The 60948-nt window shown below is 44.5% G+C and overlaps 1 protein-coding gene across 2 annotated transcripts; it reads left to right on the plus strand.

Moving 5' to 3' along the window:
- Positions 1 to 4934: 4934 nt before the first annotated feature.
- Positions 4935 to 57161, plus strand: ACVR1C (activin A receptor type 1C). 2 transcript variants are annotated; one of them, XR_006413548.1, is made up of 10 exons: positions 4935 to 5060; positions 20611 to 20841; positions 36425 to 36670; positions 39581 to 39811; positions 41625 to 41792; positions 42910 to 43066; positions 44676 to 44800; positions 45442 to 45572; positions 47028 to 47604; positions 57121 to 57161. XR_006413548.1 is itself a non-coding variant. In XM_044418346.1 (9 exons), exons 1-9 carry the CDS (start codon positions 4988 to 4990, stop codon positions 47151 to 47153), a joined length of 1488 nt encoding a protein of 495 aa, XP_044274281.1. In that variant the 5' UTR covers positions 4935 to 4987; the 3' UTR covers positions 47154 to 51895. The 2 variants fall into 2 exon arrangements, 1 of the variants encoding a protein (XP_044274281.1); XM_044418346.1 differs by lacking the exon at positions 57121 to 57161 and having other exon boundaries at positions 47028 to 51895.
- Positions 57162 to 60948: the final 3787 nt, after the last annotated feature.

A 60948-nucleotide genomic window follows, 5' to 3' on the forward strand; every position in this document is an offset into this window, starting at 1 on the left:
TCCAGGATGTTCAGGTGGACCATGTGCCTTTTTGGGAGCACCTATCTGTGTGAAAAGCTCTTCTCCACCAGAAACTTTAATAAGTCAAAGTTCAGGTCCAAACTTACTGATGAGCATCTTCAAGCCATACTGAGGGTCTCAGTTGCTTCCTCCCTCAAGCCAAATGTGGCTCAGCTGTGTAAGAGGAAGCGCTGTCAGGTCTCCGGCAGCAAGGAGCAGGAGGAAGTAAGAGAAGCCTATGTTCTGAAGAACCGCTCATGTTCTGAATTATTATTAGTGAAGATTGGCTCAGTTGTACTTTTTTTTTTTGGAATACTTGCAATCCTTTTTTTGTGGAATACTTGATGCGGCCCAGCCTCACCCAGACTCTACTTCCAGTGGCCCCCAGGTAAGTTGAGTTTGAGACCCCTGGTTTAAGAGGAGTTGGCAATAAAATTGTTTATGGCAACACTGTATTTGGAAAGTGAGATGGGAAGGACTTTTCAGAGACCATTTGGGACTCATGTTACAGTGACCAGATGCAACATTGTAAAACAGCATAAAATAACTGTAGTATTGATATGTCAATAAAATCTGATGAAATTTTTGATGGGCTTGTGCTTTAAAGATTGACTCTTGAGCAGGTCTGTGCAACCTCAGTCTCCTTTGGGGTATAAGTGTGTGCATTCTGTTCTGAGTAAAAGATTAAAAGAACATTAAAATGGTCACTGAGGAGTCCTGGAGAAATAATTTGAAAGGTAAGTGCCAATCCAACCAATCAAAATCAACCAATGATTAATAGGCATTTAAAATTGTCAAATGCTCCATTTCTATGTTTGCATTTAAGGGATCATAAAAATTAAGACTTGGGTGTCAGTGATCTTGGCAATGGTCTTTGCTCCGAAAGTGTATACTATCTAGGCAAACAGGTTCTCTTCTGTGCAAGGTAGCTCCAGAGTTGTACATCAGTGTGTAACATTCATTATAGGATTGGTCTTGAAAATACCCACACAGCTGATCACCTGTGTGGGCAACTAAGTGACCAAGCAGAAATACTCAACGAAAGTTTTTTTTTCAAGCCATAACAGACAGATGGACAGATGGATGTGCTGCAAAAGTTGCATTGGCTGCTAGTTTGCTACCTAGCCAGATTCCATGTGTTATTATTGATATATAAATTGCTGAACAACGTAGGACAGGGTTACCTGAACCCTTGTATAGACCTGCTAGTCCATGGGTCCTCAAACTATGGCTCACGGGCCGGATCCGACCCACCATACCCATTTATCCGGCCTGCCATAGAGGTTTTGGACCCACCGTGCATGCGCACGGTGAGGCGCCAGCTTGTGAAGAAAGAGATTGTTTTCTTCTTGCGAGTCCAAAACGATCTCCTTGCGAGCAAGCCAGTGCCTCGCCATGCGGCAGCTTGTGAGCAAGGAGATCCTTTTCTCTGAGCGAGTCCACAATGATCTCCTTCCAAGGATCTCTGTGCATGCCCACCCCTGCCTCGCTGTGCCCGCACGCACACACATGCCCCCTCGCCCGCATCCCCCACCCGCACCACCTTGGCAGCCCATGCCCATCGCTGGCACCTTTCAACTGGCCCCCGGTTCAAAAAGTTTGAGGGCCCCTGTGCTAGTCCGTTATGGCCTTCAGGGGAGGTCTTGTCGTCTTTGTCACCTGCTGCTGAGTCCCATCTGGGAGCGATGAAGCAAGATGCTTTCTCTGGCTGGCACCCGGCTTCTGGAACATCTGATAATGTCTACTTGTTTATTCCCTTACTTGATTTATATGCCTGCCTTTTAACCAACAGCAACCATGGCAGGTTGGTGACAAATTGTTTCCAGAAGAGTTGTTTGCTGCACCAGGCTCCTGGGGCAATCTGGAAGGACCTGGGAAAATTCATGGGAAATGGAATGAACCGATTCTTTTCTGAAGCTGTGTACGTGGAGTTTTCCCAGAGGCCTTAAGCTATCAAGTGTCCCAATACACAGTTACAGCTATGATCGGCGTTCAAGGACAATTCAGTGTCTCTGTTGTAGAGGAGCCATTAATGTCTTCCACACCATCTTCATTCTTCTACAGTATAAGAAGAGGGGTTGAGACTGTGATGCTCAAGCTCAGGAAACATCTGCCTGAATTTATTGGCCTGTAGGAGGTTTGTTTCCTTTGAAGGCAGAGACCAGCCTTTCAAGGTGGTGGTGGTGCAGAGGAGAGATGGAAGCTGTGGTGTTGCAGCTCAGTCCACAGCCTTGAAGTAGCCATCTCCCTCATGAGATTGGGGTGGGGGGGGGGTGAGACCTCTTTCTCCAGGTGGCTTGAAGGGATTGTGTGGGCACATTTTGTCAGAGAGCAGCAAAAGTTGACTCTGCGCAGGCCTGCATGGATATTTGGCCTGCCTCTGTTCAAGCTGATGTGCAGCATCTAGAAAATTGTTTTTTTCATCAATATAATGTTTCATATGCATATGTAGAGCCTCTTATAGTAAAATATATGTAGTAACATTTTTCGTGATGATTGGTTTTGTTTTGTTGAATTTTCATAATAAAAATAATTAAAAGTATAAGGCACAATTGTATACATGCTGGTTGGAGAATGCTGGGAGTTGTAGGACTTTTTTGTCTAAACATGCATAGAATTGTCCCGTTCTTTAGTTTATGATTATTGCATTACAGAAATCTTATCTAATACCTCATTCCCTCCTAACTCCATTAACAATAAGCGGTGACTTGGTTCATGTAGCTCCTATAAAGCTCAGAATATCCCTGTTTTGGGGAGATCTCAGTGGAAGAAAGAGGAATATAATACTTTTCTCAATTAGAAGTTTCTTGTCATGCCCCTTGATGTATGTGTTTGTGAATATATGATAATGCCACATGAAGATCATCTCAAAGGCATTCTCTGGTTGAACTTTAGGGAAGGGAAGTTGGCAACCACACAATGTGGCTTCTGGGAAAAAAGGTCCTGCCAGACGAACCATGAGATTATTTGGAAAGGTTTTGAGGTGGTTAGATGGAGGGAATGCGGCCAATGCGGTTTACCTGGATTTCAGCAAGGCCTCTGATAAAGTGCCGCATGATATCTTGCTTGAGAAATTGAGGAGTTTTGGGATAAACCGATGCATTTTCTGCAATGAATAGCGGACAATGATAAAGGTAGAGGTTTCCCCTTGACGTTACGTCCAGCCATGCCTGACTCTAGGGGGCAGTGCTCATCTCCGTTTCCTGGCCAAGGGAGCCAGCATTTGTCCCCAGACGGTCTTTGCTGCCGGCATGACTAAACACCGAAGTGCACCGAATACAATTACCTGCCCACCGAAGTGGTACGTTTTCATCTACTTGCATTTGCATGCTTTTGAACTGAAAGGCTGGCAGGAGCTGGGACTCACTCCGTTGTGCAGATTCGAACCGGTGAACTTTCAATCAACCAGCCCAGGAGCACAGTTGTTTAAACCACTGCGCCACCTGCAGTCCCTGTCTGATAGATTAGGGCATGGTTGACAGACCAAAAGCAAAAGCATAACTATTAGTGGGGAATCATCAGGATGGCGGTGAGTGATGAGTGGGTTCCCCTTTGGTGAGGGTGTTTAAGGATAGGTTGGACATGCGAATGGTAGGCATGTCATGAGCGGAGCAGGCTGGGGCTGGGGGTCAGACTAGATGACCTGGGAGATCCCTTCTGACTCTGTTTCTATTTTTGTAACTGGCCATGGTATGGGAGGTTCCTCTCGGAACTTCTGGCACTATTAAAAAAACAACTGCATGTGTGAAAGAGAGCGAGCGAGTGAGCAAGCAAGCAGGCAGGCTGCCACCTTCTTCCTTATGCTGCTGCCCTATTCACTCTTCTCTTCTCTTCTCTTCTCTTCTCTTCTCTTCTCTTCTCTTCTCTTGGTTACACAGTAGTTGTGATAACTAGTGTGACTCCAACAAGAATTCATTTGCCAGCATTCAAGTACAGATAAATGATGACTTATACTGAATGTATGCATCAAGTGCCTAATATGATGCAAATACACATTCATATATGTGTGCATATTTTGTTATATTTGAAACAGCAGCAACAACCCTAAGGCAGAAAGAGAGCAAAGGAGCCAAGAAACATCTCCCACCAGTTTTTTTGGCATGTTCTCTGCTTCACTTGAGAAGCTGCAACCTGTTTGTCAGTTTATCTCGCTATTTATTACATGCCGATCCCGCCTTTCCTCCTCTTCAAGGAACCCAACTTGACTTCCATCCTTCTCTTCATTTTACCCTCACAACAACCCTGTGAAGTAGGTTGGGCTGTGAATATGTGACTGGTCCAAGATCATCTTGTGTGATCCAGGACTAGCACCCTGATCTCCAGAGTCCGCAGTCCAACAATTCCACCAGGGACATCCACGGGTGTGCAGCCCACACCCCTAAACCCTCTTGCCGGGGCTCTGGAAACTTCCAAGTAAACATCCAGTTTCTTTATCTTTGCGCGTGGTTCACCTAGAACAGCCGCAGTCTCGCATCTCCCAGCGCCGGGCTGGCGGCAGACCCTCCGGTTCCTGGCTCCCCCGGCGAGCCTCCGCCAGCGCGGAGCCCCCCTCCGCCGACCTGGTGCCGTCCAGCGCTCGGGATGCAGCGGCTGGTGGAAGCGGGGGTCCAGGGCGCCGGGGGCACCCGGCCGGGGAAGGCCGCGCGCGGGCTTTGCGCAACGCCGCCGGAGCCCTGTGGGCGGCGGCTCCCTCGCCGGGCGAGCCCGCTGCCCCGTGGGCAGGCGTCAGGGCAAGGGGGTGTGTGCGGCGGGGCGGAGCCGGAGGGAAGCCGCCTCTCTTCAGCCCGCCGAGTGGCTGCTGCCGGTCGCCCAGAGCGCGGCGCGGAGCGGCGCGGCTGAAGGGACGCCGGGGAGGGGCCGAGCCCTGCCAGCCCGCGTCGCCCTTCCTGCCCTGCCGGCGGGCTGCGCGAGTGCTGCCGCCCCTCGGCTTGCTCCAGCGAGGCTGCCGGGCGCTCCCCACCGGCCAGAGCTTCTCCCATGTGCGGTCATGCGGCGGGCGCTCCGCTCCGGGCCGTGCGCGGCGGCGCTTGTCCTGGCAGCCTGCGCCTCTCTTTGCACAGGTAAAAAAGGGGGCGCCAGGAGGCCACTTGGCGACGCGGGGCGGCTTCTCTGGGGCTTTGAAACCGTTTCTTCCCCCGCTCCTCCGGAAGCCCTGCGTGCAGACCTCTCGTCCCGTAGGGTGACTAGACAGAAGGGTATTCTATACATGCGCAGGGGCTGTTTCCCTTTCAGCCTACCCACAAGCTGCTTGGCTTGCTTTTTTCCTTTTTAAAGCGTGGAGTGAAGCATAATTTCCAGGGCAGAAGAATTCGGCGGCATGTGCATGATTCTGCTGCTGGCATTTCGTAGGAAAATGTAAGAAAGAGGAGGACGTTCAAGTAGTCCGCATAAGCCCAGTGAAAGAGCTGGCGTGAGAGGCACATAAACTTTGGTACTGAAGAGGCTTGATCTTGATGCACTCGGCTCCATAAAGCTGCCGGGTGGTGACTGCAGCCCTGAGGGCAAAGGACGCACAGAGCTGAGGGAAGAAACGGCTTTTTCCTTCTTTTTTTCCCCCGTAGGACATGCGCTTTATTGCAAAGTTCTGCAACTCAGTTGAAACTCACCGCCCGAAACGCTCCGGGGCTCAAGTATGCCTGGAGTGGCATCCCCGGAGTTCGACGCTGCTCGGCATCATCTAGGCACGTGGGAAACTACTTTTGGTTGCTTAGACTGTCAAAGTGTGAGGTGTGTGTGTTTAGCCAGGAAAAGGGGGCCCGCGACTCACAATATGCCCCAGGCTGCTTGCTGGGGAGTGTAGCGGGTCTTTTTTCCTGTCCGGACAGGCGCAGGACTGCACTTCATGTCTTAGAGCAGGGGTCTCAAACTCGCAGCCCGCGGGCCACTTGCCGGGACGGGGGGGGGGGCACGGGGGAGGGGCCCTGCGGCCTTCAAAGCGCCGTCGGCCTCCGGGAGCGATGTGGGATGAGCCGCCCACCACCACCGCGGTGGAGGGATACGTGATGTGGCCCAGCCTCACCCAGCCTCTACTTCCAGCGGCCCCCAGGTCAGTTGAGTTTGAGACCCCTGTCTTAGAGGAAATGCATCCCACTCCTTCTTAGAGTGTTATTCTTCACCTGTTCCAGGAATTAACTCTAGAGGAGGGGATGCATTTGGAGGCAGAGCTGTGGTTCGGGATCAGACCCTGAAAAATCCTCATGATGCCTTTATTTTACAAGCTGTTGATGGGTGAGAGGATGAGGCAGGCATTTGCGGCCGTTCTACTGCATTAGCTCACATCATGCTTGCTGAGCAAAACAGATTTATCTGTGCACCTTGAAGAAAGAGTTTACATATGGAAAACCATAGGTAAAGATGCAATCTGGGAGGAAGCTCCATCAAGTGAGTGGGGTTTAATTCTAAGAAGGCATGTGCAGCCCTTGCATTTTGCATGGGTGTTGGTGTTAATACTCACTGATCTTTTTCTGGTACATCATTTAGCAGCAGTGAATCTATTTTTGCTCTGAGCATCTAAGCTTGAAGAAATGAAGTTAGCTTGGGTACAGTTCTATACATGCCCATTCAGAAATTAATCCTATTGATTTCAGTAACATTTGTTCCTAGGTCAGTGGGTATAGGATTGCAGCCTAACTTTGAAACTTGTTTCTGGTAACATTGAAATTGGCTTGGCCCAATTAAAGATACTTTGTTTTTCTCTTTCTTATTTGGGGTATTCCAGTGTTTTGGTTGAAGATTCTGATTTTAGATTTATACATTTAACTTCCAATGCATTAAAAAACTATTATGTTTGGGTATCCATTGAAACAATTTTTATTGTAGCATAGCTTGTTCTTGAAACACTGCGGAGGAAAGAAAGAGTCATTTGAGCAAAACTGAGAGTGCTATCTTCACTTCACCATCAGGAAGGGAGAGTGTTGGTTGGCAGCCCTCTAGCATTTGATACCAATTCAATATACAACCCGATCTTCTATGCACTGAAAAAATAGCACTGCTGGTAGACCATTGTATGCGTGTGGCTGAGTGAGAAAGCACGGTTGGAAACTGTGGATGCAGAAAAATACGGACTCTTAGGATTCAAGAAGGGAACTGGTTTGGAGATGTGTGTGCCGGTGCGGCGGGGGGGGGGGGTCGTTTTGTGTCTGCTCAAGCATGGAAGCTTAGGAGCAAGTGTGGCAGCAGAGACAGGTTTTCATGAGTATGGGGAGCCCTTTTAAAAAAAATCTTGAATTAAATGCTACAAGAGGCATATAATGGCTCAGGGAAAATATGAATGAAGGTTTATTGGCATGATGGAGGATTTCAGCTTGAGGTAAGTATGCATAGACCATGTGAATACAATGATTGTGCAAACTTTTTAAAAGGATGTAAATAGGAGAGCTGCCAAAGTCCCAGGAACAAACTGCCGTTTGGCATTAATGGAGCCTTTTGTTGAGATGCAAAGGGTAGTTTCAGGAGAGGCATTGCCCCCCTCCCCACACCTGTACTGATGTTCAGAAATTGGTAAAGGTCAAGCCCCCCTGCAGTTCTGAAATTGCTTGGGCTCCCTCTTGGTGCAGAAAATGCATATATCATCTGCACCTGAGCAAGTACCATCACACCTAGTTTGGCCTCACTATGTACAGGGGCACATATGAAGGTTGGGCAAAGAAGAAAGCTGGCCAGAAGAAATTTGATGTGCTTGAAATCTGGTGCTGGAGGAGAGCTGGAGAATACCCTGGGCTGAGCAAAAGTTCAACAAATAGGTCCTTGAACTTTCCCTGGAAGTCAAAATGATAATGTTGTCCTTTGGGCACAGCATGAAAAGGGAGTCAGTGGGAAAGACAATCATGCTGGGGAAAATCAAAGGCAGATGAAGAGAAGGACCAAAGAAAAGAAGGATTTTGGCTCCATAAGAAACACCACTGTCTTGTGTTTACAAGGGCTGAGCAGGGCTGTCCAGGACAGAACTTTTTCGGAGGGCTTTCATTCATAGGGTCCTCAGATGTTGGAGACAACTTGTTGGCACTAACAGCAACAGCAACTAGTTCAGCCCTCAAGCTGGTTGGTGGCTTGGCTTTCTTCCATTTCATTCCCTTATCAGGCTTTTGCTGTAGCTTCTTCACTTTTCTGGAGCAGGCATATAGATTAGAGCAAAATGAAAGGACACTTGGAATGTAGGGAAGTGATTTCTATTCCTTCATTTGAAGGCCACTGCCTTGCTGAGCAGTTCTGCTGCTGTATTTTGTACCATGCTATCCAAGGGGAAGGTATATTTTGCATGCTCCCTAGGAGACTTTTCCAGATTGCCTTCATCATTTTAACAATATTTACTTATTTATCTGGCCAGGGCGACTTCTTTTTTTTTTCTTTTCCTTTATAACTTCTTTTATATCGTTTATATTTTTTATTTATTTTATATTATTAACTTTAATTTTATATTGTTATTTTTGTACTGTATTGTATTTTATTGTGTTGTAAGCCGCCCCGAGGCTTCGGCAAGGGGCGGCATAGAAATGTTCTAATAATCATCATCATCATCATCATCATCATCATCATCATCATCTCCCAGCAGTTCTGCAGCTCCAGACAGCAGCCTGTCCAGCCTCACTGCATTGCCTGGCCCAGCCTTAAGGCAGCCTATGCATGGCCAAGTTTCATGTTAGCAGCCCAAGCGACTAGCACAAGGTCTGTACGTGGTTCTCAAAAACTAGTAAAAAATTGAAGGTTACTGCTAAATTCACCCGTATCCATTCTGTATCGGGGGTAAAAACTCTGCAATCTGGAAAGGCCGCGTAACATCAGAAATTTGCAGATGCTTGCTTATTTTGTAGAACTGCTAGCAGAGGAAGCAAGTAATTATGCAGGACACTGGCTGTTGAAGTTTTCACAAGCTACAGCACACTTTGAAGGCAAGCTTAAAACTGGAAGGAGCTAAGGCAGAGGTAGGGAACATGCTGCCCATGGGCACCAGTGTGTTGTTATACACATTTCTTGTTGCCCATTAGAGTGCCCTGGCCCAGCCACTTTTTTCAGTTAACATATACTAACAGCTGGGATTGCAATGATATATGTTTCTGTTGGTGTTGAAGACTGTCAGAGGTGTCCGCAGTTCAAAAGTTTATATTCTAGCCTATCCCTCTTTTCTGTCGAAAATTATAAACACTGATATTTGCAGACTGCTGAATGTTTCCCTGAATACAACCTTCTGTAATCTGGCTTTGCTGGCTGGGGATGATCGGAGTTGTAGTCCACATAAATGGAGAGAAATGGGCTGGGAAAAGCTACCCTAGAGCAAGATTTTACTCTGGTATAGTGATGATAATTGTTTTTCTGACTTCTGTGGTGTTCGATGTTTTTGTGATTGAAGGTACTTGCGCAAGTTAAATGTTCAGTGATACACTAGCAGCGATGTAAGCAAAGACATCAGACATGGTGGATTGCTGCTCATACGGTAATGTCTGCTGCTTCTAGTGTAAAGATCATAAAATCATAAAAGAGTAGACTTGGAAGGGGCCATGAAGGCCATCGGGTCCTGCCCCCTGCTGTTGCAGGTCACCAGTTACACCATCCCACTCAGACAGATGTTCAGGTTCGCCTTGAATGTCTCTAGTGTGGGACAGCCCACCACCTCTCCAGGCAGCTGGTTCCACTCTCGTATTGCTCTGACAGTGAGGAAACGTTTCCCGATATCTAGCCTGAATCTGGGTTGTCGCAACTCAACTTGATTATTCCGTGTCCTACACTCTGGTATCAGTGAGAATTGATCTTGACCTGCTTTTTTGCGACAGCCTTTGAGGTATTTATAGAGGAATATCATAGGTCTGATTAATTTGGGGAGAATTTGTGGTTGTGGCTTGTGGACACACAACCCCAAGTTAGACTGTGACTCAGGATAGACTGAGGTGCATTTATTCAAACTCTTAAACCAGAATTGCTATATACCGGCCAGACATCATGCCTACTTATAAATGTATGTGACATCTCTGTGTCCTATGGATAGTTACTGCATAATTCATCTAGGATACTGAACATTTTCAACCTTTGCATTTTGTTCTCAGAGTGGAAGGAGTCACCTCCACTTGTTGATCGTATTCTTCAACATAATGCATCTATATTTAATTATTTGTGCCTATGTTTTATAAATCAAACATCAAATAATTTCACACTTTGCCTCTATTTTTTCCTCAGTCTATTGTCTAACTAGCATTGACAGCTGTTTGTCGCTGGTGTGTCTTCATTATTATTTCTCAGAGATGTTAAGAAGCTTAATGCATTTAATTATAATCAATGTATGCATTCAAGAACTAGGTCAATTAGGTTTTACAGGGAGTAATCGGTCAAATGCTATTAAGTGGATGGGTTCAGTCCAAGTCCATGTATTGCATGGGAAATATGTGTCCATGTAACTTTGTTGTACATCTTGTCGAGTAAATATGCAGTGGCTTGGAAGTTGTTGCTTGACTTAGGGAACACCCCCGTGGCCATAAGATGACGCAGAATTCCAGGTTTGTGGCAGTGGCCGAGTCTCTCTCAGCCAGTGTGGAAAGAACTGCACTGGCTGTTTCCTCTGAGGTTGCAAATTTACCGTGAGGAGGAAGAAAAGGGGCACACTTGGGGATGGGGGGTGGGGAGGAGGCTGTGGTTGATGGCTTATGTATCCAGACAGTGGCTCAGCTGACTTCCCTACTCCACTGTGCTGTTTTCTCCAGACAGTTGAAAATGGCAGTGCACAGTAGCACAAAGGTTGCTGCTGCCGCACCTCACTCTGTGCACCGGATGCATGTCAGCTTCTGCATCAGGAATAAGTGGGAGTGAGCCCCATTGAATTCACTGGGACTTACTTCTGAGTAGAGCTGCATAGGATTGAACCATAATTCTGGCTCTTGAATCTCTGAGTCATACATAAAGTTGACCCCTGGTTTATATGAGCCCTGAGTAGTAGAATTCTACCTTGTTGGGATGTATGACCATGATTGTGTTAACCATGGTTTGTGAAACATGAAAAGTCGGGGTTGTTTAAACCAGGGGCTGGATCCTGGCTATGCTGCCTTGAATGCCATGGTGGAAGAAAGGTGTGCTATAAGTGTACTGAAATCTCACTCTGCAAGCTGCATATACACCTTGTGTGAATTTTTAACCTTGCCTTCAGTAATCCTGTTGCATGTATTGGACTGTACATGTGAGTAAATAGGCATGCAATTGCATGGGATGTGAATAATCTCAAGAAATAGTATCATGGGGGTGCAGTAAAGCAGAATTTTAAAAGTATTTTTTAAAAAAGCTTTATATGGCTAGTGTAGAATCCAGAAAGAGTGCACAGTTTGACATTTATACTGTGCAGTTAAGCGCTTGTGTACACACCCAAGTTGCATTGATTGGAATTCAAGGGCACCTCTGTTTTACTGGATTTCATTTGTGATGCCCCCGTTTTAATGCTGCTTTATGACAATGATGACCATGGGCTTTTAAAAATAGATTGTTCCCCCATTGCCCCAAAAGTTGCATATATCTTTCCCAGTTATCAAAGTTTTTTCCTGTTTGTAGAATGTATTCCAAATTGGTCTAAACGGAGAGCTGAGGATTGTTAAAATGTATTTATTTTTATTTAAATAAGTGCATTTCTTATTTGGTTGTTCATGTATCAACATTATTTTGATATGGTAATGTGGTATGTGGTCATGTGTCTCTCAAGCAATAAATCTTCTCCTGTGCCATATGTACAGTCCACATTTTTAAGAGCACATTCATTGGCCTTATTAATAAAAATGAAGTCATTTTGTCTAGCCAGCTGGTGAGATTATGTTTCCTCGTGTGTCAAAACAGGGCATCAGGTTTCAATGGACTAAATCAGAGAGTCAGAAGTGTTTTTGGGGTAGGTACCTTGTTGCCCTCCAGATGTTTTGAACAACAGCTCCCATCAGTCTCCTCTCCTATCAGTATTGTTCTCCAAAGCATCTGGAGAGCAACCGTTACCCTATCCAAATGCAAACCTTTCGTTTGGCTAAGAGGTCTGAGCCTTGAATTCATGCCTCCGATTAGCATCAGGGTTCAAACAGCTCGCACTTTAAATGTGCAGCTACCTCATCTTTTCATTTTTACCCTCAAGTTAAGTGCAGGCTCAGCAGTCCATATCTTAAAAGCTATTCTATCCCTAATATAGGGCCGCAGTCTAGTTGGGTGACCCTGCGCCTACTCAAGAAGTGCTGGAATGAATTCTTTCTCCAATTCTACCTCCTCCACCCCCTGCATGTCTTTGCAGCACTATTAATGCAGTTTAGATTCTGAGCAGGGTGCACAGTGGGCGATGGGGGAGGGGGGGAGGCGGGGAGCTGGATGGTTAGGCCAGCCTCATTTATGTCTGTCTGTCTATGTATCTATCAATACTCATATCTAGGCTTTAGAACAAATGGGATTGCAAATTACACACTTTAAGCACTGAACAAAACCCCTGAGAAACTGAGTAACTAAAACTTGATGTCCAGGATTGCTCAAGTAGGTTTCTGCTCATGCAATAGAACTTTCTGTTCAGCTCATCATCGCTCCAGCTCCCTGATTGCTCAAAATGGGTTCCCAGAATTTTGGAGTAAAATCCTCTCTTTCCTCTTCTGCTGATGGAAGCTATTTGGTTGGCAGGCTGCGCCAGCTGGATTTCTCCCATTATCACAAAATCAAATGAGACCAAATTTTTAAAAGTTCCCTTTTCTGACTTTTCCATTTGCTGGCTGACTTAGGATAATTTGGATTATCCTAAGGATCCTGACCTAGGATATCCAAATTATCCTTAGGATCCTGACCTAGGATAATTTGCAGGTGCAAGCTGGCCTGACTGAGGAGCAAGAGGTCAGAGAAGTAGCCAAAATTTCACCCAGGCAGTTTTTCTTAGTTTCTTGGTGGCGTTGCCCCTTTCCTTGCTGGCACATTGTTTTTCATCTTTGTGTGCACATGTGTGTGCGGGTGTGCCTGTGTGCTTTGCAGTGGGCTCTGTTGCCATCCCAGGGGATTGCACCATCTCCATCACCTATGAAGGGACAGGGCGTGGATGCACACAGAACTTCCCATGGCTTCTTCTGAGCAATCCGATCCTCCATTGCAATCTGAACTTCTTCCAACACGTGTATCATCTAGAATTTCATACTGTGCTGCTTCTGAGTAGACCTGCTTTACAGGATGCTTGTGATGGACGTACACATGCGTGGACTTTTGGATGCTTTTAACACTTGGTCCTCTGTTCCAAAGGCTGCTTTTCCATGTGGCTCTTAAGAAGATCACATCTTAGTGTAATGATTACCATTATCCTCATGTTTATGGCTGCAAATCATTGCAGAGTCACTTGATTCTTTGTGGAATGGCAGTTCTTGCTGCAATGGGACTATGGAGCCAAAACCGGACTTCGGTGTGTGGCTGGTGCTTTCCCCGCCCCTCTTCTTATGGTTCATGCTGCAGCTTCCTGTGTGTGGCTGGCTGTTGAGGTTTCAGAGATTGCTCTGTTTCACACAATCCTTGGCTCTGCCCCTGTTGACCCGCCTTCTGCCCCACCAGCAGGGCAGAGCGGCCACCAGCCTTCACTGATCCATTCAGTTCTTCTTCCAAAGATCACCAGTACTGAATCTGCCTCTTTCACACAGCTGCTGCACCCTGCACTGACAATGTCCTATCCATTTTCAGCCTAGACTCTCTTCCTCGATAGTCACTGCCAGTTCATACCCTCTGCGCACCTATGTGAAGTTTTGTCTCCATATGCACCGCTTTAGGCTTATGCCCAACTTCATTTTGCCATTTTGTTGCTGTCCACTTGGTACAGAGAGATCGGTTAGTGGTGAGGTTTTCACAGTCCTGAATTGTTCAGTCTTATTTGCAAATACTGGGCTCACTCCGAATTCCAGACTGAGTGACTGATTGATTTATTATATTTATTGCATTTCCTTGCCGTGGTTAGCTGAAGCTCTCTGGGTGGTTTATAGGATAAAGCTTAAACCCATAGAAAACAGTAACACATTAAAGAATAATATAAAACTGAAAGTTCAAACAGAATAAAACCAAAGTAGTGAAAAAAAGCAGCAGCAGATTAAAGAGCTAAAGATGTACTGACACAATTTTTAAAACTGAAGGGCTAAAAGGCCTGGGGAAATAAAAAGGATATTTGCCTGGGGCCAAAAGAAACACAGTGTAGGTACCCATTCCATCTTGCCTCTTAAGTATGCTTGTGTTTGAGAATATTCTATATACACATAGTGAACTAATTCTACGATCTGTTCGTATGCAAAGCAGCACTGTGAAGTGTGCAGCAACAATTTCTATTTCCCCTACCCTCAGATCTTAGCATCTAGCTGAGCTAAAATGGATGATTTGCTGTCAAATTCAGATGGGGCCAATATCTTTCAATAGAGAAGCAACTGGGTAGCAAGGAGGACCTCTGTGCAATTTGGGGGTGGCAGGGGACATTTTAAAGTACAGGGGCGCATTCTGAGAGCCCACAGAGCCATTTCCCCAAGGAGAGTCCAACAATGCAGGCGAGTACCTTGATCCAGGCCAACGAAACAGTTCTGTCAGTGTTCCTCTTCACCGGGAGGAGGGCTCTGATGAGTGAATGGTCCCACTTGTCCCTTCAAAATCAGGCCGCCCCAAAAATACTTCACAGCACAGCAAGACTAGCTTAAACCCATATATTGTTGCTGAGAAAATTCATTTGTCTCCCAGCTACCATGTGAGTTGTAGTGAAGCTCAGGGGAAAAGGCGATGTCTGAGGGAGTGGCGGATGGCATCAGTGGCCCTGCTGATCACAAAGTTCTGCAGGTTCTGGTGGCACCAATCCCATTTGGTTTTAAATGCTTAATAATGGAAAGCTCTGCAGGGAGATATCTAGCCATGGTCTCAGCATGACGGTCGTATCGAGCAGGGTCCATCTGGCTGCTTACATGCTCATCAACTCCCCCTGACACACACAAGTGGTGGGTCCTGCTGGTGCTGGGAGATGTGGCGATTCTTAGGGGAGTTTCCTGAAGCAGGGGAAATGTTTGTTTCTGGGAAGAGGCAGGTTCAGTGGAGCTCTCTCATGCATTCTGCACTGTACCAGAAGCGCTGTCACGCAAGCGATAGCAGCCCCTTGCACAAGGCAATTGTCCGGGCAGAAGAGGATCGTCAGGGACAGAGCCTTCTACTTGGATTCTGCTCATTGTGTGAACACAACTTAAAAGGAAGCTTTGGAACTATAGCGAGGGTGGCTGTTTGGAAAACAGGTATACGGTGTCTGTGATACAGTTAGATGGGTTTTCTCCAGCCTGTAGCCCTCCAGATGTTTTGCATTTCAACTTCCATCAGCCCCATCCAGCATAGCCAATGGTAAGGAATGATGGGAGTTGTGGTCCAAACCATCTGGATTGTAACAGGCTGGGGTAGACTGCAAATAGAGAGATACATGGGAAGTAACATCTCTTATTTTAAGGCAGCTATACTGTATGTATTGACAGAGGAAGCCCTGATGTGGGAATGTTTCCAAGGAATGGCTGCAAGAGGAAAGAATAAAGCAGAGCTGTGCCCTATATTACTGTTTAACATGACCTCTGAGTTGACTTTAGTGAAGGAAGAAGGAAAAGTCCAAGAGTTTTCATAGGCATGTGCCAGGATAAACACGATCAGATGAGCCTGCCCTCGTATCTGTTGGTTCAGAGGAGGACACTCAGTGGGCCACCCATCAGCCCTGCTTTAATGTTTGATGTTTGCTGCATGCACGTATGTTTGATGAGGTCCAAAGTCTTGCCCGTGCTTGAATGACTGCTCGCTTGTCACTTCTCTTGCCCTGTCTGCCAGTTGTAGGACCCTCATGGCTGCGAACCCCTCTCTACAGTTTTGGTGAAATAGATTGTTGAGATCAGATAAGAGTGCGGCAATTAGTTTTGGACTATGTCATTGAAGATCTGAGTTCTTGGTCCCTAGTCAGCTAGGAAACTCACTGTGTAACATTGGGCCAGATGATGACTTTAAGCCTAACCTGCCTTTGTTCTGAGGATAAAATGGAGAGGAGGAGGAAGAAAAAGTTGGAATACAAATGTAATCAATAAATAGTAGAACAAAATTACTTTTTTATTTCACATTTGGATGCAAATATGCAGTACACTGGGATGTCCTGTTGCATCCAAAAGATCCAGCTCAATCTGTGAGAAGGCAATTTTTGAACGAATCATAGCATTTGAGAACCTGACAGCCTACTGAATCATATTTACTTTTTCTGGAAGTGTTTGGATCTACTGAAATTAGATTTTCAAGCACTTGTACACAGTGGTCTGTTCAAGTAATGATGAATCAGAAGCATTCCAAATTAGCTTGAAGGGTCAGAGTAATTTATGTAGTAATCTGCTGTAACATGACTGGCCTTTCAGGTCCTAGTTTTTCAAAATTAGGATTTCTATTCCAGACTAATATGTTGGAGCAGAATTGAATGGCAAAGGCTAGGGGAATAGGTATGAGTCATATCTGCATAGGAAAAATATTCCATTATGACTAAAATAGAAAATCAATGTTTTTCCCAACCAGTAAAACATGGTTTAGAAAAATGCAGTAAACAAGTGCATGATCACAGTTGACTTACTTTTGAGATGTTATTTCAAAGCCCATTCAGTTTATCTGCAGTCCTCCTGGGGAAAAGCAGTAAATACCGTCTTATTTTAGTCTACTTTAAGACCACTTTCCCCCCCATTTAGTTTAAGGATTAAATGGCTCATGGTTGACTTTTACAAGAAATCTTCGTTCTGCCCTTTCAGAAGAGAGGCACCGCTTACCTGCCGAATGGCGACTTGGAGTGCAAAGTGGACAGATATTCGGGTTTAGCTCACGTAGGAGCAGCCCCAGACAAGCAGCTCCACTCCACTAAAAGGCATAAGGGAGAGGCTGGGAAGGAAAGGCAATTTTGCACACCCAGATTGCTCTGAGGATATCATTATCCTCAAAAAGTGGCAGGCAAACTATGGCTCTTTGGCTTCTCAGCTGTAGCTGTTCTGCCAGCAAAGGTGCCCATGCCTTTGGCGGTTCCTGGTGTCCTTGCTGATGGACTGGGCAGACACCGCTGAGAGCACAGGGGGAGCACCGAAGGGCAGGAAAGACGAGGGAGGAGACAGGAGGCACTGGCCTCATGGAAAGCAAGAGCGAATAGGTGGAGGACAAGGCATGGCTGATAGGAAGAGAAGAGGGAGCGGGCCCCGTCAAAGAAGCTACTGAGGCCCTGAGGAAGGTGCGAGTGCTCTGGGTGTTCCTGGGCACCTTGGAGGATTAGCCTCACGAGGCCCTGGACAGATGACTGCATTGTTCTGAATGAGTAACCAAACTAGAGCAGTTATGCATTGCCAAAACAGAGGAGATGCATCCCCAAAAGAGGGCATGGGTCAGCGCTAATGTGCAATGTGCTGTGATTTTCCTTTGGGAAATCTAGAAATGCCTCCTGTGTCTCTTCCCACTGCCTTTTCTTCTAGCGCTGCCCTGACTCTGCTGAGAACATCCACTTCAGGCAGCGAGGCTGGGTATGGCCTCGCTGAGTGAGTCTGCACGTCATGGCAACCCACCCTGCGAATCAGCCACACAGTGTGGTTTGTTTGTGGAAAAACCCAGAGTGCCCAGAAGCCCATTGCTCTCACCATGCATTTCCCCTGGCTCCTTTGCTCTTTCTGCCAGTACTCCAGGGGATTTGGCAGCTAGAGCGGTATGGGTTCATCTCCTTGCTGTGATTGTATCCCCTTTTGCGGTTGCCATGGCGCCTCCCTTTTTTCCCTTTCCCTTTCCTTGGAGGTTGCTTTTCATGGTCATCATCATTCATGGCAGTCAGTGACAGCCTCTCCAGAGTGCCCAAGTGGCATCAGTTGGACTGATTTGCTACTTTCCTTTCCCCCACAAATATGCACACATATTTTATTTTTTATTATTATTTTTGTCAGAATGCAGAGTTGTACGAGTGTGAGCTCTGACTATCTGAAATTTGATGATTTGCTTGGTGAATGTCCTGGTCAGTGCTTGCTGTCAAAGAAAGTGCCATTTACGGACATTGAGAGCCAGGCTTCAAATACGTCACTGAGTTGTCACTTGACAACTGTCAAATGGCAAGTTGCCACGTGAAAACAACGCTGTGAGGAGATAGAGAATGAGGTGGCAAGTAGATCCCCCCCTTTGCAACAACATCCTCTAAGTGGTTGGACCTGACCGTTTATGGCCTTCCATGCCTCTGAGTGCTTGTGAAAATGGAAAGTGCAACCCAGCCTTACAGTGAAGCACTTACTTTTTCTGTCAAATGTAAGGCTTTTCTATTAAAAGAGCTTTTTTGACAGGGCTAAACAGATTTTTTTGGACAGTGTCTAATGCATGAATGGAGAACACTGCATATGTTGGCAGGTACCCTTTAGAGAAGGAATGGAAAATGGGGACAGGGAATGGAATAGACTATTTTGGGAAAGCGCTTGGATGGCTTATTGGTTGTCTGGAAACCTGAACAGTATTATTTGACACTGCTGAATTTCGTTGCAGGTGCTGTTTATTCCACAAAAATGCAGTCGATGCATGTTTGATTTTCCAACAGGAAAATCTGATAAATTTTATCTATCCGTAATGACTAAGAACACAAATGTTGCACTTGTTTACAATCATAAGCAGTCATTTAGGGAAAATAGTGGCACAAATAATCACTAAAATACATGGAATAAAGTTGGGAAATTATATGCTTTTAGGAAGATTGGACTCAGTGTCTGAAGTTTGCTTTTCACATACAACAAAACAGAACATTGAAAGTATACATCAATTTAGAGGGAAATAAGCCAATTAAACACATTTGATAAAAAAATATCTTTATTCCCTTTCCCTCAGATGGATACAGGATGCATGTACCAATGGAAAGTCATTGCATTTTTAACTTGATGTAACTATACATTTGTGTGTTTCTGTTTGGTGTGATGTGAGAGATGCATTCTGGATTAACATGTAATACAGCTCGTGTTTGGTACAGTTAATGAGAAACCTTCATGTAATGCTTTTGGTCAAAACTGATGCAACTCTGAGTTTATTGGTGCTAAGATTATGAAGTCTCTGGGCAGAGACTGTGAAATACATTACAGTGGTTGGACCTCCCGTTATTTGTGAATGTTCACAGCATAAAAATCAAGAGTCATTGCCCACAATGTGCTGTTAGCAGATGTTCACCAGCTGAGCACATCTTTCCTGTGTCATAAAGCTGGCAGAGTCTCTGCAGAAGCTGTATTAGTGAGGCCTGAAATTATTCTAAGTCATATTTAACTCAGCTCTCTGGAAAATTATGAATGGACCTCCTGGAGAGACTCTTCTGAATGAGCCATCCTTCAAGGAGGTGCGAGGGGTGGAAATAGAAGAAGGGCCGTTGGTGGATGCCCCCACCTGTGGGGCAGGCACCCCAGAGAAGTTTGCCTGGCACCAACTCAGCTTTCAAAAACTTTGACAATTTTAATAACTGATTTTAATAATAGATTTTTAGGCACTTACTGATTTTATTGCAATTTTAGTTAATTTGGTTGTCTATCTCACCTGGAAATGTTTTTAAACGATTTTGGTTAAATTATCATCATCATCATCAATTTGTTATTTATATTTTAATGATTGTTTTAATGTTGTTCTCTAGTTGTAATTTTGCTGTTGTAGGGATGCCGCCTAGAGAGTCTATCAGAACTACTTGGTGGCTTATAAATATAAACAGGAATAAATAAAAAGTAATATAAAGTGGTACCTCGGCTCACAAACGTAATCCATTCCAGGACTCTGGTTGTGACCCAAATTGGTCGTGAGCCAAGTTAAATTTCCCCATAAGGTTCAATGTAAATAAGGTTAATCCATTCTGTAACTATTTTTTTTTAATCAGAAAAATGTGAAGCAAAGTGACAAAGTTTGTGGCCATCTCCCTGCCCCCGCAGCAGAACTGCGATTGCGCCCATCATCCCAGCGCACTGGGGCGGGGGGTGAGAGACAGGCACAATTGTGCTGGGCGGGAGATGGCAGAGATTGTGGTTACTCTCGTGCAGGAAAGACGGGCACAATAACGGGCGCAATCATGCAGGAAAGACGGGCGTGATCTTGGCCATCTCCCCCCTGCCCTCAGCACGATTGCAGCCATCGCCCCACTCAGGGGTGGGGAGATAGCCGCAATCGCGGTCGCCACCCAATGTGGAGTTTGCGACCTGAGTCGAAATTTTTGTTTGCAACCCGATTTGGTTGTGAACTGAGGCGTTCGTGAGCCAAGGTACCACTGTAGTATGTGGCTGCTGTAGGTTGGTGTTACGGAGCCCCTTTTGCCTAAGGGCCAAATTCCATTTTAGAGAAGTTTTTGGGGCCTGTATTCGAATGGTGGGTGCAGCCAAAGTCCACAGTACCAAAAATGCCCGCCTATTTTAGCCAGTAGCTATGGCTTGGAAGAGGCATTTCAACCTTCTAGAAAGGAACGAGCTGCACAAAAGCTGGTAAGCCATAAGTGATTGGTAGTGAAATTTAAAAAATCAGGTAAAATGTAATTTAAGTGTTTTGGATTATGAGTGAAACTAACTATTTTCATCAGGATCTGTAACTTTTTCTGTTTTTAAAGCGTATTCAGCTTTCTCTTCATGGACTGGTAAAAGTGCTGAATTCAATTTTCAGGTCTAACATGTGTGTGCCAACTGTGTGAAAAAACAAACTACACTTGTGAAACGGAAGGAGCATGTTGGACTTCGGTCATGCTAACAAATGGTAAAGAAGAGATAATAAAGGCATGCGTTTCCCTACCACAACTGAAGGCACAAATTTTCTGCCATAGTTCCAAGAACATAACCAAGACAGAGTGCTGCTATACAGACTTTTGTAACAACATCACCATTCACTTGCCTGCAGGTAAGCTAGTTCATTTATTTTGTCTCACTTCCACAGAGGTTGGGAGCTTGTGTCTTTTAAAATACTTGCTCATTTATTTATTTATTACACATTAGTCGGTAAGCTGCACGTCATTCAGGTCAAATCTGGCAAACTTTAGCTACATCCCTGAAAGAATTAATGTGGTTGAAAATTGGAAACTCTCTTAGACCAAGTCAGACCATTGATGTGTCTCGGCCCGTATCATCTGCACATGGACTAATGGCAGCTCTCCAGGGCTTCAGAGAGGAGATTTTCCTAGTCCTGCCTGGAGATCTTGTACAAGTGAATCATGTGCTTCTGTGCCGTAGTTCAAGGATGGGCAACTGGCCTTTACCATTGGGCTGGCTAGAGCTGTAGGTCAAAATATTTGGAGGTCTTCAAGTTGCCCACCTGCGTAGAAACAGCTTGGGATGCTTAGCTGTGTGAACCAATCCCCTGTTTATGTCACTTTGAACACAAACTCGTTAAATGCACAAGGCATAAGCCATTAAACTTTGCCTAAATCACAAAGTCAAAGGATAGTAGAGTTGGAAGGGGCCAAGAAGGCCATCAGGTCCAACCCCCTGTGGGTGCAGGATGCCAGTTACACCACCCCACTCAGATAACTGTCCATTTTCTTCTTGAATGTCTCCAGTATGGAAGAGCACGCAACCTCTCTTGGCAACTGGTTCCACTGTTGTATTCCTCTGACCGCTAGGAAATTCTTTGTTAGCCTGCACCTGGTGTACTGTAGTTGAAGTTCATTGTTCCATGTCCTACTCATGTGTAATATAGAAATGGTAACAAAGGTCTAGTTAACAGGGTCTCTGAGGATTAATGAGACAAAGGATATGAGGCACTTTGGATCAAGGGCTGTTCTAGGCCTGAGGAGTCACTTAGCAGGGTAGCCATTTGTGGGGGCCATTGTGGGCTTACTTGGCTGTTCTAGGAACTACCCTTTTACTTTCCCAGAATACCCCACGATACTTTGCTCTGGTTCATTGTGGGAGATTACAGTGACAGTCCCCAAGCCCAGCACAGGGGGCTTAGGGAAGGCACTGATGCCTGAGGTTGCCAACCACAGGTCTGCTCTGAAAACTAAATACACAGTAGAAATACCAAGTATTTGTTACTGCAGCAGGTGTCCAAAGCATTGGAGTGTTCATGGAGCCGTCTTGAGTGGGGTTTCCCCCATTTTGCTCCATGTTCGGAGTGTCAGGCAAAAATACCCCAACGTTCTTTCCTGAGAGTACTCAAGCCAATAGAGGCATCTCAAGGAGGCTGAGCAGGATTGTAGGGCGCAAAGCTCAGAGCTTTATCCAGATACAACAGGTGAGGGGTGGGAGCCTCCTGCTTGTGTCACAGTGAGGTTCCACACCCTCCCTTTGTGTTAGTAGATGACGATACTGTGCCAAGGCTCCACCTCACACAGTCAACAAGTAGCCCAGCTCAGTCCGTCCAGCCATCCCATGTGCCGTGCTGCATATGGCCTGTGTTCACACCACCCTGATGATTGCTAGGCTGCATTTTATCCAGCAAGAGTAATGAGAGAAGGCCCTGCATTAAATTTCCCAAGATGTATGAGGACTTTAACTTCTTCATGTTAGATTTTTACACACGTGTTAATTAGTTTCAAGTCAGCTTTCTTCAGCTCCTGTTTATCCTCTGTCACTTTCAGCAGCTTGTCAAACATTAAAAAATAAACTCTTATTATATGTATGCCTAGGGAATTACTCACTTATTATAGGCATGCTTAGGAAAGAACAAATAAAGTGTGTCTCAGAAGGATGAGAAGCAGGTAATGTAAAACAACCCACATGTATATATTTTCGATCCTATAAACCTCAATTTGGAAGAGGAGCCATAATAAAGTGAAGTTGACTAAAATACATTGTGACAAAGCAACTGAAATGAGCCAAAATACATTTTCATTTTGAAATCCATCATAGATTAAACAAAAATGTGGGTGTGTGGTTTATTCCAGTCAAATTTTCACTTGCAATTCATCATTGAGCATCCAAAATTATTTTTCTTTGAGCAGAGAATTCTATTTTTTGTCCCTTATTACAAGGAGCAGCAAAGGTCAAATGTGGTCTGAGAAAGGAGTTTATTTCTTACTTCCTCCTGGCACGTGAATCTGACTATGCAGTCCATTCACTGCACAGAACTTGACAATAGTCTAGCATTTTCAGGGCAATCCAGTTTCCGATTAGTCCTGTCTCACAAGCCACCTTCTTGCTTGCCGCATGCCGACTGGAGCTAACAGCCTTTCGCTGTTTCAGAGGAAATGCAGGAATATTTTAGTCATGAGCTAAAGCAGTATCTAAAGTAGTAACTCATAAGCCAGTGCTAGTCCTACCTAGAGTTGGAGATAACCAATGAAAGATTCGTGCACAATTTTTGGCACTTGTACCAGGTTGCCAACAAAGAAGGGAAGCATTTACTCTTATTGAGTGAGAATGTAAAACAGCTGGAAAGCAAATGTGTAGAGAAATTTACATTTGTATTGCTGAAGCCGGCAAGAAGTGTTTCTTATTGAAACATTATGAAAAGATTGTTGCTTCAGATAGCCATAATGGTAATTTTAGCGTGTGTGCGTGTACAGGCACAGACTCAAACTTTTTGCCTTGCATGTTTGGGAGACCTGGAAGGTGTTTTTGCTGTTTGACTTGCTCAGTCAGCCACTTATGCTGGAAGAGCTATTCCGGTTCTGGTATGACTTCAGTGCATTTCTTTGATTCCTGACCCTGAGGACAGAATTTTGGGGAGCATGCATATGTAGTCTGCAACCACAAACCCACACAAAACCCAGAACATTACCATATTCCAGCATTCCTTGTTTGGTGTCAGCCCTATCTTCGTAATGGTATTTGGACTTCAGTCTTGTGAGAGTGGGAGAAAAACAGCAACAACATAGAAAGAGACTCCCTCGGTCAGAAGGAACATGGAATTCAAGGTGCTAAGCATCAGTAGAGGGATCTTGCAGGCAGGCATAATCTGTGAGAAATAATTTCACTTGAAATTCATAGTGAAGCACCCAAAATTAATTGTGCTTGAGAGCCCAGAATTTTAATTCTGTGTCTTATTCTAAGGAACATGGAGTAACTATTTTATGCAATCCTCTCTTAAAATGATATTGCTGAAATTCTGACCAAGTTGCTAGACTCTTTGGCAGCCTTAAATGCTGCAGGAGTTATCTGACTTGGGTTCTTTTTCCACATTGTCATAAGAGAAACCAGGCAACAACATGATGCTTTTACAAGTGCTATTTCTGAAGTACACATACTAGCAATATTTACTGTACATCTGGAGAAATTAAGTGATGGTGTTTGAGTATCATCAGGGTGAAAGGTGATGGCATAAACTACCTGCCTACTGCAGAAGGGCTACAGACCCCCTCATGCCACTGCATAAATACCGTTTAGGGGAGCCTGAAGGGCAAGGAAACAAGCAAAGGAAGCCTCTGCATATTTCCTTGAGAAAAGAACCCATTAAGTGGGGTTTATGTGGGGGAAAGCAGGCATTGGATAGCAGCCAGAGCCCAGGAAAAGAAGTAAGTTGCCATGAGCAGAAGGATTTTATTTGGAAAAGGACGCTTTCATGTGAAAAGTGATTAGTTTTCAGAGAGCTATGGGCAGCTTTGAATCCTGGTTGTACAGAATGAAGTCTGATAAGGCATCAGTTTCATGTTGTGTGAAAACCTGTGGATGTTTTGTTTCATAGTATGTTTATCTTGCTGTTAATGTTTAATTATAGTAGATTTCTTGTTTCAGTTTTAACTGTGGCTTGAGAGTAGGACAAGGAAACTGTTTTATTTTGCCTTGGAAGTATGAGGAGACCTGCCTAGAGTTCAGTTTTGTATCTCAGATTATTTAGTGTATGAGATTTCTAATCATCAAACCTTTTAGGACAACATGTATAATAAAAATAATATACATTAAGAGATAATAAAATGTTTTAAGGAAAGTTTCTAAAGCAGCAATAATAGTTTAAAATGATTTAAAAAGAAGTAATAAATATCCAAGCAGATAAAACATGGTGTTTTAAATGAAGAATTAAAAATACCATAGACATGTAATATTCATTATGGTATTAATAAACATCACATTAAAAATAAATCATATGTTAGATTAGAGTGATTTTAGATATAGCGAGTCATAGAAGTCAGAGGCCTATTCCAATTTGGATTTGTTCTTAAAGCTGGCAGACTAAACACTGGCTGTGTTTCTCCTTTTAGCCCATCACAGCCAAATGCTGATAGTCACTGTAAGTGAGGAAGGGCCAGATTGTATGCCTGAGTCCCTGTGCAGATTTGCACAGCCCATTCATATGCAATGTATGCAGATGAGACAGTGATATATGCAAATGCCTACATATACAGGCCACTGTTCACCAAGTGTCCATTTGTTTTTTTATTGTTAAATCTTATTATATTTATTGGCTCTATATCCCATCTTTCCTTGCCAAAATGCCATTGCTGCCATGTCGCCCATCCAAGTATAGGTACTCAAAACCAGCACTACAGTGTGACGTGAATACATTCGGCAGGCTGGCTGTGTTTGCACATCTTGACAATGCATCCTGGGCAATAAACTGGGTTATTGGTGGGTTGGTAGTTGTGTGAATAACCTAGAGTGAGCCCAACAGAGTGCCAGGCTGGTTGTGGGTTGCTGGCCCCTCCATCCTCTTGCAGGCATCCCAGGGGACACTGCAGGAGGAACAAACTGTTCCCCTATTCCCGGCTGCTCCTGTGAGCTGTTTTGGGCATGGTTGGCTTTTTTCTCCGTTAAACTTTATTCCTGGAGATTGCGAGAGCTGACTGTCAAGGCTGTTTCCTAAGGAAAATGGCGTTTTGAGAGAGTTTTGAATCTGTGTCCCTTTAAAAGGGGATTTTAAGCAGGAAATAGGTGGTTTGACACAAGAACATGCATGTGAATATGTCCCAGTCCAAAACCAACATTTCTTATTCCAAAACCCCTTCATAAAGCTTCCTGTCAAACTCCTTTTCCCATAGAGAAAAGGCATGAGGTGCGCTTCTGCACTTTCCTGAGTTCTTAGAGGATTGGGACAAAATGCAACACATGCAGTCTGGGGGAAACTAAAGTACAGGGGAGATCTTACTCTTGCTGCACTGGAAGTGTAAATTCTCCCAAAACATTTTTGCAGCCTAAAATCCCTTGCAGCGTTGCTTTTCTGCACAGTTCATCTTCTGGCAACTGTCTAGAGAAAACAAAGGGATAAAATATATTTGAAGCCCTCTTTGGGCAATGTTCAGACATCCTCTTAGCCATGGCCTGAGCTGAGGCTTCAAAGGCTGCTCTTGTGGAACTGTGAAAAGTATTATTCTGTGAAAAGTTATTTTATTTTATTTATTTATTTTTGAAGGCTGGACAACTCCAACATGTTGCTGAGGTACTTTGAAGGGACTGCTTCCAAATGGGGATTGTGAAAGCTGGCTGTTCCAAAAACATGTTTAAAGGGGGGAAAAGCTGCAGCAACTCAGAATGGCTTCTGGTGGTGGTAGGGAGGGGTAGAAACCAAATGCCAGTTTTGCTTATGTGCCACTTGGGTACTTTGGGGACAGCTGGCAGTAGTGTTTACTCAGTAGCCCCAAGACAAGCATGGGAAGAGGGTTTTTTAGAATTCTTGCAATGCAGCCTGCAGTTCTCAAACTTCTCTGTATCCACAGTGGAGTTGGCCATTTGGCTTCAAACGACATGACCACAGATCATGATTACAACAACCTCTACAACAACCCATGGTTTGTTGGCTTGGCTTGTTGTCCATGCCCAAGCATGGGAAAGTTTGCAGGACATGACAACCCAGCATGGGTAGCAAGCTGTGGTGGGCCACTGTGTCATGAGAATCAGTCAGTATGTGGAATTTGGGATGTGGAAGGAACCTGGTGAGCAAGGCAATTCCTGTACCTGCTCCTTTCATATAGCCCCTTCGCAGATGTTCCCATATAGAGGGGAACATCTGTGCAACACTATTTTGCTCCATCTTTTAATGTTGATAGAAGTGCTTGGACTGCAGTGTCGCACTGTGGCTGCTTGAAGTGTTATCTTGGTTGCCTTCAAAAGTAGGAGGATAGAATTGTTAGCCTGCCTGATGCTTCACATTCCCACCAGTACGGGGAGGCAGTTGATACGAGTCTGGCAAACCACTAAAATGTGCGGCACTATTGTCTAGTACCTCTGCCACGATATTACAGAGTATGAAACAGAGGACATATGCCCTTAAAAATTAAATTAAAATAAGGATCTTCTAAATGTCCTAGAAACCTTGACATTAAGTCCAGTCATGCCTGACTCTAGGGGGTGGTGCTCATCTCCATTTTCTAGCCGAGGGAGCCAGCGTTTGTCCCCAGACAGTCTCCGTGGTCATGTGGCCGGCATGACTAAACACCGAAGTGCACGGAACGCTGTTACCTTCCCACCAAAGTTGTACCTTTTTATCTACTTGCATTTGCATGCTTTCGAACTGCAAGGTTGGCAGGAGCTGGGACGGAGCAACAGGAACTCACCCCGTTGTGCAGATTCAAACCTTTCGATCAACCAGCCCAGCAGCACAGCGATTTAAACCACTGCGCCACCTGCAGTCCCCCTAGAAACATAGGAAAGGTTAAATGAAGTGCCCAGAATGGATATAGTTTTGTGTCTGGCAGAATGTGTTTGCAAATGAACTATTCTATCAAGACCATTTTCTCTAGACTGTTCCTTAAGGAGATAGCTTCAGGCTTTTACATTGCAGAGGTTTTGCTTCCTTGAATGTGGGACAGTGGAAGTGTTAATATTGACATACAGCATTCCTTATGAAGCCCTTAAACATGGAAAGGCCATGGTTTATACCATGCAATACACATATTGCATGGTATAAACTCTCTCTTTAACCCCTTGTATGCTTGGATTTAAAAAGGCAGGAGTCTAAAATGAAAGACTTGAAAAAGCTGCTGCCAGTCAATGACCCAAATGCCGCAGGAATTCTATGAATGATGGCTGCATCTGTGCTATATGTTTATTTTACATTTCCACCTGGTACTCTGATTTTGAAGACACAAATCCAGAAGAAAGATGTCATATAGTAACATGAGCTTAAGATGCACATATCACAGCACTGAATGCAAAGGTTGTCTTTATTTGCTTTTTGCAATTCTGGGCCAGTTTTGTGGTCGAAATTGCACTGATTTTCCTCCTGTTAGCACACATACGGAGTAAACAGGATTTTTCAAATCAGATTAGAATAAAGAGATGATTATACATGTAACAAACTGTTTGCCTTCTATCTGGTTTGGTGCTAATCTGTTTTAAATAAGTCTGTGCTTAGAAAAGAATCGTCAGCCTGTACTTCTGGAGCTGGAAGTTAAATCTTCTCTGCCTAGAGCAATTAGGTTGGTTCAAGAGACTCAAGAAGGCAGGAAGTGAGTGATCCTGGCAGCCCCAGTACGCGATACCTTGGAACAGTCTCAATGATTTGTTTAGCACCCACTTCTATCAAACTTGGGACTCTTCTATAAACTTGGGACTCTTTTTATCATTGGCTAGAGAAACGGGACTACGCACAGACTTAAATATGTTTATAGTTTAACATAAAAAGAAAAAATGTGGGGGGCTGACCCAGTAGGTCTGATGTCATCAATGCTAGATGCTTTTTAGGTTTTTTTTGTTAGGTATATATTAAGAATAAAACTTATTCAAAAAAAATTGTTTAGCACTGAGAAATTCTGAGGCAAGAGCGGGTGACACAGAACCCACATGTGGCTCTCACAGGTCATCTTGGGGCTCTCACCGTTGCTGAATTTCCCCCTGAAATTTGGTGGCTTGGCAACAGCATCCAGAGAAAATAGCCTTCATTTAAAATATTAATTTGATTTCCTGCCAAAATTCAGCTTTACGATGGCTGCTGCTGCTGCATTGCTGAATACTGGTGGCAAGCTGTCACTGTTGCCTTTTAAACGGGGAGTGTTCTTCCCTGTTCCACAGAAGTTTGGCAGAGCAGTAGCAGCAGAGGCATATTCTGCTGGTGTGTGTGTGTCAGTGTGTAATTTAGCCCTCTGCCCTCAGGAGGTTGCCACCCCTGTTCTAAGGCTTCTGAAGAAAGTATACCTATGTCAAGGCATCCTATAGGCATACAGCAAACCATCATTTTATGTTGGTGCACAGCTTAATTCTAATTATTTTACAAAAGGGCCACATAAGTAACTATAAACCAGGACTATTTGGGCACAAATTGAATTGGTATATTTTTTGTGAATGAGAGGGAGCTCACTGGCACCAACGTATAATTATGGCGAAGCAAAAATTTTAAAATGAAATCCAGTTTGTTTCTATTTTAAACATCAGCTTATCATTTGAAGAATGGATTATCTCTGATACTGAAGAGCTGAGAAGGGAGTAGGTAAGCTTTTAGCCTGCAAGGTTCTAGGAAAGGAACTGAACCCCTGGTTTTTTCACCCCTTTCTGCAGAGGGGATGGAAGGAGGAAGGAAAAAAAAAGAATGTTGAAATATATGTAACTGTCTGTTGGTTCACAGACAGGTTCAGGAAGTGCAAATTAGGTAAGTTTGTATTGAAATGTAAATGAGATTAATTTTTCCTTCATTGCTAAGTTCCTGGTTTAGTGTGTACTCTGAAAGAAAAAAGAAAAACTAAAGGATTGGAACTGCTTATATTCATGAACAGGCCTTGAACACTTGATTGTGAATCTTGCCTGCCATCAAATATTTTTACCTTCCCTGATGAAATTCTAAATGGCATTCCTGGCAAACAGTAGCATCATGTCCCACATAGTAATAGTTGCATTCACATGGTAACCACATGCCCAGTATAGCTCCAAATGTCTCTGCCTGGCAGACAGACCTGGCCCTTAAATGTAGATGGGAAGCCACAGCTGGGGTGCTCCAGACACCCCTTTTCATTTAGGTCAGGGGTCTCAAATTCAGCTTACCTGGGGGCTGCTGGCAGTAGAGTCTGGGTGAGGCTGGGCTGCATCAAGTATTCCACCACCGCGGTGGTGGTGGGCCGCTCATCCCATGTGGCTCCCGGAGGCCGGCCTGGGCGCCGCCGGTACTTTGAAGGCCACAGGGCCCCTTCCCCGTGCCCCACCCGTCCCGGCAAGTGGCCTGCGGGCTGCGAGTTTGAGACCCCTGGTTTAGGTGATGTAACCTGTGCAGCCAGGCTATTAGTCCTCATCCATAGGTGGCCCCAACCTGATTTAAGCTCACCACAAGCGTTAGAACAATGAAATCCTTGTTTTGCAAAAGGGCGCAAGAGAAGGAAAAGGGAATAAAGGGAGGATCCCTCTTTGGTATATGTGCCCACTCTTTACTACTTTACTGTCTTGATTCCCAGATATGATCAGGGAAATTGTAGTTCACAGCAGATGTAAATAATTCTGTTGTATCTCTACATACACTCCTGTACACAAATTCCATCCCCAGTTCTTTAGGAAGAAATAACAACTGTTGAATCAGTTCTGTCTGCAGTGTAGATCTGCCTTGAGAAAGAAACAAGGACATGCTTGGTCAAAAGTTAAAAATAGAGCAAAACAAAAAATGGTTTCAGGTTTGAGTTTAAAGTGGGTTCTGGGTCTTAAAAGACTGTGCATTGTTAATCCATATTTATAGCGAAGGTCCTTCCATTGGCTTAACTGAGATGCCACTCCAAATCATGGTTTAGAACCAACATTGTGGTTTCCCCTTTCAAATGATGACAGGCAAAACATGATTTAGTCCTACATGGCTACTTTCATTTTGTATTTCATACATTCATTGCCATCTCCATCGTGTAGCAAGTTCTTGAAGCAGAGCAGCGACTCCAACAGTGGCTTGCATTTAGTAACATAACCTCTGGTTTGCTTTTAAATCAGCTTGAAACCATGGTTTGATATGCTTGTTCGTTGGCCCCTCACAGACAATGGTTTGTAATCTAGCATAGGTTCAGGTGGGTTTGTAATATGGAGTGATTGTTTGGGATGGAAAATGCTGGGATTCAAAATTCTTTAGGTAGCTATAATTTAGGTTATAAATATTTGCTGAGGAGCAACTTCAGAAGACCTCAGTAATGGTGTAGTTTGCTGGATCAACTGTTTTTGAAGCACTGGGGATTATGTATACGTGAGACTAAAGGCAATCTCTCTCAAACGTTAAGTAAAGAGTCACCTTCTGATAAATGCTGGTGACTGAGATATGCAGTGCCCTTTGTTCAAGCACAGCTAACCCCACTGGTAATGCCGCTCATGAGCAATCAGGTTGCCTGTTTATTCTGAGCATTAGGACTGGACCAATGGTAATCTTGTCTGGTTTTCTTTTCCTGGACTTATCTTAATGGGCAAACTTCAGTTTGTCACTTGCTGCCTACTCCACAGTAAGAATGAAAAAGAGAAAAGAGGCAGCTGCTGGAGGCACATTTCAAGTCATATCTGCTTGCATCTTGGGCACAGTTTGGATCCTCCAAAGGGAGGAAGCCCCACTGAATGCAGTGAACTCTCATTACAAGTTAATATGTGCAGGTTCGCTTACTTTGTTCAGGCCCAGGCCTGCTTTAACATTTGCAATAGTGCTTTAAAGAGTGCCTAAAGCACTACTATGTATCAATATGTTTTTCTGCTAGTAGTTGTAATTGGTTTACTCTTACTATATATTGTTTTCCATTTATCTTGCTTCTCTGAGGGCTATTTTCAACTGCTTAGCAACCAAATAACATCCTCTTCCATCGCTCTGAAATGGCCTTCATTAGCCGCCTATGGTACTTCACATGGTACTTTAAACCCATCAGGCAGTTGTCATTTATACAGCTGATTGCAAGTTAATTTATAAACAACTTCTGTTTTTGAACATGAATAAGTGGCTAGGTTTTCAAACACTGGAAGTGCAAAACTTTTTTTTTTACTGTTTTCCATTAGAGACAATTAAATCAACAGGAGATTTATTTTATGTTTCCTGAGAAAGAAACATGGTGATGGGGCAATACTAATTCTTGTTTTGGCCAGACTTGAGTCATGCTATCATTTCATTTTGTATAACTTTTTTTTTTGTATTTTCAGGGTAGTTTATAAGTTTATCCTTATGACACTGTAGATGTCTCTTATGACTTGTCTCTGGGTGTCCTAGTATGGAGTTATAAATAGATTTTAGTGTTCAATAGACAGAACATTCTGTGTTCCTGGATTTCTTTGTACCTTCTCTCTTTCTGCCCAGACAGAAATAATAATCTTTTGATCAAACCCTTGGGAGAGTAGTGTCTGAATTCTTGAGCATGCATACTTGGAAGTAAGCTCAGTTAAAATCAGTGGCCCATACTTCCAAGCAAAGGCACTGAGCTGTAAGGAAGAAGCAAGAAGCAGATTTCCAGAGCACTGAAAAATGTAATCGCCTCTGGTCGAACATTTGAGGACACTGCCGTCATAGTTATGAGTGTCGAGAACCCAGCTGGTTCACACCAAAGGTTCACATCTGGTTCACATCTTGTCTAGCAACTTATTTCAAAATAATTCAAGCAGTATTAAAACCTATTAAATAATTCATAAATAATAGCTGCCATATCCAGGAGGACAATAATAATTAAACTTAGATAAATATTTAGTGCAGATATGCCCTTTGTGGCTTGTTTAGTAATCTGAATCAAAAACTGGAATGAAACAGTTTGTTGGCTGGTGGCCATACTAACCTTTCACACAAAATACAAAACATTTAGATGCCAGAAAGGATTCTGTTGTGTACTGACATGTACCTTTATGTCATAGGTCATATTGACTGATGGATCTTGCAAGCAACTTATCTGAAAGGGTTCATTTCTTGCCTGCAAGGTTGAACCAAACAGCCAAGAGACTGTGCATTTAACTCCTTCAGTAAAGCATCCTCAGGAGCTGTATCATGTTAGGCTAAAGTGAGAACAGGTCCCTTTGGGGCTAATCATCTGGAAAGTTTGGCTGGGGTGCAGCAGAGTAGGGGAGAGGATATCTCCTCAGCAAACAATGGACTGTTGAGAATATCCATCTGACATCAGGCTTGGCTGGGTGTTGATGGTAGGACGGAAATCACTGAGATCCATTTGGTACAACCTCATCTTGTGCTTCTGGACATTGTTTGTTTTGAACCTGTATAGAGTGCTTTCCCGTCTGAGCATCTGCATGCAGCAGAGGCATGCAAACTGGTGCGCAAATGACCAACACACAGGACGTAAGTGCATGTTGAACATGACAGGTGCACCTTTTATGCACTGGCCATGCGTGGGAGACTCTGTGGGCTGCCTGTGTCCCTGCGCGATCACTCGCACTTTAAGCATGGACGCTTGGTGGTGCTTCTGCTCCAGATGTGTTACTTTGGGTGAGGAACATGCAAAGAGGGGGGCAGTGTCTGTGGAACTTCTTTGTTGAACACAAGTCTGACCTCTGCGATAAGCTTATTGGCTGTGACAGCCGATCTATGGAGGGATTTATTTACCGGAGCAGAATGTTGGCTGCACATGACAGAGTAATTAGCTACATTTAAGGCAGTAGGTGTCACTTTATCACTGTGTATCCTGCAGCTGAAATTGACCTGTGTCCTCTTAGCATCTCGCCCCCCCCCCCCCGAACTCTATTACATGGCAACTTTTTCCAAACCAGAAAAAGCTTTTGTTTTTGGTCAATTTGGAAAGCATCAAATATACTCTTCTTGCACATTTTTGCCCTTCTCCATAAACTATTTATGATGTTTATGGAGTCATCCACCCTGGTTTTAAAAACACACACCATGTTCCTACCTGCTTTGTAAACTCTGACTGGGGTTAACTATCATTCATGTTTTTCGTCCCAGGTTGCTCTGCCTATTTGTTTTGAAACGACCATAGTTGAAGGCTGACTTCTTGTCTCAGCTGTGAACCATTTTCTTTTTGCTGTGACATAGTGGCAAAATTTTGAAGCACAGGAACTTATCATGGCCCATAGATGAGCCCCTAAGGAGAACAGAGAAATGCCGGGCACTGTGCTAGTCCATATCCACAACCCAGTTCTAGCCATTTTCCTCTCCACTTGGAGCAGGTCTGGCGTAAAACCGATGGACCTGGGTTGCCCACCCAAGCCCAGGCACCCCAACATTCTCTGCATTCCAACTGGGAACCATCTATATTGTTCTTGGGAAAAGTTACCCTCGCCCTCATTCCAAAAGCTACTGGTAGTGTCCAAGCCGGTCTTCTCCTGCTCCTTCCACTCAGACCAGGACAATACTTCCCATCTACAAGTCTTTACTGTGCTTAAGCTGACCAGCTAGGCTGGATAGCAAAACTACAAACACAGAACACCGGCCGTTAGGGAAATGTGCCTCAGTTGATTCCAAACTAAATACTTCTCCCTTCCATAGAAAGACTGGCTGGCTCTGCCTTCAAGTGGGCCTGGTACTTGTGGGTCAATTGCCAGGAGTCGCCAGTGCTTTTCAGTTAGTCCGCCCTCGGAACTAGATGCCATATGAGTGGACTAATCATGTCAAGTCCACCCGCACCCTTCTTGGCTTGCTTGCTGGAATTCCTCATGGAACTCAGCAACTGCCTGGCTTGTCTCTGGATCCATTGGCCCTGGTGTTCCAGCTGTGAACTGAAACACTCGCCTCCTTCGCGGCTTCTGAATCACAGTCCGAGTTAACAACGTTTGAAGGCTGTATCATGGGAGGAGTGAGTCCAGTCCCTAAATGTTGGGAAGGTAGAGGAAAGTGAACTTTGAATGGGGTGGCAGCATTCAAGACAGTGCTGGCCCTGTGTTCGTGGCTCTACTACGCCACTGCCTTTTTGTGCCACATCTGCCAGCACCCTTTCTTCTTTTATGATGGCAGCATGGGAGCTGCTGTGGCCTGGCTCTTCCTCCTTACGTTGCCACTGACATGCTGCAGCCACACTCGGGCTCCATGGCTGGAACCCATACTCTTCGCCACTTGTGATTTGCTAAAATCACAGCATGGGCTCTTGTAGGATTTATCCTGGATTTAGCTAGGGCATGCCAGCTGTTCGGGAAGGAGCACGAGACAAGGGTCTTGGGCTATAAGCTGTTCTGGCAAGTCCCCACACACTTTATTCCTGATATGCCCAGGCATCTGGCAAGACCCTGTGCCTTATCTGAAGGTCTTTTTCAGAGAGTTTCACTGTAACATGATGTATATGCATGTGGAGATCATGCACTGTTGCTTCATTCCTTTCATAGATAGAGATAGAAACATAGAAACAGAGCGAATCAGAAGGGACCTCCTGGGCCATCTAGTCTGACCCCCTGCTCCAGCCGGCTCCGCTCATGACATGCCTTCCTTCTATTGATAAATTTGGAAAGAGTTAATTAGTCCTCTATTAATGTTCTTTTAGGGTATATATCAGATCAGAGCCATCTTTCATTCCTCTCAATCACGATAAAAGCAGGTGACAGAAAGCTCAACAAAATTAAAATAAAGTGCTCTAAATCGTGTTGTGCCCTGACTCCTGGTTTTTGATTCATTTTGGTCAATCTGTTTTCTCAGTAGTGTTTTAATTGATAAATTCCATGGTGGATGTAAATATTTTTTTATAGTTTTTACTTTTTCAATTTTATCCTATCCACTGTGTTTTATGTATGATGCAATACAATGTTTTGTGGCTGATGCAAATGTAATTCCTATTCTAATTTTTGCAAGAAGACTTTACTTTAAATAATGTCTTCCCCACCTTCCATTCTAGCTGCCACCCCTGCCAATAAAATTCCTAATGCAACTTTGTAAAAGAATTAAAATAAATAGCGTGTCGCCCACCTTCAGTTCTAGCTGCGGTCCCTGCCCTGCAACCTCACGCTGATTGATCCACCATGTTCTTATACCATTTCCGCTCAGCAGAGGTCCCTACTTAGCACGTTCAACCCTGCAGTTCCCCCTTCTGTCACCAGAGGTCCTCTGTGTACCATCTAATCTTCCGCCGAACCTACAAGAGCGTATAGCTTTTGTTTTTTGTGTAATACCTTTTCCGTATCTTATCATGTTACTGAGAGATATAAAAGGCTATTCCCTTTGGTCAACCAACTGAAAGGCAATGAATGAGAAAAATGATAAACGTCTTTCCTTGTTGTCCAACTGACTGATGATGCTGAGTGGGGAGCTTTTGAGATACACAGAACACTTTATCAAACAGATGGCTAACTTCACAACTCTAACCCTGTACACTGAAATAATGAGAGGCATCCACTGATCCCTTCTAATTTCCATCAGTGTAGTGGAGCAAGGCTGTGATTCATCCTGCTCTGCAGTTGATCACCTCCCTTGATGCAAAAGAAGGAAGGTTACATTGACAGAAGCTAGAGGGACTCACTGGGTACTACTCATTATCACACAGCAAAAGTTGTGTAGTTAGGCATCTGTTCAATTAAGAGTTTTATGTAACTCAAAAATGGCTTTGGAGGATAGAGGGACTTTCTGGAGCATATCTGGAGGAGCAAAGGGGCTGGGAAATGAAGCACTGCTCTGTCAAGCCACACACTGTGTTGGATATTGTCCCTATAAAACCATTGGGTCACTTCCCTTAAAAAGTATATCTAAGACTTTTTGAGATGGGAATAGAGCATACAAGATGCGCACCACATCTGTTTTGTCTATCTTCAAGGTCAAGATACTTCAAGCAAATCAAAGCTGGGACCGATGGAGCTGACAGTGATGATAACCGTACCCACATGTATCTTGTCGGTAGTTCTCATGCTGGCTGTATACACTTGTCAAGGCCACCACTGCAGATTCAGGAAGAAAAGAAGGCCAAACATTGAAGAACCTTTATCGGAATGCAATCTGGTGAATCCAGGCAAAAGCCTCCGAGACCTTATTTTTGATATGACAACATCCGGGTCAGGATCTGGTATGTTGTACACGCATTGCAGGATAACTTGGCATTTCCATGGATGCTTAACGTGTGCCTTCATATTGACATGGTGGGAGTGTATAGAATCATAGAAGGGGCCATCGGGTCCAACCCCCATGCTTGCCGTGACAGGCACATTGCTTTCCCATGTGGTACAGAACTTACATATCAGTCCTGCTCTAGGTGTTCCACAAGATCTACTGAGATCTTGATCCACGATCTACTAAGACCTGTTTAATTCTAAGTCAATGGTTGCTTTAGAAATTTCAACTGCAGTAAGCATTTTTGGTGTATTTCTCCACCAACAAGCTGAGTTTTCCAGGAAAAAGCACCATCTTAGCTATTCTAAGCAATATCTGACCATAAGCCAAATGTGGAAGGGGTTCATGAGTAGAAAGCTGTAGTGACTGGAGTCTGTGCAGCATTTCCAGACTATTCTTTATGTGTCTGTGAGTGACAAAGGTTTCGGCTTCAAAGGTCAGACTGACAATTTCGGGTTGTTTCCTGAGCCAGAAACAGTAAAACTGTTTTGAAATAAGTGTAGATTTAGATGAATCTCCTTACTTAACACCATGCCACATGTGAAGTAGAGACAGGGGCTAAACTCTCTTTTCTTCTAAGCTGAGTGCCCAGGAGGCCTGGTGTTAGGACCAATCTATCAGTGGGTGTTCCTAAAAGAGGCCATTTTAATGGTGGTTACACCACTTTTGAGTTGATGTGCTTGGTCATCATCCTTGACATTAACCTGGACCACTTTATTATCCAGGCATCTGCTTGGGAATTGTGAAACTAGAAACAGAGCAAGTCAGAAGGGGTCTCCCAGGCCATCTAGCCTACCCCCGGCTCCAGCCAGCTCCACTCATGACATGCCTACCATGTGCATGTCTAGACTGTCCTTGAACTGACGGGGCTTCAGTCACCTCCCATGGAAGCCCATTCCATATGCCTAGGGTTGTAACTGTCAGGAAGTACTTCCTGGCATCCAAATTGAACCTTGGTTCCTTGAGCTTGGCTCTGCTGGAGTGTGTCCTGCCTTTGTCTGCAGGGGAGAACAGGTCTCTACCCACCTCCGTGTGATGCCCCCTCATGTACCTCTATGTCACTAACAGATCCCCTCAGAGTCTCCTCTTCTCCAGGCTGAAAAGAACCAGTTCCCTCCGTCTCACTTCATATGGCTTTCCCTGCAATCCGGCCACCATCCTTGTGGCTGAATTAGCCAGACCAATCCAAACCAAACTAACGCAGCCTCATCCCAAATGTAGAACAACTATGGCAAACTTGTTCTATATTAGTCCCAGTTTTTAGAGGAGGGCAAAAAGTTTGCTCCTGCTGTGAGATGTGCTAGGGTTCACTAGAGTTCACCAGAGATCACTAGCTGGTTAAGCTGTCATAGGTCATAGAAAGAGGAGAAAATGGTGAACCACCATGAAGGATCGTTCAGGACTGTGCAAGCACATGCATGGTGACATGCTTCCCTGGTGAGTATACTTTAACTTTGGAGACAAAGGTGACTTAATTATATTTTTATCCCACCTTTTTCCTATCAAGGAACTCAAAGGGGATTACATTATTCTCCTCTTCTTGCTCTCAGTCTTATCTCCACAACAACAGCCCTGTGAGGTAGGTTGGGCTGAGAGTCTGTGACTGGCCCAAAGTCACTCAGTCGGCCCCATGACTGGGTGAGGACTGAGAATCCGATCTCTTGAGTCCCACCCTGTGCACTTAACCACTACACCACGCTGGCTTTCTATTCTTGCTCTTTTCTATTCTGGGTGTGTGGGCACTGCTTTCAGTTAGCAATGTGCATAAGATATATTGAGAGAAACATCCAGGCTTATTCCCCAAATTGTCCTTTTTAATATAAACTAAATTAGAGAATGCCCTAGCCTTTTTCCATGAGCCCATCTAGCTGACCTTCATTTACAACAATCCACTGTGGTTAATGCGAATAGAAGGCATCTTGTTGCAATATGTTGTCATGTCTTAACACTAGTACTCCTGTTTGGGGTCTCAGCCAGCCATCTCCTCTTCCAGGATGCTTCACTCCTCCTTTCCCTTTCTAGCTGAACATCAACTATCTGCGTTGCTCAGCATACTTGATCCTTGTTGAGTTGTAGGTAGGGGGTACTTTCTGCCCCCTTAGAGAGTCACTTTTTGCTATTGTTGGTGCACTTCTTCGAACTTCTTGATGTACTTGTTCTATACAGGGGTACCTTGGCTCATGAACTTAATCTGTTCCAGGACTCTGGTCGTGACTCAAATTGGTCATGACCCAAGTCAAATTTCCCCATAAGGTTCAATGTAAATAAGGTTAAACTGTTCTGTAACTATTTTTTTAACCAAAAATTTGACACAAAGTGACAAAGAACAACAGAGATCATGGCCATCTCCCCCCCAGCATGACTGTGATTGCGCCCGTCATCCCTGTATGAGCGCGACTGCAATTGTGGCCATAGACAGGTGGGGGTGGGGGGGGGGAGACAGGCACAATCCCGGGTGTGCTCGGGGGGGGGATGTGGGCAATCACGGGGGCACGGGGGGGGGGGGGGGGGGGGGGGAAGACGAGCGCAATCGCAATTGTCACCCGATGCAGAGTTTGCAACCCGAGGCAAAATTTTTCAGAAATTTCTGTTCGCGACCCGATTTGATCATGAACTGAGGCATCCGTGAGCGGAGGTACCACTGTACAAGCCAAGTCCTGTTGCTACCACCTGAATTTGCTGTTAAATGGCATATGGTTGGAGAGCAATCCACCATCAAAAACAGTGGGAAGCTGCCATTTTTTTTTAATATGACATGGATTTCATGAATCAGAGACCATCATTCTGTATATATTGTGGCACGGTAGTATTTTTTAAAGAATTTTGTAAACGCTGTGTTTTAAAACACCAATATTTCTGTTATTAGGGTTACCGTTACTTGTCCAGAGAACAATTGCAAGGACCATTGTTCTTCAGGAAACAGTAGGAAAAGGTCGATTTGGTGAAGTCTGGCGTGGAAAATGGTGTGGCGAAGACGTTGCTGTGAAAATCTTTTCCTCGAGGGATGAAAGGTCTTGGTTTCGAGAGGCAGAAATCTATCAAACAATAATGCTGAGGCATGAAAATATCTTGGGTTTTATTGCTGCTGATAACAAAGGTGTGGCACTTTCAAACAGTTTCGCAATGCTTCTTGTGTGCTAGATAATATCTTTGCTGATGTTGGATTGCTTTTGGTGAAGGGAAGGGAAGGGAAGGGAAGGGAAGGGAAGGGAAGGGAAGGGAAGGGAAGGGAAGGGGCACTTTGCAATACTGCTGTGAGCTACCAGGATTCCTCTATGACTCCCATGGGGGCATGGCCAGCTGAGATCATGAGTGGAGACCCCCTTCCAGAAGGCCTTCACCAGTGGGGATGGAGACTGCTTCTTGCCAGAGCGAAGTAGCCATTTCCTCTCCAGATTTGTCCCAATTATGGAACTTCTTCCCATAGGAGGCCCGTGTGTTGCCTTTATTATCAGGCAGAGTCCATCACAGGGAAGGGCTGGCTCCTTGGCCTAATGTGGCTCATGGAGTTGCCCACCAGTCTGCCAAGGCTTGGGCACTCTCTGCAGGCCCTTTTTCGCCCCTTGGCCTCTACTCTGTACATCTGGGTATTTTTTAACACTGCTTTCAGCACTCTTTTTAAATAATGGATAATTACCGATGCTCTTCTGGCATCTTTTTATGTGTAACTGTATGGTAGGGAGTGTGTGTGTGTGTGTGTGTGTGTGATTGAATTTTAGTGGTTCTTTTATGATGTTCTTTGATATTACTATTACATTGTATCTCTAGCTTGTCCTCTTCTGTGGAACCCAAGGCGATTTACATAGCTCCATTTTATTCATTTGATTTTATTTAATGCACTGCCTTGGATTCCACCCATGGTAGAATAGCAGTACATCCTTCCCATTCCCATGTTAACAAATAAGCCAGTGTGGGAATCACATTTGAAGGCCTGCTTTGCTTTGCTTTCCCAAGGAGTGTGTGTTATAGTCTACTCTTCCATTTGAAGAGTCACTTATTCAGAAAATAGGTCTGGAGGAAGAGATATTCCAGTTCTCCATGTAAAGCAACAAGTAAGTATTAGCCCTTGGAAAGTGGAGAGAGGAAAAGGGATTCCGCAAGATCCAGGTGTGGTTATACTCAAAGTGGAATCGCCCAATTAAAGCTAAAATATATTAACAACCAAAAGTCTTCAACAGTCAACATTTTCTAGACAGCCACCCTGGCTGGGGAATGCTGGGAACTGTAAGGCCTTTTCCATCTAAACACGCATACTTGGCCATCTAAGACTCCAAGCCAGCCTTCCTCAAAGTGATGCTGACCAGATGGTTTGGACTGCAAAGCCCATCAGCCCCTGCCAGCAAAGCCAATCTTCAGGAATTCTGGTGGCTGTAGAGAAAAATGTCTGGAGGGCACAGGGTTGGGGAAGGCTGCTCTAACCAAATGGTCAAAATGGGTGGTCCTAATGCAGTTCAGGACCTGCTGAGCAAATGGGAAAAGGGAGCCTGCAAACAGGCAGTGCTTGGAACTTCCCATTCTGTGTCTAATTCCTTCTTCTCCAGCTGGTGCCTTCCAGATGTATTGTACTGCAAGTCCCATCATTCCTAGCCAGCAGGGTACCAGGTTGGGGAAGGCTGTTCTAATATGCTGATTTTCACAAGGGATTTCCAACCAGTGTAGCACTGTCTGTGCACCTTCCCGTGAACAGGAGCACTTCTGTGTCCAGTGGAACTTACTGCCTAGTAAGCGTGCTGAGGACTGCAGCTTTAGCAGGTGAAATGCTGTCTGGGCCTGATGGACTCTTCTGTGTTGCTGGATATACCTCTGACAAAGGATTCTGCAAAGCCTGGTTAATTTTACAGTTACGGAACCCTTGTGCTGCACTGTTTTCAACACAAACTAGTGTTAAATAAAAAGATCTCTCTCCACAGATAATGGAATATGGACTCAGCTGTGGCTTGTTTCTGAATACTATGAGCAAGGCTCTTTGTTTGACTACTTAAACAGCAATGCGGTGACAGCAGACCGGATGGTAAAGCTGACCTTTTCAATAGCAAGCGGCCTAGCGCATCTTCATATGGAGATTGTTGGCACGCAAGGTATGTAGACCTGTTAGCACAGATGTCTGCCCATGACATTCCCTTCAGATGGGATCAAGGAATGCTCTGAATGGGTGGGAGACGTAACGGGGCATGCTTCCACCTTCAGCTTGGCCAGGATCAGCCACTGTTTGCTCATTCTTTCTCAGATCCATTTCCTTCACTTGTCTTTCTGCCTGGTTGTTAAACTTTCGTGTAGTTTTGTGAATAATTAGTATCTCCATTTGCTTGTTTTCCTGTTTCCATCATATCCTTCTTTCCCTCTGTATTGTATGTATTAGATTCTAAGTATGTGGACGGACATGGTGTTTTTTTTTATCTTTAGCCCCATTTGGAAAATTAACAGTGTGAGCACTTAATAAAAGTGTAGTGGGTAACAATAATAGTAATAATATCAGCTTTAATCTGAGGAGCTTAAGTTGGGTATGAGAGGTTTCTTTCATTTTTGTTGTCCCATCAATAAATGAATAAGGAAAACAAATAATTAAACTGTATAGTGGGTGACTGATTTTGCTAGTTAAACAAAGGCTGAGAAAGCACTGTGGGCAGAAGGCATTTCTGAAGTTAATGGTTCACATTCTCCCTCAAAAATGCACATGCACACACACAGTGGCTAGGAGTACACTTAATGAAAAGCATGGTTTCTATAGTGTGTGATTTTTTGCCTGGAGGTACCTGACAGACAATCAAGCGGTTTCTACGCCAGCATGGTTTCCACCCTCCCTGTTCAGTTGCCTTGCTGTTGGCAAGCATCCCATCAGCCACTGTGGCTGAAATTCAGTCCCATGCTGGATGGCTAGAGTGGCTCCTGCAGCTGCCACTCTTTCCAGGGGACTCTGTGGTAGCTGCATACCAGGAACTTGGTATGCAGCTGGTTCAGCTGACCAGAGAAACCATGATAAAATCTGGAAACCATAGAACAGATGGTTGTCTCTTACTGATAACCAAACATACCATGCTAAAATGCCATAACAGGGTTTGGACAACATGACAGACTATTCTGTGCAGGCTCATGTCATGTGAACCTGCCCATGATGTATACTTTCTGCTTAAATATAACTGTTTTGCTACACCGACGGAAGGTGTTTCAGTCTGTGGTTTCTTTTGTGCTTCTCAGGAAAGCCAGCTATTGCACACCGAGACCTGAAATCTAAAAATATTCTAGTCAAAAGGAATGAAACTTGTGCCATTGCTGACCTGGGACTTGCTGTGAAGCATGACTCACTACTCAACACAATCGACATACCTCAGAATCCTAGAGTGGGAACCAAGAGGTACGGCAGCAAAGTGGTCAAAGTAGTATTTTTCTTTGGAATTATGCTGCTAACAGTGTTAAGCTGAAAATGAGGCTGCGTTTGGAGGAAAACTCTCCCTTATGAAATGTGGTCTGTGGTTCCATTAATAGCTCAGCCGCTCTGCAAAACAGAAAATGTAAGAAATCAGAATACCAACGGCCTTCAGAAAATACCTTTGTCTTGCTCAAAATTCTTGGCTTTGTCTCTGTGATGTGCATACCTAATATTCTCTGTCAGATAACACACTGAATTAAATCTTCACATGTAATGATTACCCCCCCCCCCTTTTTAATATGTCAACCATGGTGGCAGGATTTTCAGGAGCTCGAAAGAATGATTAAAAGAGGGGCTGCGCCAGGGTGCCACTGGGGGACTGTCAAGGGCTAGTTGCTAGCTGGGAACTCAGTGATTGCTGCAGTGAGCGCAAGAGGCTTCTGGCTGCAGTGGGAAGCAATGACAGTCCCTGCGTCTTGCTGCTCGGGCATTGGTGGGATGGCTGGCACAGGGGACGGGCTGGCCTACTGCAACAAGAGCAGGAATAGCCACTTCTCACAGCCACACTGGAATTGTTCACCCAGGTTTGTATGACAGAACAGTCCACTGGGGATCCAACAACCCCTTCCACTAGGGATGTGTGAAGAACCTGGCTTAGTGATGGGAAACTGTTGGATCTCCTCAGCTCAGCTCAGCTCAGCTCAGCTCAGCTCAGCTCAGCTCAGCTCAGCTCCCTCATCTCTGGCCCGCTTTCTCTTTTCCCTAAGTATGCTTTGTGCTGGGCATCCAGCAGGAAGGGAGTTCAAGTGGAGTTCTTCTTCCACACACATGACTTATGGGCTTTGCACACTTTGTACAAAGAATTATATGGTTTGCGTTCTTGGGCAAAATATTCTGTGCTTTTTGAGTCTTGTGCAAAAATTGCATATTTTGCTCAAAGTACTCACTAGCATTTATGGGCAGACATAATCTCAGTTCAGCTTGCTTTCTGGCCAGCCCTGAGTGTGAGCACCAGACAATTGCATTCCAACCTGATCTTTGTGCGTGTACCTACAACAGGCCATGGGTTGTTGGAATGGTTTGTTGCTCTCAAGTGGTCTGGCTTGGTGCAACACAACAAGCCATCATGGTTTGTCACCCACAATGGGTTGTCGGGTCATGAAAATCCAATCACTGATATAAAATCCTACCCCTATAAGGCTTTTGTGAAGACATAGTCTTCTTGCATCCTTTTTTCCACCAAACAATTTTAGTAATTCATTAATATCACAATTATAGCTCTCATTGCTTCCAAACGAGCAACGTCTGGTGGTACCAATCAAAAGGAGTCCTTCTCTTCTTAACAGATACTTTGTGGTAAGGAAAAAATGGGAACGAAGAAGTGAGAAAATACAGGAAGATTACAAATGGACGGCAACATTCTATACACTCTTTCCCTTCAATGCAGTTTTGTGAAGGAGATAGGGTAGTAACAAAATAGCAGCCTCATTTTGTGAACACCCCATTTCGATTATCATTTCTTAACTATGCGAAAATACAATTTCTCTTCGTTAGTAAACCTTGAAGTGAGTTTCAATATCTCTGTATTTGGAAGGTACATGGCTCCAGAAATACTTGATGACACAATGAACATGAATATCTTTGAGTCCTTCAAGCATGCAGATATCTATTCTCTTGGGCTGGTATACTGGGAGATATCACGCAGATGCTCAGTTGGAGGTACATCTCTTTCTTTTATCAAGATTCCACATACTTAGCTAGAAAGTTTCAGGCCACTGCATTCGTTCTTCGCATAGGCCAGGAACAGAGATGCAAAAACCTTTATAAACGTATATACAAGTTAATAATGCATATGATGGAGCTGGAGATTATGCTGACCTCTGCATGCATTTTCCAGGGCCCAGACCAGATGTCTTGGCAGTATTATTGTGGTGTTAGATCACATGGGGAGAAAACGCCTTCTTCTTGGGACATGGGTCAGACCTCAGCCATATACTTCCTAGCTAAACGTGAAAAAATATGATCAAAAGAAATATTAAATGACAAAGGGAGAAACTCACCCCATCTAATCTGCACAGAATCAAACTTACAGCATTTACTGGGGGTGCCTCCGTGTCAGGAGGGGACTTGCGGATCATAACACTAACACATCCAGCTACTGGTAGTCCCACTTTTCCGTTCTAAGAAGTAGTTGTTCCGAGCAGCTCACAGACTAGGGAAGCCGATATAAAGATAATTCTGCTAGGGATCAGATGGATGGCCTTAGGCTCCTTACTAAATATACATATTTCAAAACTGGTCTTCTGTAATATTTGAAGTGGGTCTAATAACTGTACATTTGTACCACATTTCCCTTCTAGGAATAGTTGAAGAGTACCAGTTACCATATTATGATGTTGTGCCTTCTGATCCTTCAATAGAAGATATGCGAAGGGTGGTTTGTGAACAAAAACTGAGGCCAAACATTCCAAATCAGTGGCAGAACTGTGAGGTAACAGCATTTCTTTTTTCACTGTATATCTTAAAAATATGCTTTTCCAGTTGGAGCAAAGTATGTAAATTTACCAGTCATTTTCCCCATTATTGCTTGCATACATTTCTAATGAAGTGAAGTGACCAAATGTGAGGTAAAGTTCTGTGCTATAGGCTTCCTCCACCTCCCACATTCCTGCCAACAAAGGACCTCAAGTTGCGTAGCAAATCCCCTTTCCTCATTATTAAGCAGCTGGCATCCCCTCCTCTCCACAAGCAACTGGGGAGACGGACAAAAGCATAGTGCGAGCTCTGGTAATGCTCTCTCCAAAGCCCATAGGACAGCATACGCAGAGCTGTGTTGGATCCGACCAGAGGCTTGTTGAATCCAGTCTTCTGTGCACACAGTGTTGACATGCAGTCCCAGGCAGGACAGGAGTGCGTTGGTGCTCTCCGACTGGTCTCTCCGGCAACTGGCTTGTAGGCATCCTGTCTCTGATGCTGGAGGTCATATACAGTCATGAGGAGTAGTAGCTGTGGATCGCTTTATCCTCTGTGAATTGGTGAAGCCATCCAGCTCGGTAACCATTGCTCTGCCTTGCAGCTGAGAATTTTATGGCATAATGACTGGGAGTAGAGGAGTGAAATTATGTCACATAACTCACCCTAGAAATTCAGAGAGTAGCAGTTGTGGATGTGCGCCCTTACAAAACGTAGTACTCCCAAAGGTAGAAAAATTAAATAATAATGTAATGAGCAATTAAATAATTAAATAATGATTAATTTGGAACATTTCATTTATTTTAATGGAAACAATGAATTAAAACGCTAATTTTGGGTTTGTATATAGAGCCTTTTGCTTACCAGCTGAGTAGGGGCTTGGTCACAGAGCTGCTGTTCTAAGGGACACACAGTTTGTGCATGTGTGTATTCATTCAAACCCAAATATTGTAATATTTCAGACTGAGTGCTACTTTCTCCAGAAGGCCATTGTCTAAGAATAGAAATCTTAATTTTCCTAGCAGTCAAGAATCGAGGAGTGTTGGGCAACAAAGGGGGCTGTTACATCATCAGCTTATCAGTCTGGAATTTCTGGATTTCTTTTCTGATGAAAGTTTGTACAGAGGTATGGATCAGGAGGAGTAGTTGCAAGACTAGCAAGTGCTTCTGTTTGCATGACGCAAGGTTCCTGCGGTCTCCTGCTTCTTCTCCCCGCTGCTGCATGCGGTGCTGTTCCAGAGGATTCCTCCGTACACAGGAGCACATTCTGTGGACATGCTGGAGAGGGAAGGTGGAAGCAGGAAAGCCCCGTTCCATGAACAGAAGGGAAAGCGGTACTCAAGCCAAAGCACAATCGCCTAATGGCAACAACATCAACTTAAAATATAGATGCTTAAGAGATTGACATCTCTTGCCTGCTGGCAATTGTTGAACCACGGATGCCTTTTCTTACTCTGCTTTGTTCTTTCTTAAGGCACTCAGAATCATAGGCCGAATAATGCGTGAATGCTGGTACACCAACGGGGCAGCTCGACTGACAGCCCTTCGCATCAAGAAAACCATTTCTCAGCTCTGTATACAAAATGATTCCAAAGCTTAAGTCTGCACACCCTGCAGAGAAGGAGATGGAAGGAAATCATTTGCATGCTATTTTTGCATTTTTTGATTTTGCTCTACCTCACTGGATACTAAGTACAGTATTTAAAAACCTAAAGCCCAGAATGCCAGAAATGGCTTGCCAAAGTGGTTCAGATTCACTAGGGTTAGGATAGGCTCAGGCTCATGGTTGCTGTCGAATCAGCATTGACTGGTAAATGAAAAGTGATATATTAATTTTGAGGCAGGGAAGGATGTGGGACCTATCCACTGACTTCCTCTCCTATCCACTGACATCACTGTGCCAACACAAGCCTTTGAACTCCACCAGCTTGGTTGCCAGGTATATCTGAGAACTGGCCATGGGAAGGCCAAGTTACTGGTGGTTTGTGCTCATGCCATGGAGAGAAGCGAAGAAATTATGGTATTCATTCTTCGAAAGGGTTTTATTCTAGGTAAAGCCTGAATGTACTCAAGCTTTCTATCCTACCCTGTGTTGCCTGCCTTAACCCCCACTTTGGGTCCCATGTGAGAGGAATAGCTTTCCAGCTCACCTCAAGAACTGAGGTCTTTGCAAGGTATTAGGCCGGGAGCATTCTTGCAGATTCCCACAGTTAAGAACAAGCCAGAGGCTTGCCTTGTAAGATCTCCACAGATTCGTGTGCATTGATGCTAACCCACTTGGATGCTGAGCTTACTATGTTCCTTCTGGCCTTCCAAGATGTCCTGGAGCATGGCGAGCCTCTTTGCCTCCCCATGGCAGAACACATTCCCCTTGCTGCCAGGGAAAGCAAGCGTTCCTACTGGCTGAAATCAGAATGTACCGTCTGTTATCTGTTTGAAACTCAGATATGTTGGTAGAGTCTTATGAGCAAAGGAAACACGTGCAAAGGGCAACACACATCCCCGGCATCTTCGGTGGGAAGAATCAGACAGCAAGTGATGTGAAGGAGCTCTGCTGAAGATGTGGAGGGAGCTGCTGCCAGTCACAGGAGGCAGGAGCAGGACCCACGGTCTGACCCACCTGGTAGCAAGTGTGCCTTTACCCTTGACATGAGAGAGCAGTTCAGTCCAAATCAATCAAGGCACTGAAGGCTTTTTCACAGAACTTCGTAAAGTATCTGGTGCAATGTGTATATAATTCACACATTTTATTTAAACATTTCTTAACCAAATGAGAGACATTCGGCAGAACATAATACTGTGAAGTGAAAGTTCTTGTTTTATGATTTGTTGCCTTAAAGGTGGCCATTTATTTTAAGTGTCATGTGAGACTTTGTAGCTGGAAACTGCATTTGTTACATACCTGCTGTTTTGGACTTGTGATCTCTGAAGGAAGTATTCCAACTTCTTCACTAAGAACCACTGTTGTTAGGGTAAATTAGATTGTTTCGTGGTGCCAAGAATTCAAATGAGGTCATATCATGACTTATGCATAAGAAATACATCCTTAAATGAGGAAAACCCAAACTATTCAAAGAAGCAGTAGTCTGGCTCAAAGAAGTGCTTTTACTCAGGAGCTGCACTGATCTATAAGAAAGTGACAGAAGTGAAGGATGACATTATTATTATAATAATGGTGATGATTTACATAATGCAGATTTAGACGGTAGGAGAATATATTGTGGCTTTCTGGAAATACACCTGCCATGTATTTGGAACAGGACAGCAGTCTTTTTTTAAATTATTTGGGCTTTTTTTTTCAAAAGAAGAGCCCCTGGCTTTAGAATACTCTGTTAGAGTAGGTCACCATATGGGGTTAGGTGTGGTGGAACTGCCCCAGCAGCTGCCCATTTAGTTGTGGCGCTGTCAGCTTGGGCACCCATAGCTGTGGATGCCTGCATGGCTTTACATTGAACTAGCATGTCAAGTCGCCTTCCTAAGCTGGAAAGGTGCAAGCCTGCAGCCAGATGGGTGACTCCACGTGGAAGCGGAGCAGCGGTTCCTTAACAGCCTATAGTGCCCTTCCACCTCTACTTCTGCTCTGTTCTGTTCAAGGTGGATTATTTTTGCTCTGTTTTGTTTTGCTTTTTGGAGTGTGTACAATGTGGACAGGAAAGATTATGTGGGATTTCACAAGAAATCTGCACTCTCCCACAAGAGGGATTCCTATTGCCAGGAAGAGGGTGTGTATAATTTGCATTGCCCTGTAGGTCTCTCCAATCCTCCAATGTTGCGATGTTTACTCAAGGCTGGGTCTGCATGTGAAAGGTGCCCATCATTTCTTTTAGTAAACCCTTGATTATATCTTCATAGTAGGAGATAATGCAATCAAATGATCGTGGCTGCTTTGCGAAAAAGACAGAAAGAGAGGCATAGAAGCCCAACTGGCCATTTCCATTTAGTTTGAGTGTGTCCCAGGTCTCTGGTCTCCAGATACCTAGAGAGAAAGGGGAGCAGGGCACATAGCTGGCAAACAAAATGCTCAAGCTGAGGCATCTCTAGGCAGGACTGAGAAAGGCCCCTGCAGAGCTGCAGACAGTTAGTGTACACAGAATTTAGCTAGACAGACCAATGATCTCTCTTGGTAGAAGACAACTTCCTGTGTTCCAGTTATGCTTTTTTACAGCTTTTTACCTTTACACTGGGTGTCTTTGTGGTTGGACGGGGATGTTAGATTACCGTATGTATAGCATTTTTGTACATTGCCTGAGAATTGGCAGATGGTTGCAATTTTAAGGTGGTAATTACTTGTTATGAAGAACAGACTAAAGGAGGAAATTAGCAATTCCTTAAACTTTCCAGTTTAAGGAATTGAAAGGACTGAAGTACTTTTGAGTTTTCATTTGACATTTCCCTGAGGCATCTGCCTGGAGAGATTTTCTGCCCTGGAAGTCCGCTCTGTGTGCAATACTCATCTGTCTCTCAAGCAAAGCAGTAATGGAATATGGATACATTGGCCTGCACCCTAAGTTACCAGTAGGTTAGCAAAAGGGGAGGATTGATTTCTACCACTTCCTATTCCATGTCCAGCACATCCACAGCATTGTCAAGGAGTTGCTGACTCTCAGAGAAAAATTTTGGGGCACAGGGGCTTGCCAAGGAAGGGGAGAAGTGGGAAGCTTACATCCTATGAATGGAAATTAGGGTCCTAACCATCATAGATAGGAGTGTTTAAGTTTAGTTTGAGATCTTAAAATACAAAACAACAACCTAGCAGACTCAGCCTCCCCTCTGCTCCCTTTACTCCAAGATAGATTTTCTGATCTCTGAGGTCCTGTAGGAGCAGTTCTTTCCATACTGGCTACAAGAAATGGAAAGGACTGAAATGCAGATTGCTGTCTCTGAGGTTGGAGAGGTTTCCAGCCTTGAAGGTGGTAAACTGCAATATTCTATGGCTGTCTAGGGCCATAGGATCACCCTATCTAGAGATAAATTTGTAAGCTGCCAATCATCACATTGGTTTTTCAGATGTATTAGTTTTTTTGCTGTCAAGCCATCCTTCTGTACCAGCACAATCCCTACATTGGCTCATGATTTTTGTGTAAATGCAACAGGTTGTGGCATTTATGCTGGTGTGAGGCTCATTTACTGAGTGACAAATCTGTCTGTTTTGCATCCTTTTGCATTTGAATGTTTAAAATCACAAGTTCTTTTGGAAAAATTGCAAGCTTTGGTAAATTATTATCAAATCATTGCAACCATGTAAGAGCTGGCTCACATGTGCATATAGAGCAGTTAACAACTCATTAATTTCTTTGAGTTGACACCCTGATAACATGAGCTCTGTCTGTGATGATCAATCTGTGAGTGCTGCATTCATATCTGTAAAATATCATTTGATACTCTGGGGAACAAATGAGAAATACTGCATGAACTGGTCCGTCAAATGCCTCTTGCCTTTTCTGTGTGTCATTTGGCACACGCTCACTCTTCTAGAAGGAACGTGTCTGTCACTGCAGCTTGTGTTGCTTTTATTCCACATTCCTTGGGAATTGCTTGCATTGTTTGAAATCTTATTTTGCTGAAGTCTTGTACCTGTTACCTGTACTGTGCTGTGTAACTCTTCTGTGAATCGTGAGTAGCCTTGCAGACAGCGTCTCTAACTGAATGCTACTACAAGCTATGTATTTACATTTTGAAGTATCCTGTTATGTCAAGGTCTATGCTGTCATATCCTTACTTGTATGAAACCTTTAGAAAGGAGCATATGTGGTCCATCCTAAGAGGTACCGCAAATGTATGGCCCTACCAGGACAGATGTATGAAAAGGTACAAAGAGTTCTATGAAATGTGATGGAAGTGCAATAAATTGAACCCGAAGAATAACCTACATGTATCCATGAGAAGTATAGGTCTGTGTCTACAGGAAATGTCTCTCTGGAGAGCTCAGTAGATGCGTGATGGAGGGATAGAGCTCCATTTCGGGAGACCATGCAGCATTTCAGTCTGCAAGGCTCCATATAAGCTGTGCAGTTTATAGAAGCAGGAATATTTTTACCTTCAAGGCTAGTTTCAAATGTAGTCCTGGAACTGAATGATGAAGTCGGACTTTTACTGTACACGGATAACTTCATCTATACTTTAATGAGTAAAATATTTATTTTTGTAACAATCGCTTTAATATTGCTGCTGCCTCTGGTTGTAAATAGTGTGTTGGAACGTTGCATTTTTGTATACTGGCTCCCTTTCCCCAAAAGTGTATTTTTGTAAAGTGCCAACTTTTGCTATATCATTCCCTCTTGGCCATTTGGTTTTGTGAAGCATAAGCTCTTTTAAATAATAAAAACATGATCTTTAGAAAAGTATTTTGTTTTGATCTATGCCTTTCAAAGGCCGGTTGTTAAAATGAGGGTGCCAAAGCTCTTTCAACCAGAGGGTGGAGGTCACTTTTGGAGAAGTTTGCAGAACCTGCATTCCAGGGGTGGATGTGTCCAAAGGCAAATTAGTGGAGCCAAACTATTAGCATATCTTAGCTAAAGCTCTCACAGACCACTACCAAGTCTAAGGAGAAGCATTTCAATCTTTTAGAAAGACTTTCTCAAGCCTGGGAAAAGACCAAACCATCAGGGGAAAGCAGGAGGAGCTGGCGAAGGAAGGTATGGCTGTTGGAGAAACCCCCCCGCCCCGGAGCCCTTGCTCGGCTTGATTGGTCCCATGGGCTTGAGGCTCAACACCCTCATAATGTTGCCCATTAAAGCACACTTTGGATGTAAGATGAGAAGATGTCCCACTCAATAATTTATTTTTAAGTAAAACGTGAACGGCTCATGCACACACACAGAAAGTCCTAGCTTGTTTTGTTCCAACCGAGAAACCTCTGCATGTTGGTTGAAGTGCCTCCTGTTCTCCATAGAGGGCTTGCCATGTTTCGTAGCAGCAAGAACAACGCAGCTGCCTGGTGGCAGCTTAGAAGATTAACAGACTCTCCTGCTGATTTGCAAACCTTCAAAACAGGTGCTCCATTTTGTCTATCATTTAGTCCAGGGGCCTCAAACTCACGGCCCGCGGGCCACTTGCCGGGACGGGCGGGGCACGGGGAAGGGGCCCGGCGGCCTTCAAAGCGCCGGCGGTGCCCGGGCCAGCCGCGGGATGAGCGGCCCACCACCACCGCAGTGCTGGGACACTTGACGCGGCCCAGCCTCACCCAGACTGCCCCCAGGTGAGTTGAGTTTGAGACCCCTGATTTAGTCGCTATCCGTGAAACAAATGTTTCAAGATGATCAAGATGGGCATCGTTTTCCTTGGTCAAACAGGAAAGTCATAGATCAAGAACTACTACTACTACATTCTATACTACCCATTAGCCAACGCCAAAGTGTAGAAAAGATCAACACTTTAAAAGCATAATAGCATCATATAAGATATTCACAAAATAATATAAAATAGCAACAAAAATGGCAGGTCTGCTTATGATATGCTGCCAAATGCCTGGGAACGAAGGGTAGGTGGAGCTCAGTGTGGAGGCTGTTCCATGATGAAGGCTACCACCACGGGGACCCTCCACCGTTTTGCCACCCTGTGAAGCTCCCATGGAGGAGACGTCTGGAGGAAGGCACCAGATGAAAGGTGTGCTGTGTGGGTGAGTTCATCCTTGTAGGCTGTCCATAGCTAAGTGAAGGGACCTACAGCCAAGAATGTTTGTGTAGGACCATCTTCCGCGTCCTACTGCCCTCATCAGCACCATCTCCGCCCTGCACAGTTCTAGGCTCCATCAGCAGAAACCTGTCCCAGATCATACAGAACAATGTACCACTCCACTCTGCTTTGGTCGGGCCTCAGCTGGAGGTGTGGGACCGGTTTGTCCAAGATGGGTGCTGACACACTGGAATGTGTCTAAAATAGGTGTACCATTAATGCATTGCTGAGAGAATGAGGGAGAGAGAGGGAGAGAAGAAACACATAACTAAAACAAGGGCAAAAGAAGGTGCCCAGTTCTTTCATCTGATGGTTCTTGATCTATATACCTGGCTTCGACTGGACAGCCCTTCAAGTACAGCATGCAGCTACCCTAACTTCTGCCATGGACCCAGGTTTTCCCCACCCCTGCTATATTCTTTCAGGGAACTTAGGGCTGGATTGCACATAATGTTAATTGCAAAGTGAGCAAATGGCACCACCAGATCTGGAGGGCTTTCCCTGCCCTTCATTTTAACCCCTGGGCCCTGGAATCTCCCTGGGTGGTGGGTGCAGATTTCAGGAAGAAAGTCCTGGTGGAAAGGAGGTTGGGAGATCTCCTTCCCCTTGGGACAGGGCTCCTGAGGCAGATCTCGTGTATTTTAGCATAATAGGTATTTTGTTCCTTAGCAGTATTCCTATTAGCTCACTTTTGACGAATGTACTTTCCTATGATGTAGACTTTACCTTAGTTCCATAAGGAACGGAGTATCTGCTGCATTAGGACAGTGAGGAAGACTGGTTAACAGGTAATCTCCAGCACAGAACTAAATCTTTCATAATACCACTGACATTTAAAACTGATGCCTTTTGGCAGAAATCCGCATTGCAGTTGCAAGCAGGGGGAAATACTATCTGTACAGGAAGCAGATTCAGTCCTGGGTTTTGTAACACTGTGGATAAAAACTAGACTTTCATGTAAAAGAAAAATATTCTGGTGAGATGGAGAAGTTTCCAAATGAGGCTTTCATTGTGTTATCATCCTGCCTTGTCCACAGACTTTTGCTGGTAGTTCTGGCAACATCATCTTTCATTTGTAACCCTTCTGTGATTCCCTGCTGTCTCCTCTGCTTTTTCTCTTAGCACACAAGATGATCAAGGTGGGGAAGACGGAATCGGTTAGTTCTGATTTGTAACAGCTGGGGGCTGTCTGTCCGGCAGCACCCAGGATCAATCCAATTGGTGTTTGTGTTGTTTGGGTATTGTGGATTTTCTGGGATAATATCGTTTCTACATTCACACCATGAGATTTGTTTATATGCATTTGATTTGATTTTCCTAGAAAGGGAAATTATTTTCCTGTATATGTTTGTCATAACATTCATGGATTTTACTGAAGCTCCTCTGGGTCATTAAAGACTCATGATAGCAAAGTAAATAACAAATTATACAACTTAAATTGCTTCTTTGAGCCTATATATTTGTTCTCTCCAATAACAACAGTGTAAACTGTAATATCATGCCCATCTATTCATTTATACACGTACTAAAACATTCTAATTTAGGATGAATGATTTAGTTTTACAAGAAACAATAAAGACAGAAGTGCCAGAGTGCTGACTTCTTGCAATGGGTGAGCACACGCAATGAACTGTATTGGTGCATCACTGCTCTTCCTCTTTTGATGAGGATGGCCTGCCATCTGCTGGGCACAGCCTGATTTCTCCGTATGAGTGTTCTGATGAAGGCTGAGCTAATTTGGACTGTGTGCCCAGGTTCTGTGAGCTGTTGTTCTTGCTGTTTTTTAAAAATAACCAGCCTCTTTGCACACATTTTGTGCACATTTAAAAAAAGTTCTCTTCGACATGGCTGTCAAAGCAGCAATTGCGCAGTTACATAAATGCAGGTTTTGAAACCAGCTGAGCTGATGGTCTGAAGAGGTTCCTGTTGCCAGAGTGGAGCAGTTCCTTGTCCCAATCCTGGACGTTGCCTTGAAAGGGCTCCAAGTAGATGCTTCCCACTTTGCTTTCTCTTGACAGCTGCCAAAATGTAAGGTAGCAAAAACAGCCAAAGGTGAGAGTGTTCCTTGCTTGCAAAAAGGGAGTCGACTGATTCAGACCACATATACAGCAAGGCCCTCTCCCCCCACCCACAATTCTACAGGTGGTGCATATTTTGGCCTTTTGCCTGAGACTCTAGGTGCTCAGGAAAGTGCAAAAGTACATCCCACCACGTTTCTGGAGAAACAGTAGCAAATCATGCATTAATTAACCTAGACACTATGAGTTATTCATGGTTAACCCATGGTTAGTTGCCAGTCATTAGTCACACGGTAGGCCAAGACCTGCGGGAGGGCAGTCTCATATGTCATCTGAGCCTTCCTGGGATGGCTTATTAGCCACTTCAACGAGCCATGATTTGTAAAGGAGTCTATTTAAATTTCCATACTTGGATGGCATGCCAAGCCATGGCCAAACTGAAACAAAGGCTGCCACAGTGATCAAGAGCCTCTAGCTGAGGACCGCTGACAAAGTGCCCAAGCAGCTGTCCGCCAGGCTGCAAGGAGGATGGGACTAAAACTGCGAGCAAGCGAACCCACAGCACAGACACTGGCAGCAGGGTGTGGGCAAGCCACCAGCCTCTGTCACATGCCGACTGCTCACCTTGTGGGTGGGGGGGGCTATCAGTTTCATTTCCTCTCCAGGAAGTAGGAGTGGCATGAGGAGGGAGAGAATGCTGCCTGTCAGAGCAGCGACTGGCAAGCCAAACCTGACCCACAAGAAACTCACTGGTCAGGCTGGGGCAAGGCAGGCCTGCTGGGCTGCTGGGCTTCAGTTGCTCCTTCCCGCCAGCTTCTGGAGCCCTTTTGGGAACACAAGGGTAGCTCAGGGCCACATGAGTTCTTCCCTCCAAAAATCTGAGGATTCTGCTGTAAAGTATGCATGCCTTGCCCCTGCCTAAAAAAGGAAAAGAGAAAAAAATTCGGGAAATAAATAGGAGTGTTGCAATTTGGCATTGACACTGTGTCTTCATTTTCCTAAGTGTGGATAACAGAGAGGAACCCCCCACCCCCAAAACCCAAGGATTGTAAACAAGGGTTATTTGGAGATACCCATCTATTTCCCCCTTCCAAGCAGGACACTCAGGGCTTCTTAGAGGGGCTAGGAAGTCTGACTTGCCCTCTTCTAAGAGGCAAAACTTCAGCGGAATTCCAGAGGAACTGGGGCATTAAGGCCTGTGATTTAAGGGGACAAGTCTGCCTCCCTTCACAGGGGTTTCCTTATGTTTTTAAGTGCTCCTGCAGGAGGGGGGGGGGCAGTATCAACATCTGGGGAACATCTGGGGCAGCAGATCTTTCCAAAGAAACCAGGGCATTGTCCTCAAAAAAGGGCAAGTAGCCCCTTTCCACAAAATTTGACAGGCCAGCTCCATGCAAAGGGAAGGGGGAAATACATCATTTTTTTTTTAAAAAGTAGGCAAACATGTACAGATTCCCTCCCCTCCAGTGCTTGGGGAAGTGGTACTTTTTGGATCCACCAAAACAGGATTTGGAAAGCTGCCTTTCATGAATGCATTTATGACCTTAAAATAAATAAATAAATAGATAGATAGATATATTGCAAAGCCATGCAATGGCCAGTGCCAAATGTCCCTCTGCAGCACAGGGACACCTTGGTATTCCTGCAAAGTCTCCTGAGATATTCTGGGTAGACCAAAGGAGTGGGAAAGGGAGGAAACACACAAGCCCTGCTGAGTCTCTGTTAAGCACTGGGGATTTTTAGCCGCTGTGAGATCTTAGGGAAATGAGATGCGATCACAGAATATTCAAGGTGGGTTGCATGGCGAATACAAAGTTCAGAAGGAAAGCACTGCATTTTCAATGTTTAACACCCTGTTCCTTCCACATTCCACAGCGAAGGGTGATCAGAGCAGAGCATGGGAGCTCCACAGCAAGCGCACCTTGTTTCCGGGCTGTGACTGGCTAGAGGACCTGCACAGGGTGAGTGAACTGGGGAGGCTGCAAGTGGCAATGGGGCAGATTTGTGCTTTCTGAGCTGAGTTGTGGCTTGTTTGATGGTTGCTCTCTCTGGTTGGGGTGTTGGTTCTACCTTCCTTAACTTTTGTTTTGGCCTGCTGTTTTGCAGATTTTTTTTTTCCTTTTTCAAAGTGCAAGGTGGTAAACTTTGGGTTGAACACTTGTCACTGCTTGCTAAGAAAAGCAGCTGGGTGAGCAAAACTGTACTAGGTGGCTCTGCATCTTCCCAGTGGAAAGTTTCACCGAGGTCCTAGACCACATGCTGTTCAACATTTTTATAAATGATGTGGCTGATGGTTTTGCTGGGTTGCGTTGCTTATCAGACTTGCAGGTGACACAAGGCTGGGAGGGAGAGCGGCATTACAGAAGGGAGAATCGAGAGGCTTAAGAATGCTGACTGGGTGGGACACTCAGCAGGGATAAATGCTAAGGCATATTTTTAGGTACAACTAATGGAAGGGCCTCAGGAGCACGAAGCCTGGGTTACCTAGCAGCAAAGAATGCTGCCTTCAAGGAAGCACAATATCCAGACCCTGGAAAGTCCTGCTCCTGCCCTATTCTGCACCAGTCTGGCTGCCTTTGGAATACTCTGCCTACTTCTGAGCATGATCGTTGAAGAAAGAGTCTGATGAGCAAGAGGGTTTCCAGACCCTTCAGTCATCCTGGTCACTCTTCTCTGGACACAAAGTCCTCTAAAAAATGTTGAAAGAACGCAGGATATTTAGCTAGGAGAAGAGAAGATTAAGGAGAGAGATATTAGCAGTTTTCAGTATCTAAAGGGCTCTCATGCAGAAGGTGGGACACACTGTTTGCTCCAGCTGGAAGCAGATGTCAGCTAAACATTAAAAGCCACTTCCTAGCAGTGGAGCAGACCGCTTGGGAAGGGGAGAGCTGACTTTTGCCAGAGGCATTCAAGCAGAGGCTGGATGGAATACTGCTGCTGCTCCCTGCTGGACAGAGCCAGTAGAGCAGCCATTGCACCAAATCCACCTTCCCTGATTGTGCTGCAAATGCAGCATGGCCGACAGCTAGCAATCCTGAGACTTGAAGTCCAAAAGATCTGGAGGGCACCAGGTTGGAAAGACCAGAGCAGCCGATCTCCAGATCCCTACCAGTTCAATGACTGGCAGTCCCTGCCTCTGCACTGTCCATGCCTGCTCCACAGGCCCCAGCCTCCTACCAGCTTGACCTGCAGCGTGGCTGAGTCACTGACTCAGCGGAGTCACTCGGGTTCAGGACGGCACGTCATGCCAGCCTTGTGAAGCACTGTGGCGTCTCTGCAGGCTCCAGATGACGAGCGGCACACGTTGAGTAACAGTGGCTCACACTGAGCAACAGGTTTTGTATCCAGAAGCTGACCTGCTACAAAGACAAGTAAAGGCTACTTCATAATAAGAACAGGCGTTGAGCTGAACCTCAAAGTCACACTCTCAGGGCCTGTCTTCCCACAGCGCTTTACCCCTTCAGTCAGACCATGGAAAATAGAGTTGTGCGGTTAAAACGTTCAAGTCTTTACTTAATTTTATGTACTGCTTTGGTAAGCAGGCAGTTATGTTGAAATACCTGAATTATAGTGCAGGCAATTGCAGCACTGCGTTTTTGATAAGCTGAGTGCTTTTCCTTTACTCTCCTGAGTTTATTTACCTCATGAGGGCTAGTGGCACTGCAATGCCATCCAAGAGGAAACTGAGGCTTTGAATCAAAGCTTTCAAGGGCATTTATGGTTCAACAGGGCCCTGCCCCTCTTCCAGATCCAAGGCCTCGCTTGCACATGCAACATGAGAATGCGGAGCAACAGCGGATGGCACCACCTTAGTTCAGAGTGCCAGCGGGCAGCTCGACAATTGTAGTACTTGGACTTGATGGTGGCAGGAGGGAAGAAAACAACCGGGGCGCACAATCAGACGAGCATGTACACTTTATTCAGACATTCAGGAAATACCCTTAAGGGGCTACCAAGATGGAGTCAGTACTTTTATATCCTACCAGTTACATGCGCAGTTTGGAGAAGTCGTGGGGAATCAAGTACTAAAGGCTCATTAGGGTAAAGCAATAGGGATTAAGACAATACAAAGAAAACCTTCAGGAAATCTAAACAACTAGCACAAAACTAGCCCACACAAACACAGTATAACTGGAGTCCTCTCCTGTACCCATGACGTATGGCTTTGTGCTGCGCTTGTTGTGGCGGAAGGTTCCCGGGTGGTGCAAGGAGATTTTTGCTGGCAATCACAAATGTTCACGGACTTCCTCTTGTCTCAGCTTGCCCCGTACCAAGATCTTTTTATTTAACCAGTATTTTAACTGTTAATTTTATTTAATATTTGATGTAATTATATTTTCATCAAGTACTGTAATTTTTTAAATTTTTTATTGATGTAAACCATTTAGAGATCTTCTATGGAAATACAGATGGTATAGAAAATTCTAATAATAATAGTACTAATAATCCAGAGCTAACCACAAGAAAGAAGTCAGACAAACAGAAGTGAGTCAGATTCCACGGGATTGTACGTACCCTATTTCTGATGAAAGTGAATTAAGAAAGTCCAAAAGCAGGACTGCAGCTGCACATGAAGAAAACAAAAATAACAACATTAGACAGCTTTAATGTCAACAATGAAGAAATTGGAATTGTGAAAGATTTTGCATGCCTTAACTCAATAACCCCTTCAAATGGAAGTGGCAACCAAGAAGTTCAAAGAAGACTGCGACTGGAGGGGCAGCAATGAAGGAACTCAAAGAGATCCTCAGGTGTGAGGATGCTTCATGGAGAACCAAGGCTGAGATCATCCACACTGCCGTATGCCTGATCACTGTATATGGGTGTGAAAACTGGGTAGGACCTGAACGAGCATCTCCTTCCATATATACCTGCCTGGCTTCTAAGATTTGGCTCGGAGGTCCTTCTTTGGGAGCCCTCTTTGAAGAAGAGCAGGAGATTGGTTACCCAGTGAAAGGCCTTCTCTGTGGTGGTGCCCTGGCTTTGGAACGTGCTCCCCAGAGAGGTGTGCCTGGTGCTGACACTTTATTCATTTCAGTGCCAGGCCAAACCCTTTTTATTTTTCCAATATTTTAAGATCTGATGATTGTTTAAAACTAGGTTTTTATTTGCTGTTTGATGCTGTGCTTTATTGTTGTATTACCATCCTGAGACCCAGGTGAAGGACAGGCTGGAAATGCTTTTAATCAAATAAATAATAAACAAATAACATAAAGCTGGACAGTGAAGGAAGCTTACAGGATGAAATTTGATGTATCCAAAACATGGTGCTGGGGGAGGGTTTTGTGAATACACTGGACCAACAGAAAGATGAACAAGGGGGTCCCAGATCAAATCAAGCCAGAATTTGTCCTGGAAGCAAAAATGAGGGAACTGACGCTGTCCTAGTTTGGGCACATCACGAGAAGGCAAGACTCACTGGAGAAGGCAGTCATGCCAAGGATGGTTGAAGGCCGAATAAGACCATCTATGAGACGGATGGAGTCCATAAAGGAAGCCACAGCCTTGGATCTACAAGAGCTGAACAGGTGTCAAAGGCAGGAAAGTTTGGAGAGTGCTCATTCACACGGTCACCATGACTCGGAGCAGACTTGATTGCACATGACAGCAAGAAATAGTCTTGCTTTAAGGTAATGCTTGTAATTAGCAAGCAGGATCTCTTTTTCTATTACACTTTTCCCACACAGAGGAAAACTATTTATA

Source organism: Varanus komodoensis, unplaced genomic scaffold (assembly GCF_004798865.1).
Source record: "Varanus komodoensis strain SLA01 unplaced genomic scaffold, ASM479886v1 scaffold9, whole genome shotgun sequence".
Lineage (NCBI taxonomy): Eukaryota > Metazoa > Chordata > Lepidosauria > Squamata > Varanidae > Varanus > Varanus komodoensis.

Coding starts and splice junctions, on each gene's coding strand:
- ACVR1C (XM_044418346.1), top strand. CDS start 4,988: ATGCGGCGGGCGCTCCGCTCCGGGCCGTGCGCGGCGGCGCTTGTCCTG. Junction 5,061..20,610: donor CTGCGCCTCTCTTTGCACAG/GTAAAAAAGGGG, acceptor TTCAATTTTCAG/GTCTAACATGTGTGTGCCAA. Junction 43,067..44,675: donor CCTAGAGTGGGAACCAAGAG/GTACGGCAGCAA, acceptor TGTATTTGGAAG/GTACATGGCTCCAGAAATAC.